Below are 65542 nucleotides of genomic sequence, written 5' to 3'. Positions count from 1 at the left end.
TGAACTTTTTATCTACAGTTGGCACCTCCTGATTATAGTTTGAGCCGCTCGCTGCTATAATCAGTCAGATTACCAGTTTGCTGCTTATTAAATGAAACAAGAATAACACTGCAACAACTGTAGTAATGACCCCCCTTTCTCCTCTCATTTTAAATGAGGTCATTGTTTCAATAATGATCTTTTGATCAACACATCGATGACCCAGAGAAAACGCGGTGAATCAGAGGAAGGGAATAAAGGAATAAAAAGTTTGCAGTGAAGTTCATCCAGATCTCCACATTAATAACAAAATATAATGTCGTCTGATTCTTAAACTGCACAATGAGAATCCAATTAGAGACCTTCAAATCGCACACAGCCGCAGCAGGTGATAGATATGGTTTAGAAGTTCAAGGCATGCATTCACACAGTTTGTGTACAGGGTTTGTGTGGATTGTGGGAAGATGTGCTGAGAATGCACATGTTCCGTCAAGGCCCTGACACCAATCAGCCGCAGCAGAGCTGGACAGGTGAAGGTAACAAGCCACCTGGCCATTCCCCACTGCCTTAATGGAGTACAACATGCTGGAGTAACTCAGCGGGACAGGCAGCATCTCTGGAGAGAAGGAATGGGTGGCGTTTCGTGTCTAGACCCTTCTTCAGATCTAGTTTTCACACATAGGGTGGTGGGTGCATGGAGCGAGCTGCAGAAGAAGTTGTTGAGGCTGGGACTATCCCAACATTTAAGAAACAGTAAGAGGAATATCAAGTATCAAGAATCCTTATTGTCATTCAGACTTTTCAGTCTAAACAAAATGTTGTGCCTTGCAGTCAGAACATAGAATAAAATAACAAAACACACAATAAACACAGATTTAACATCTACCAGGCACCTCCTCACTGTGATGGAAGGCAAAAGTCTTAAGTCCTTGTCTCTTCCCTCCTCTATCCAAGTACATGGATAGGGCAGGTTTGGATGGATACGGGCCAAACGCGGGACTGGTGAAGCTGGGACATGCTGGCCAGGTTGGGAAAGTTGGGCCGAAGGGCCTGTTTCCGCACTGTATCACTCTACGACTCTATGACATTTATTCTCTCTGGCAAATCATTCCGTGCTTGAAAACCAACTTGACAAGTTGAAGAATATCCTGTTGTGCAAGATTTGTCACAGCCTGAATGAAGGTGATGGGTGTGGCTGAGAGTTGACTGATCTCCCCCCCACCCCCACCTCCTCAATCTTTGCACATACCCAAAGCCTTACCACGCCTCACTTTAGTTTGATGTTTCATGTTTCAGGTATTTCGTGGTTTTTACGACTGTTGACAAATTAATTTTCCTCCTGGGATTATTAAAGTTCTATCGTATAGTATCAAAAATTCCATCGCAGCGATTAGGCTGACTGTGCATGTGTACAAAGTTAACCGCAGACGCTGGTTTACATCGAAGGTAGACACAAAATGCTGGAGTAACTCAGCGGGACAGGCAGCATCTCTGGAGAGAAGGAATGGGCGAAACTCTAATTCTTCAGATTATGACCTGAAAATTCACCCATTCCTTCTCTCCAGAGATGCTGCCTGTCCCGCTGAGTTACTCCAGCATTTTGTGTCTATCTTCAATCTTCGGTGTAAACCAGCATCTGCAGTTCCTTCATTGCTCACTACAGAAGCTCTTCATGCAACTCATGCAGTGTTTGTGGTAATGTCACACCCACAATTTAACTGTGTATTTGCCGAATTAAAAATTGAACCTTTAAATACAAGAGCTGAACATGTACAGATCTGTGTGACACTAAACACTGGGAGTTGTCGAGTGAGTTACTGCTTTTATTAAATACTGCAGATAAATGACTTGGCAGATGTCACCGAGAATGAGAATAAAGCTCAATTGTTTCAGCAACTTGGTTTACTTCAGTTCAGTGATACAGTAACAGGCCCTTCGGCCCATCGAGTCCATGCCACCCAGCACACAAACACTATCCTACACACACCAGGGACAATTTACAATGATATAAAGCCAATTAACTGTACGTCTGTGGAGTGTGGGTGGGTGGAAACCAAAGATCTCGGAGAAAACCCACGCAGGTCACGGGGAGAACGTACAAACTCCGTACAGACAGCACCCATGGATGGTCAGGATCGAACCCGGGTCTCTGGCGCTGTGAGGCAGCAGCTCTACCCGCTGCGCCACTGTGCAGCCCAAACTTTTGTTGCGGGCTATCCAGTCAGCGGAAAGACAATACATGTTTACAATCGAGCCATTTACAGTGTATAGATACATGACAAGGGAATAACGTTTAGTGCAAGGTAAAGCCAGCAAAGTTTGATCAAGGATAGTCCAAGGGTCACCAATGAGGTAGATAGTAGTTCAGCACTGCTGTCTGGATGTGGTTCTGATTACTTCAGACGAACAGAGTTCTACCGTGTGGAAACAGGCTCTTCTGCCCAACATATCCCATCTATACTAGACCCACCTATCTGCATTTAGCGCATATCCCTTCAAACCTGTCGCATTTATGCACCAGTCCCAAACGTTGCAATAGTCCCAGGCTCAACTTCCTCTTCTGGCAGCTCGTTCCATACACCCACCACCCTTTGTGTGAAAAAGAGAATGACTTAGCAGATGCCATGGATATGAGAATAAAGCTCCATTGATCCAGCAACTGATGGCTCTTTTGCTGAACATGTTTGTCATGTTGGGTTTCCACTGTAAAGTTTGGCCTGTCAACACCGATAATTCCCGCATCGTTTCTCAGGAACAATCTGGAGTCAGTGTTGCTGCTGTTATCCCAATGCCCTTGTCAACACATGTGTTTAACCATTCATTCAAGCCATGCCTGAGATAATACGCACAGTCCAATATTTGGACTGAGATCATAATCTGATACTTGATCCTACTTCTTGCTTCTTGGTTTGTGAACCTACCTCTGCCCTTCTGAACACATCCAGCAACCGCTTGAGGACAGGCATCGGACGCTATGGAGTAGCGATGAAGACGTGGGGCCTCGTGGACAACGAGCTCCTCCTGCGAGTGTGGGGACCCAACACAGACAGTGGAGCACATGGTCACCAGTTGCCCCAAACACCGGCCACCCAATGGTTGACCTGGACGATGACACGTTGGCTTGGCTCGCCTCAACGGAGCTGCAGGTCTAAAAGACATACGACAGAAGAAGAAGAAGAACACATCCAGCTTGTGTGAATATCATGCTGGCAATGAATAAGCTACAAGGCTGCCAGGGGTTCTGACCCAAACGTCACCTGTTCCTTCTCTCCAGAGATGCTGCCTGACCCGCTGAGTTACTCCAGCACTTTGTGTTTATATTGAGTGTGAAGCAGCATCTGCAGTTCCTTCCTACACAACCAGGCTACCAGGATGTACAGGTTCACCAATATCCATCCACCTGAGCTCAGATTACCCTGGAACGGTTCATCAGGGCACAAGATGTCAGCGAGGACCACATGATTGGCAGAGGAGGGTTAGCAGAACAGGTTGGATAAATGGGATTGGATCCATTCCCTAGGGTAGGATTTCCATTTGGAAGGGAATGGGATAATTCGGGATAGTGAGCATGGCTTTGTACATGGCAGGTCGTGTCTTGCTAACTTGATCCAGTTTTTTTGATGAGGTGGCAAGGATTGATGAGGGTAAGGTGGTGGATGTTATCTACATGGATGTTAGTAAGGCATTTGTCCCCCCATGGGAGGCTGACCCAGAAGATTAAGATGCACAGGATGACCAGTAACTTGGCCGTATAGATTCAGAACTGGCTTCCTGATGGAAGACAGAGGGTTGTGGTGGAGGGACAATACTCAGGCTGGAGTTCTGTTACCGGTGGAGTTCGCAGGTGCTGGGACCGCCGCTGCTCGTGATGTAGAGAAATGGCCTGGACATAGACATAGACTGATTGGTTAGTAAGTTTGCAGATGACACTAAGGTAACTCGGGTCACGGACTGTGAGGAAGGTTGTGAAGGTTTACAACGTGAGAGAGATCAGCTCCAGAAATGTGCGGAGGAATGGCAGATAGACTTTAATCCCAGCATTGTTGCACTTTGAGGGGTCAATATATAATGAATTGCATGACCCTTTACAGCATTGATGTACAGAGGGATCTTGAGTCCTCGCCCACCCAGAACTCCGTGAAAGTGGCGATAAAGATAGATAGAGTGGTAACGAATGTGTATTGTATGCTTGCCTTCATGGGTCAGGGCTTTGAGTAGAAGAGTCAGGAAATGATGATACAGCATCAGGGAGACTTTGGTTAGACCACATTTGGAGTTTTGCATACAGTTCTGGTTGCCCCATACTGGAAGGATGTGGTGGCTTCAGAAAAGATGCAGAGAAGGTTTACCAGAATAATGCCGTTATTAGGCAACATTAGCTACAGGGAGATGCTGGTTTAAACCGAAGATAGACACAAAATGCTGGAGTAACTCAGCAGGACAGGCAGCATCTCTGGAGAGAAGGAATAGGCGACGTTTCAGTTCGAGACCCTTCCTCAGAACGTCTCAAGCCGAAACATCACCCATTCCTTCTCTCAGTGATTTTGATTATGATTATACCTTTAATAATCCTTTACAGGAAATTACAGTGCCATGACAGCTTCAAGACAGACACAACACCACACATTTCCTCAAATAGCTTCCATACTTAACAAGTTAAAATACAAGTTAAAATACAAGTTAAAATACAATAAATGAAAAAAAAGTGCAGTTATTTATGCGCATTATATAACCTTCTAGCAGCTGGTAAACAAGACTTCCTATGTCTCTCAGTTTTGCACATTGATGCAATCAGTCTCTGACTGAAGATGCTGCTCTTGATCACCTTCAGGGCATGGAGTGGGTGAGTGGGGTTGGTCATTATTGAACCCAGTTTGTTCAGAGTTCTGGCCTCTGCCACCTGCTGGACCGTTCGTTGCTCAGCCCCGACCACTGAGCCGGCCTTCCTGATCAGCTTGTCCAGTCAGTGATGTTGCCTGTCCCGCTGAGTTAGTCCAGCATTTTGTGTGTGTGTTCTGTTGCTTGATGGAAGATCTGTACTTGGCTACAGTGAGCAACATGGTCACATTGTGTACTTGTATGTAACCAAAGGCTGACCAATTAGAATGTAAACCTGCTGTTTGCCCAACAAGAGGAGTAGACCAGGTCCACACAGCCCTCTGTGGATCTCCACGTAACCACCTCACATAGACCAGGTCCACACATCACTCTGTACGTCTCCACATAACCAGCTTATATAGACCAGGTCCACACAGCACTCTGTACGTCTCCACATAACCACCTCACATAGACCAGGTCCACACATCACACTGTACGTCTCCACATAGCCACCTCACATAGACCAGGTCCACACAGCCCTCTGTGGATCTCCACATAATCACCTGCTTCTCTCCGAAACTTTCAAAATAGGGATGTGGGAAGGATTGAAGCTTCTTTGTGGATGGCAGCGTTGTGTAGCTAGTAGAGCCACTGCCTCACAGCGCCAGCGACCAGGGTTCAGTCCTGATCCCAGCTGGTGTCTGTGTGGAGTTTGCACGTTCTCCCTGTGACCCCCACCCCTGGCTGCCACCCACATCCCACAGACATTCGTGTGGGTGGGGCGGGGTATCACGGGTCATGGGGAGAAGGCAGGAGAATGGGGATAGGAGGGAGAAATATAGCAACCATGATTGAATGGCGGTGGACTTGATGGGCCGAATGGCCTAATTCCGCTCCTATCATTTCTGAACTTATGAACCAAATGGGTTAATTCCATACAGCTCGTTCCATAAACACCGCCCTTTGTGTGAAAAACCTACCCCACAGATTCCTATTAAATATTTAAGGTGAGGTCAGGATTTAATAGGAACCTGAAGGGTAACTTTTTCACACAAAGGGTGGTGGGTACATAGACAATAGGTGCAGGAGTCTTCGAGCCAGCACCGTCATTCAATGTGATCATGGCTGATCATCCACAATCAGGACCCTGTTCCTGCCTTCTCCCATACCCCTTGATTCTGCTAGCCCTAAGAGCTAAATCTAACTCTCTCTTGAAAACATCCAGTGAATCGGCCTCCACTGCCTTCTGAGGCAGAGAATTGCACAAATTCACAACTCTCTGTGTGAAAAAGTTTTTCCTCATCTCAGTTCTAAATGGCCGACCCCTTATTCTTAAACTGTGGCCCCTGGTTCTGTATGAATGAGCTGCCTGAGGAGGTTGTTGAGGCTGGGATTATCCCAACATTTAAGAAACAGTTAGAGAAGTACATGGATTGGGCAGGTTTGTATGGATACGGGCCAAACGCGGGACTAGTGAAGCTGGGACATGCTGGCCAGTGTGGGAAAGTTGGGCCGAAGGGCCTGTTTCCGCACTGTATCACTCTACGACTATATGACATTTATTCTCTCTGGCAGGGACGGGCATGTCTGTGGAACATAAATAAGTTGCAGGCAAATCATTCCGTGCTTGAAAACCAACCTGACAAGTTGAAGAATATCCTGTTGTGCAAGATTTGTCACAGCCTGAAGGTGATGGGTGGGGCTGAGAGGAGACTGATCTCCCCCCCACCCCCACCTCCTCAATCTTTGCACATCCCCAAAGCCTTACCACGCGTCACTTTAGTTTGATGTTTCAGGTATTTTGTGTTATTTATGACTGGTGGCAAATTAATTTTCCTCCTGGGATCTAACATATAATTTCGTAAATTCCAATGCAGTAATTAGGCTGACTGTGCAAAGTTAACCACAGACGCTGGTTTACATCGAAGACAGACACAAAACACTTGAGTAACTCAGCGGGACAGGCAGCGTCTCTGGAGAGAAGGAATGGGCGACATTTCAGACTGTCTGAAGAATGTCTAAAGAAGGGTCTCTACCCGAAACGTCACCCATTCCTTCTCTCCAGAGATGCTGCCTGTCCCGCTGAGTTACTCCAGCATTTTGTGTCTATCTTCAGTTTAAACCAGCATCTGCAGTTCCTTCCTAGAACTTTGTGAGTTTGGATTTGGGGCTAGTTTAGGAAGGATGAAGAACAGAGGCTGTGACCAGGCTGATGTTGAGCTGAATAAACTTACAAAATTCTTAAGGGGTTGGATAGGCTAGATGCAGGAAGATTATTCCCGATGTTGGGGAAGTCCAGAACTAGAGGTCACAGTTTAAGCATAAGAGGGAAGTCTTTTAGGACCGAGATGAGAAAATCATTTTTTACACAGAGAGTGGTGAATCTGTGGAATTCTCTGCCACAGAAGGTAATTGAGGCCAGTTCATTGGCTATATCTAAGAGGGAGTTAGATGTGGCCCTTGTGGCTAAAGGTATGGAGAGAAGGCAGGGATGGGATACTGAGTCGGATGATCAGCCATGATCATATCAAATGGCGGTGCAGGCTCGAAGGGCCGAATGGCCTCTACTCCTGCACCTATTTTCTATGTTTCTATGAATACAAAGTCAACTCGATGCCCCTACCTGTCACTGGCCTTGGATTCTCAGTTGTGAGGAGTCACCATGGTCAACGTGACCCAGTGTAACTTTGAGCAGCTGTGAATGATCCAGGGACAACCTGCCATGTGTGCGGCACTGGCATTTCATCTCTGGAGCTAATTTGAGACCCTGATTAATCATCTGTCAGATAAGGTGGCCACAATCTCTCTATAAATGTCACTGCAGCCAGTGTCGTGCCGAGCCGGGCTGGTGGAGAGATGATCTCACTCGTGGTCGTGACTTTGCTGGTGGCTGGTGGTAAGTTAGTACATGGTTCAGTACTCACCTTGCCTAGTTTGGTCTGTTTCTCTCTGTCTCTCTCTGTCTCTCTCTTCACCAGCAAGTAATGGTCCTTTGTTGGGGAACACCACCACTGTGTGTCTAGTGCTTCCCACAAACAAACAGGACAGGGGCAGGTTGTTGACTTGAAGAGGCGATCACGAAACGACCATGGAAGGGAACTATCGCAGAGGATAGGGAAGAGATGGATAGAACAAAGGGAATATCTATGGCAGGGTGAGTTTAGAAGCTTGAGGGGGGGATCTCATTGAAACTTACCGAATAGTTAAAGGCCTGGATAGAGTGGATGTTTCCACTAGTGGGAGAGTCTAAGTCAGAGAGTACAGCCACAGAATAAAAGGACGTACTTTTAGAAAGGAGATGAGGAGGAATTTCTTTAGTCTACAGGTGGTGAATCTGTGGAATTCATTGCCACAGATGGCACAGGTAGAAGCCAAGACGATGGATATTTATAAAGCAGATTCTTGATTAGTACGGGTGTCAGGGGTTATGGGGAGAAGGCAGGAGAATGGGGTTCAGAGGGAAAGATAGATCAGGCATGATTGAATGACAGAGTAGACTTGATGGGCCGAATGGCCTAATTCTGCACCTATCACAAATGGGTTAATTCCATATAGCTTGTTCCATTCACCCACCACCCTTTGTGTGAAAATGTTACCCCTCAGGTTCCTATTAAATCTTTCCCCCTTCACCTATATCCTCTGGTTTCTCGATTCCCCAACTCTGGGCAAGAGACCCAATCTATTCCTATTAGGATTTTGTACACCTCTATAAGATCACCCCTCATCCTCCTCCGCCCTGGCAGATAAGGCAGATGATGCTTTTCCCTCTGTGTGATGAGGAACAATGACAGAGTGCTTCCCACAGGGACTCTGTTCCATTTTCCCAGTTCCTCTATATCTGATGTATTAGCTCTGGTGATGAAGCTTTCAGTGTGTGAACCATCCAATAACAAGCGGCTCGCTAGTTCTGCTGTCTCAGCTCCAGCGACGAGGGTTCAGTTCTGACCTCCAATGCTGTCTGTGTGGAGTTTACTCGTTCTCTGTCGGACTGGGTGTGTTTCCTCCCCCGTCTCTGGGCTCTGGGTTCCTTCCACGATGTCCCAGAGATGTGAGTGTTGGGAGACCACACAGTCACTTGATGTTGTTGGTATAAGCCACGCTGTAGCAAAATAAATACGTATGGCAGCGATGTTACACTGCTCACCCTGGTGGGAACACTAATGGCAACTAATAATCCATGCACTGGAACCTTCCCCTGAAGATCACCAAGTTTACGTTAAGTTAAGTTTAATTTAATTTAATTTTGGTTTGGTTCAGTTTAGTTTAATTTAATTTGATTTAGTTTAGATTGGTTTAGTTTAGTTTAGTAGAGTTTGGTTTAGAAATACAGCATGGAAACAGGTTCTTCAGCTCACAGCATCTACACTGCCCATCGATCACCCTTACACTAGTTCTATGTAGTACACACTGGGGGCTATTTACAGAAACCAATTAACCTACAAAACTGCTCGCCTTTGGAAGGTTGCAGCGGTCTCTGTGGTAATTTCCACTGCTATACAGATGGTGAGACAGAGGAATGACATGATTGACCTGTTTGGGTGGAATTGGCAGTAATGAGCAAGTGGCTGCGAATTACATCGAGTACAAGAGACCTACCTCTGCAGTGAGACAATGTCACCTGATTCAAGCAGAGATAATGCTGTTCTGTTTGGATGCAGAGCATTGTCAGAGGTTAAGGCGTAACCAATCAATATTTGTACATACTGTAGGTAAAAATAAATCCTCATCTATCACATGTAACTAGTTACCGGTAATTAATCACTAGTGAAAATGCAGAAGGTGGAAGAGTCTGTGAAGAATCAGATTATGGTTTTAAGTCACCATGGAACTCTGAATCCACAGGGATTTAGATTGATGAGAGGGGATCTTATAGAAACATATACAATTCTTAAGGGATAGGACAGGCTAGATGCAGGAAAAATGTTCCCCATGTTGGGGGAGTCCAGAACCAGGGGTCACAGTTTAAGAATAAGGGGTGGGCCATGGCGGAGTAGACTTGATGGGCTGAATGTCATATGCTGAGAGAATGGAGCAGCTGGGCTTGTACACTCTGGAGTTTAGAAGGATGAGAGGAGATCTCATTGAAACATATAAGATTGTTAAGGGTTTGGACACGCTAGAGGCAGGAAACATGTTCCCCATGTTGGGGGAGTCCAGAACCAGGGGCCACAGTTTAAGAATAAGGGGTAGGCCATGGCAGAGTAGACTTGATGGGCCGAATGGCCTAATTCTGCTCCTGCCACTGATGAACTAATGATGTGTTGTTGTCCTTGCAGCTTGGGGATGTGGGGTGCCCACCAACCCTCCGTTCATCTCCAGAGTTGTGGGTGGAACGGATGCCGTGCCCCATAGCTGGCCGTGGCAGGTAATGTTCAGCCTCCACGTGGAGGTCAATGGTCGAAGCCGGACCGTACTGGCTCTAGACATTAATCACATTATCCCCTTTATTGTAATTGTGATTGTAATTAATTTATTAGCCAAGTATCCAAACAAATAAGGAATGTGATTTGCCAACAGTCATGCAATAAAGCCACAAGACACATAACCACATAAAGATTAAACATAAACTTAAACGGGCATCACAGTGGCGTGTGGGAATCCCCAGGTCACTCAGCATCAGTGGAGACCCACAGCCATCAGTTCAATGTCCGGGCCACACACACACACACGCACGCTCCTTCACCGTGATGTGACCAGTGTTGTAATGACCGCTGTCACTCTCTCTGCAGTCCCTGTCCGCCCGCACAGTCAGAAAGCCATCCACACTCGCACCGTGACCCCGGGATGTCCACATGTTGCCATGTCCCCGCAAACACCGAGATCACTGCACTCACGGCACTGGCTCCGAGTCCCCACCAGCGCAGGCAGAACGTGCATCTTGTATTTCCAGCAACCTCACATTCCCCACTGTGATGTAAGGTGAATAACTCACCTTCTTTCCTCCTTTTCTCCCGTGATCGGGGCGGTTGAAGTTCCCGCGGTTGGGGCTCCCGAAGTTGATCCCTAACAAAGGGACCGCCAGCTCCACGATGTTAAGGCCGCAGTGTGGACGGAGATAGGATACGGCAAAAGTCGCATCTCCGTCAAGGAAAGAGATAAAAAAGCCCCCCCCCCCCCCCACCACCACACCCCACTCCCCACACACACATAAAACAACAACTAAAGGCGCAGTAAAACCATACAACTAAACACAGACCAAAACACCAAATGGAGAAACAGACGGGACAGGCTGTTGGTGTAGCTGCCATGTACAGTTCCTGCACCTTTATCGTGTATCTGTACACTGTGGACAACTCGATTGTAATCATGTATTGTCTTTCCGCTGACTGGTTAGCATGCAACAAAAGCTTTTCACTGTACCTTGGTACACGTGACAATAAACTAAACTAAACTGAACAGAGACATTACAGACCCTAAGAAGCATAGAATATAGGTGCAGGAGTAGTCCATTCGACCTCTCGAGCCAGCACCGCCATTCAATGTGATCATGGCTGATCATCCACAATCGGTACTCCGTTCCTGCCTTCTCCCCATATCCCTTGATTCCGTTCACCCTAAGAGCTAAATCTAACTCTTCCTTGAAAACATCTGAATTTTCAATATTTTAAATACCGCTCACAGATCTCTGCACTGACCCCTCAGTCCCGGTTCCTCAAGACGATATCCATTTCACAATCACAATAATACTTTATTAGCCAAGTGTGTTTTGCAACATACGAGGAATTACATTTGCCAAGTCAGTCACACAAATAAAAAGCAACAGAACACACAAAATACATTTTAACGTAAACATCCACCACAGTGACTCCTCCACATTCCTCACTGTGGTGGAAGGTCGGGGGGCCTCGAGCCCTCCGTTGATGGCAGTCGGGCCCTCCGCATCGTGGCGATCAGCTCCTGCATCAGGGGGATGTCAGCTCCCTCGCGCTGGCGATCGGGGCTGGTCGGGGTTTCTGTGGCATCTTCAACAATCTAGCATGCTCCAAAGCAGTTCAAGGGAATGATATCAAAAGGCGTTGCTACCAATGGCTTGGTTACAACAGGTGGTCTTCAGGAACATGAACCACTAGAGAACCAGAGAGCAATCCTGAAATACGACCCTTCTCATTACTGACCCTCCCATTATTTGTGATCGGACTTTACTGCGATCGGCTCGTCACCTGTTGACCAATCGCTGCCAGGGGCAGGTAGTGAAGGCAGATCCTTCTGTTTTAGTTTAGAGATACTGGGCGGAAACAGGCCCTTCGGCCCATCGAGTCCACGCCAGCCATCGATCACCCGTTCACACTAGTTCTATGTTATCCCACATTCTCATCCACTCCGAACAGTAAAGATGCAATGGGCTGAATGGCCTGCTCATGGTACTATGCATTTAAGTGGCGTTTGGATAAGCACATGGACATGCAGGGAATGGAGGGATAGAACAGCACAGGAACAGGCCCTTCGGCCCGCAATGTCTGTGCCGGACACAATGCCAATTTAAACTGACCTCATCTCCCTGTACATGACCCATATCCCTCTATTCCTTGCTCTTCCATGCACCTATCTAAAACCTTCTTCAACGCCACTATCATATCTGCCTCCACCACCACCCTCTGTGTAAAACAAAATCCTGCCCCACACATCTCCATTAAACTTTGAAGAAGGGTCTCGACCCGAAACGTCACCCATTCCTTCTCTCCAGAGATGCTGCTGCCTGTCCCGCTGAGTTACTCCAGCAATTTGTGTCTATCTTCCATTAAACTTTCCACCCTCTAGTGGTGTGCCCCAACACTGGGAAATACCCTGGGATGCCGGTACTTTGCGGGCAGTGGAAATTAGTTTGACTTGGCATCATGTTTGGCATGGACATGATGGGCCGAAGGGCCTGTGCTGTTCTATCCCTCCATATCCAAAAGAATGAATGAATTAATGAATACGTTTATTGGCCAAGTATTCACATACAAGGAATTTGCCTTGGTGCTCCGCCCTCAAGTGACAACATGACATGCAGTGACAGTTAGGAATGACACATAAAACATTGAACATTAAACAAAGCCACTTAAATGCACAGTAACATGTAGCAGTCCTGTAACATTACAGCTTTGCTGTCCTGTTCTCACCCACTGTAATGCTGTGATTCCATTGCTGATGCAAGTTGTAAATATATAGAAGAGGAACACCACCTTCTGGTGGTGGGCAAGGACTACTACAAGGCTGGTCATCAACACAGCAAGCAGTGGGGTAGACAAAAATGCTGGAGAAACTCAGCGGGTGCAGCAGCATCTATGGAGCGAAGGAAATAGGCGACGTTTCGGGACGAAACCCTTCTTCAGACAGGAGTGAAGCTATCCCTGGCAACAAACACTTCAACTGTGCAAATATGAGGAACCCATGGATTGATTTAAATCTTTGTACATGGACAGTCTTGGCAGCTGGGTGATATTAACCAAACAAAACATATTGTCCATATCAATATTCCCTGAAATGTTCTATTAAGCATGGAGGCTCGGTGGTGCAGCGGTAGAGTTGCTGCCTCACAGCGCCAGAGACCCGGGTTTGATCCCGACTACGGGTGCTGTCTGTACGGAGTTTGTACGTTCTCCCCGTGGGTTTTCTCCGGGTGCTCCGGTTTCCTCCCACACGCCAAAGGCGTACACCAAAGGTGTACGTTAATAGGCTTTGGTATAAATTGTCTCTAGTGTGTGTTGGATAGCTCTAGTGTGCGGGGATAGACACAAAATGCTGGAGTAACTCAGTGGGACAGGCAGCATCTCTGGAGAGAAGGAATGGGTCAAGACCCTTCTTCAGACCTAGTGTACAGGAGTGATCGTTGGTTGGCACAGACTTGGTGGACCAAAGGGCTTGTTTCCACGCTGTATCTCTGAAGTCTAAAGTAGTCTAAAGACCCACTGAGTTCCTTCTGCATCTACTGCTGCTACAGGATAGTTCAGTGGTTCTGAATCCCTGATCTTACCAGGACATTAATTTCACAAAACGCGACAGGGAGCGGGTCTGTATTTGCTGAGCACATTTATTTCAATTCAGATCTGGCATCTTAATCGTGCTTTTCTCGTTCCTCCATCACCAAGATCTCTCTTCAATATCTGAGAAATGGTGAGTGGCGCCACACTTGTGGAGGTTCTCTGATCGGCAGTAACTGGGTGATGACAGCGGCCCACTGCATCAGGTGAGTTACCCATGGGACAAACTAACAGCTGTCAGGCAAGACGTCCTGTGTGTGAACAGCAAGTCACCCCTCATTGCCACCTTCTTTGTCCCAATACCGTCCAAAACGCTAATGGTTCAGTTGAATGAATGACACATGTACTTTGCAAACTCCATCCACACACTTGTCCCACCTGCCTGCCTTTGGTCCATATCCCTCTAAACCTGTCCTATCCATGTACCTGTCTAAATGTTTCTTAAACATTGTGATAGTCCCAGCCTCAACTACCTCCTCTGGCAGCTCGTTCCATACACCTGTGCGAACAAGTTTACCCCCCCTCACCTTAAACCTATATCCTGTTTCTCAATTCCCCAACTCTGGGCAAGACTCTGAGTATCTACCCGATCTATTCCTCTCATGATTTCATACACCTCTATAAGATCACTCCTCATCCTCCTGCGCTCCAAGGAATAATGTCCTAGCCTACTCAACCTACTCAGACCATGCAGGGTAGCGCCAACATCCTTCACTGAGGTTACTCTGCTGCTGAAAGAAACCATTACACAAAAGACTGAATGTTCTGATTCTTCTTGTGTTAAGCAAGGACAAGACGTATCGGGTTGTTCTGGGGAAGCAGAACCTCAGAGCTTCTGAACCAGGATCTGTTGCCATTGAAATTGCTCCAGGAAACCTGTTTGTCCACGAGAAGTGGAACCCAATCCTCGTCGTTCTTGGGTAAGTGACAACTTGTAGCAATTAGATCTCATGGTGCATTTATCCCAAATTCAGCCAGGCTCCAGCATTGACTACATGATATAGGAAATACTCAGCAGGGCAGGCTGCAGCTGAAGTGACGAAACAAGGTGATGTTTCAGGTTGGATTAATTGTGTTGGATCTGCCTGCAATATGCATCAGTTAGAAGCCACATGTTGCTCATTCAAACTCCGTTCAAGAGGGTGTATGACATGGAAGACAGACACAAAATGCTGGAGTAACTCAAGGGGTCAGACAGCATCTCTGGAGAAAAGAAATAGGTGACGTTTCGGTTCGAAACCCTTCATGAGACTAATGAAAATCCCCTAAGCCTTCTCTCCAGAGATGCTGCCTGACCCACTGAGTTACTCCAGTATTTTGTGTCCATCTGTGGTATAAACCAGCATCTGCAGTTTCTTCCTGCACAAGTTGTATCTCATGGGCCAATCAATCCCACGATACCATCATTTACAAAAAATCTATAACGTTCCATGGTGTTTGTTTAGTAAATGTTAGCAGCAGGTTGTGGCTGGTAAATTTATTTCCTGTGAAATCACCAAGGTTATGAGCGATGCTTGACATTAAAAGTGCTGGGATGTTGTGCGTTCTGCCCTGCTTGGGCGCGTGCCACTTTCTGTTGCTAAAACTCTGTATGTTTACCTGTAAATTCTTGGTTCACCAACAGGAACGACATTGCGCTGATTCGGCTGGCCAGCCCTGTCGTGCTGAGCAGCGAGATCAAGCCCGGCTGCATACCCACAGCGGGCAGCGTGCTGTCGAACAACTACCCCTGCTACATCACGGGGTGGGGGCTCCTCTACAGTGAGTCACGTGTGTATGGGAAGCCCTGTGGCTCTTGCCATGGAGGTGGCAAAGGGAAGATGATCAAGAAGAGGGAGACCTCTTCCATTTCACTATGTTGAGTTTAGCACAGCACAGAAACAGGTCCTTCGGCCCATCGAGTTGGAGACCAGTGATCCCCCGTACACCAACACTATCCTACACACACTAAGGACAATTTACATTTCATACCAAGCCAATTAGCCTACAAACTTGTACATAAGAGGGAGTTAGATGTGGCCCTTGTGGCTAAGGGGATCAGAGGGTATGGAGAGAAGGCAGGTACGGGATACTGAGTTGGATGATCAGCCATGATCATATTGAATGGCGGTGCAGGCTCGAAGGGCCGAATGGCCTACTCCTGCACCTAATTTCTATGTCTCTATAATGTATTTGGAGTGTGGGAGGAAACTGAGGTCATGGGGAGAACGTACAAACTCCATACAGACAGCACTCATAGTTGGGATCGAACCCGGGTCTCTGGCGCTGCAAAGCAGCAACTCTACGGTGCCGTTTTCAGGTCAAGACCCTTCTTCAGTCTGAAGAGCATTTGACGGCACTGGGCCTGTACATTCATTGCCACAGACAGCTGTGGAGGCAACGTCATTGGGTATCGGGCAATGGACAGGGTGTCGGGACATTCCATAGTTCCAAAGGAAAAGATATTCAGAGGAAGTTCTTTAGCAAATGGGATATGGAGAGAAGGCAGGAACGGGGTACTGATTGGGGATGATCAGCCATGATCACATTGAATGGCGGTGCTGGCTCGAAGGGCCGAATGGCCTACTCCTGCACCTATTGTCTGAAGGAAGGAGAGATAATGTGCCAACGTATTCATAAACGTAATCAGTGTCCGTTTCATCCTCACTGCAGCCGATGGACCAATAGCCGACAACCTCCAGCAGGCCCTTCTGCCCGTCGTTGACCATGCAACATGCTCCAAGATGGATTGGTGGGGCTATGGTGTGAGGAAGACCATGGTCTGTGCCGGCGGTGATGGAATTGTGGCCGGCTGCAACGTGAGTAATCGGAAAGAACAGCTTTGCGTGTGATCACGGTGACTATTTCACTAATGGGGCATTGTGCATGGATGTGCATGGGTGTGGCAATGCTTAACTCAACTGTATGCAGAAAAAACTCACTGTACATCTGTACATGTGTCAATAAGAGAATCATTGACCACTGACCAAAGCCAGATCACAAAATGCAAAACACAGCCAAATGGAAGAGCAAAGACTAGAACACAAAATTCAAGTGGCTCTGCTTTTAAAACAGGTGAATGGGAGTGGGACACATCCAATAGATTTAATCAGTTCCCTCATTTTAGTATCTGGGTAATGAAGAACAAAAATGGTCAGGGCAAAATGTGTGGGAAAGAACTGCACATGCTGGTTTAAATCAAAGATAGGCACAAAATGCTGGAGTAACTCAGCGGGACAGGCAGCATCTCTGGAGAGAAGGAATGGGTGATGTTTCGGGTCGAGACCTGAAGAAGGGTCTCAACCCGAAACGTCACCCATTCCTTCTCTCCAGAGATGCTGCCCATTCCGCTGAGTTACTCTAGCATTTTGTGTCTAAAGCAGCATCTGCAGTTCCTTCCTCCAGGTGTAAGATTCACATCTTCTCTCACTAGGGGGACTCCGGTGGACCGCTGAACTGCCAGGCGGCTGATGGAAGCTGGGCGGTGCACGGAATCGCAAGCTTTGTCTCGAGCCTGGGTTGCAACGCCAAGAAGAAGCCCACTGTCTTCACTCGTGTGTCTGCCTACAACGACTGGATTTCCCAGGTACCTACTGCTGAATGAATGGCCCTTACACAGGCACAAACACACCAGTCAGTGTTGGCCCGCACTGGTCTACTGTAGAGAGTGAAATAGGGGAGAAAATCAGAGCCTTTTACCCCAGTGTGGAAATGGCAAAGGCTAGAAGACAAGACTTGAAGGTGAAAGGTGCAGAGATGTGCAGGGTAAGCCTTTAATGGACTGGATCTTGCTGCCAGGGGTGGTGGTGGAGGCAGATACTATAGTGGCAATGACGAGGATTTTAGATAGACACATGGATTATGCAGGGAATGGAGGGATACGGATCACATGCAGGTCGATGAGCTTAGTTTATCTCTGCCTCATGTTTAACACGGACATTGTGGGCCGAATGGCCTGTTCCTGTGCTGTACTGTAGTTCTAGGTTCAGTATTTGGTTACTTTATTCACGATTCCAATAACAATGTGTACAAAATAAACCGTAGAGGGAATGATGTTATTTCCCCATGCACTATCCCACACGGTTTTTAAATCACTTACAGCGAAGCGCTCCGGAACCTGAACAGAAAGCCAGAAGCGCAGGATAAATCCCAGCTTATCCACTTGGTGACATGCACTCCGTACAGTAAAGTGCTTTCACTTAATGACAGAGTCTGTAGCTCATCACACAGTCTGCTGCTCTTCACGTTTGTATGTCTGGGTAAAAGATGATAGAAATCAGGCAGGGGATTGTCAGGATTATTTTGCAATAACTATGGCACGATTAAATCCAACGGCAACTGATGTACACCGTATCGAGTGAAAACGTCACAGGTGAAATGTACTGGTGTTACTGATGACCCTGATGCCAAAGTCCACTCCTCCATTGGTACATGTGACAATGAATGCACTGACCTTGAAACCTAGACGCTCCCACTAATGCCTGTACCACTATGTATCATAACACCATTGTTTCTGCACGTTAATCCACTTCCAACATGATGGAAATAAACTGACCCCTCGTCCAAATAACATAAAACACGCCAAATTATTGTTCATTTAAACTCAATCCAGGAATATGCAGAACCATATTTTTTTTTTTCAAACTGTCAGTCAATAGACAATAGGTGCAGGAGCAGGCCATTTGGCCCTTCGAGCCAGCACCGCCATTCAATGTGATCATCCCCAATCAGTACCCCGTTCCTGCCTTCTCCCCATATCCCCTGACTCCGCTACTTTTAAGAGCCCTATCTAGCTCTCTCTTGAAAGCATCCAGAGAACTGGCCTACACCGCCCTCTGAGGCAGAGAATTCCACAGACTCACCACTCTCTGTGAGAAAACGTGTTTCCTCGTCTCCGTTCTAAATGGCTTACTCCTTATTCTTAAACTGTGGCCCCTGGTACTGGACTCCCCCAATATCGGGAACATGTATCCTGCCTCTAGCGTGTCCAAGCCCTTAACAATCTTATATGTTTCAATGAGATTCCCTCTCATCCTTCATAGAGTGTGGAAACAGGTCCTTCAGCCCAACTTACCCACAACGGCCAACATGTCCCAGCTACACTAGTCCCAACGCCTGCGTTTGATCCATATCCCTCCAAAGCTGTCCTAGCCATGTACCCGTTTCTTAAACGTTGGGATAGTCCCAGCCTCAACTACCTCCTCTGGCAGCTCATTCCATACACCCACCAGCCTTTGTGTGAAAAAGTTACCCCTCAGATTCCTATTAAATTTAGCGAACAACATAAAAACTAATAGTAAGAGTTTTTATAGCTATATAAAAAGAAAAAGGGTGGCTAAGGTGAACGTTGGTCCATTGGAGGGTGAGACTGGAGAGTTGTTGGTGGGGAACATGGAAATGGCAAAGGCATTAAACGAGTATTTTGGATCAGTCTTCACCATAGAAGACACAAAAAATATTCCAACGCTGGATAAACAGGGGGCGGTAGGAATGGAGGAGCTAAATACTATTAAGATCACCAAGGAGGTGGTATTAGGGAAATTAATGAGACTGAAGGAGGATAAATCCCCTGGGCCTGATGGATTACATCCAAGGGTCTTGAGGGAGATAGCGGTGGGGATTGTGGATGCATTGGTGATAATTTTCCAAAACTCCCTGGAGGCAGGAACGGTCCCAGTGGATTGGAAAATGGCCAATGTAACACCTATATTTAAAAAAGGAAGTAAACAGAAGGCGGGTAACTATAGACCGGTTAGTCTAACATCGGTGGTGGGTAAAATGTTAGAGACAATTATTAAAGAAACACTAACGGGGCACTTGGATAAACATGACTTCATCGGACAGAACCAGCATGGTTTTGTGAAGGGGAAGTCCTGTTTAACGAATCTGCTCGAATTCTTTGAGGAAGTAACAACCCGGGTGGATAAAGGGGAACCGGTGGATGTGGTATACTTGGACTTCCAAAAGGCTTTTGACAAGGTGCCACATAAGAGACTATTGCTAAAAATAAAAAATTATGGGATTGGGGGTAATATATTAGCATGGGTAGAGGATTGGCTAACAAATAGGAAGCAGAGAGTGGGGATAAATGGTTCATACTCGGGATGGCAACCGGTAACTAGCGGGGTTCCGCAAGGGTCGGTGCTGGGACCCCAGTTGTTCACAATTTATATAAATGATTTGGAGGAGGGAACCAAGTGTAATATATCAAAATTTGCGGACGATACAAAAATGGGAGGAAAAGTAGGGGATGAGGAGGATAGGAAGAGTCTGCAAAAGGATATAGATAAGCTAGGTGAGTGGGCAACAACTTGGCAGATGAAATTTAATACTAATAAATGTGAAGTCATTCACTTTGGGAAAAAAAATGATAGGGCAAGTTATTTTCTAAATGAGGAGGAGCTGCGTTGTAATGCAACGCAAAGGGATCTAGGGGTATTAGTACATGAATCACTAAAAGTTAGTATGCAGGTGCAGCAAGCAATCAGGAAGGCCAATGGAGTTTTGGCCTTTATTGCTAGGGGGATTGAGTATAAAAACACGGAGGTCTTGCTGCAGCTGTACACAGTATTAGTGAGACCACATTTGGAATACTGTGTACAGTTCTGGGGTCCATACTTAAGAAAGGATGTACTAGCCCTGGAGGCAGTGCAGCGAAGGTTTACAAGATTAATTCCTGCAATGAGGGGATTGACATATGAGGAAAGGTTAAGTAGGCTGGAACTCTACTCTTTGGAGTTTAGAAGAATGAGAGGCGATCTCATTGAAACATATAAGATCGTGAGGGGCCTTGATCGGGTGGATGCACCGAGGATGTTCCCAATGATCGGGGAAACTAGAACTAGGGGACATAGTTGCAGAATAAGGGGGGGCTCTTTTAAAACTGAGATGAGGAAGAACTTCTTCACCCAGAGGGTGGTTAATTTATGGAATTCACTGCCCCAGGGAGTAGTGGAAGCAGAAACTTTAAATATATTTAAGACTAAAATAGATGGTTTTTTAGCTGCCAAGGGGATAAGGGGCTACGGGGAGAGGGCAGGGATATGGACCTAGGTATGGTTAGTATAGTAAGACCTGAGTGATCTCCTGGACAAGTGTCGATCGCCTGGATTGGGGTCGGAGAGGAATTTCCCGGATTTTTTTCCCGAATTGGACCTGGGTTTTTATCCGGTTTTTTGCCTCCCCCAGGAGATCGCGAGGTTCTTGGGGTGGAGAGGGGTGATAGCGGTATAAAGGGGAGGGTAGTGTCTTGTGTTCTGTGTCTTGTGTCTACTGTTTGTGGGTAAGTGTGTCTGTTTAGTGTTCAGCCATGAGCGAATGGCGGTGCGGGCTCGACGGACCTGGTGGTCTACTCTCGCACCTACTTTCTATGATTCTATGATTCTATGATAAATCTTTTCCCCTTCACCTTGAACCTACTGTGTGTCCTCTGGACCTCAATTCCACTTCTCTGGGCAAGAGATTCTGTGCGTCTACCCGATCCATTCCCCTCATGATTTTATACACCTCTATAAGATCTCCCGTCATCCTCCTGCGCTCCAAGGAACAATAACCCAGCCTACTCAACCTCTCCCTGTAGTTCACACCCTCTAGTCCTGGCAACATCCTCGTAAATCTGAACCCTTGCAAGCTTGACAATACGTTTCCTAATGTCCATTAATGTGTACATTAAGCACGGTGACCCGAGCGTGAACAGTGGTCAAGGGAAGTCCGAGGTGAGCAGACTGAAACAGGGTGGCCTGGAAGTGTGAGCATGTGACTGGAGAGAATTACATCTGGCCATGATCTCTCTGCTTCTATTTAATCATCATTTTAAAGTCTCAAAATAATCAACGTTTCCCAAAATAGGTTGCGATTTTTTTTTTTTTAAAGTCGTGTTTATTCCCGTTCCTTTTGTCATCTCTGGTGAAGTGGATTCTTGCTCGAGTACAGCCACACGCCAGACAGGCACCCCTTAGTGTTCATCCTCTAGGCAGCGACTGAGTCACTGGGAAGTGCCGACAGGTTCCACCACAAAACCCACACACACAGCCCTTGCTAAACACAACAGTCATAGAGTGATACAGTGTGGAAACAGGCCCTTCGGCCCAACCGGCCAACATACCACAGTTACACTAGTCATAGAGTGTGGAAACAGGCCCTTCGGCCCAACCTGCCCACACCGGCCAACATACCCCAGTTACACTAGTCATAGAGTGATAGTGTGGAAATAGGCCCTTCGGCCCAACTTGTCCGCACCAGCCAACATACCCCAGTTACACTAGTCATAGAGTGATAGTGTGGAAATAGGCCCTTCGGCCCAACTTGCCCACACCGGCCAACATACCCCAGGTACACCAGTCATAGAGTGATAGTGTGGAAACAGGCCCTTCGGCCCAACTTGTCCACACCAGCCAATATGCCCCAGCTACACTAGTCCCACCTGCCTGCGTTTGGTCCATATCCCCCCAAACCTGTCTTACCGACTCACTAGTTACCGACCAGGAGCAAACCTCCTGGTAGTTTGCTGGCAGCAGCAATTAAGGCAAAAACATCAATCAGCTAATGCAGTTCACAAGCCAAACCAAAACATGATTGGAGGGTCGGTAATGTAGAGACACGTAATCATTCATTAGATACGGGGAGTTAGTTCCTTGGTACCGACACTATGATAGCCCAATTTCCCCATTTCTCAGATGCAGGAGCTCAAATGTGTTCAGCCTTCTGACATTCTGTAGCACCAGTGTTCAGGGAAGGAGGTGCATTTAGCCACCTCAGAGCAAGTAATTGTTAAGGACGTTCCTTCAGGAAGGAGATGGAGGATTTTCTTTAGTTAGAGGGTGGTGAATCTGCAGAATTCATTGCCGCAGAAGGCTGTAGATGCAAGTGAATGGATATATTTATGGCAGAGATAGATTCTTGATTAGTACAGGTTATGGGGTGAAGGAATGCAAGAGAATGGGGTTGAGAGGGAACGATTGATCAGCCATGATTGAATGGCAGAGTAGACTTGATGGGCTGAATGGCCCAATAATGCTCCTATCACTAATAAACAGCATCTGTTTTACTCAACAGATTATGGCGAACAACTGACGCAAGACTACGGAAGAAATATTATTCAAATAGGCTTTTTGCAATTAAACAAAGATCAATAAAAGTGTTTGCTTGTAAGTGTTAGCCCTTGCTTGTAATTCATGGTCTATGCACTGATGAACGCTGCTCACACACATCACGAGTATGTGCAGATAGATGTGAAGGAAACTACAGGGAGCTATTCTTACTGATTAGCATTCTTGGTCTGCTTTCAATTATCCAACAGGCTGGAAATAATATGTAGCTAGGTCACAGCTTCATTCTCCGTGGGTAGAATTAGCTTGGGTTGCAGCGAGACACAGAGTCGAGGATGGTAGTCCACCACTGAGCTTGCCCTCGATTAATTAAAGGAGAAGTTCTTTCATCTAACCAGAGGCAGAACAGTTAAGACGGCACAGTGGTAGAGTTGTTGCCTTAAAGTGCCAGAGAGCCGGGTTCAATCCTGACCTTGGGTGCTGCCTATGTGGAATTTGTACATTCTCCCTGTGACCGCGTGGGATTTCTCCGGGTGCTCCGGTTTCCCAAAGTTGTGCAGATCGTAGGTGAATTGGCTTCTGTAAATTGTCCCTAGTGTGTGGGATAGAATTATTGTACAGGCACAGACTCAGTGGGCCGAAGGACCTGCTTCTACTCTATCGCTAAAACTAAACGTACTATATTTAGAACTGGTGTCATATGTAGCTTCATTAACTCACACAAAAACTCACCAGCTTAATGCTTAACTAACTAAGTCCACTTCAGAAGTGGTGGCCAGGATTTTTCTCCCATTTACCATCGAGATGCCTGGCAGAAAAAAAAATGTGAAATACAATATTCTTCTGCATTTACCTCTTCAAACCTCCCAGAGAATGATCACTTACATAAATAAGAGACCTGAACCACTCCCTTACTAGTATTATCCTGGACCACCCGTATTGAAGCACTGGCCAAGGAAACACACCAATGCCTCTACTTCCTTAGAAGGCTTCGGAAGTTCAGCATGTCCACAATCTCTCACCAAGTTAGATGTGCCGTAGAGAGCATTCTATCACAAAGAATCACAGCTTGGTTTGGGAACAGCTCCATCCAAGACCAAAAGAAATTGCAGAGTTGCGGATGCAGCCCAGACCATCACACAAACCAACCCGTCTTCCATTGAAGATGGACACAAAATGCTGGAGTAACTCAGTGGGTACAGGCAGCATCTCTGGAGAGAAGGAATGGGTGAGGTTTTGGGTCGAGACCCTTCACTCCCTTCCATTGACTCCATTTATACCTCAAGTTGCCTCGGCAAGGCCAGCAGCATAATCAAGGCCAAGTCGCACCCTGGGCACTCACTCTTCTCCCCTCGGGCAAAAGGTACAGAAGTGTGACATTTCTAGATTCAGGGACAGTTTCTTCCCAGCTGTTATCAGGCAACTGAACCATCCTACCAATCAGAGAGCGGTCCAGAACCACTATTTACCTCATTGGAGACCCTCAGACAAACTATCCTACACACATTAGGACTGGGGACAATTTTTTACATATGTACAAAGCCAATTAACCTGCAAATCTGTACGTATCGAGTGTGGGAGGAAACCGAAGATCTCAGAGAAAACCCACAGGGCACGTGGCGAACATGCAAACTCCATACAGACAAGCACCTGAAGTCAGGATCGAATCCGGGTCTCTGGCACGGTCAGGCAGCGACTCTACCGCTGCGCCACTGTGCCGCCCGTAAAATTTTAAGATTTAAAATGCCCCGCTATTAAGGGAAAGCAAATGGAGACAGCATCCTATCCTGCATATTAACATTTATTGTGTTTTGACCACATAATAATCAGATGAAGAGGATTTGTGGAGAAATAAACCTGTACTAAGTTCACCAACAGCGACCGGTTTAAGAAACCAAATCCAGTCTCACACAGTGGAAGGACACACAAGCCAAGAATTTATTCCATTTATTGCAGGAAATACAAAAGTTAAAAAAAGAAAAAAAGGTTTACAGCACTGAACAGGTAACTAATTAGCTACAAAAATCACTTTCTAAACCTAATAATGCCTAAACCAGTCGCTATTAACCAGCATGAGGAGAAGCCCTCTCCCTATCCATCTTGCTAAACAAGCCGATAGTTCACCTGTACTTGGAAAATGTCAAAGATTTCATAGATGTTCAATTACTTTATTATTTTGGAGATGGCAAGGAGCACATCGACACAGAGATGGTTTTAATGTCTGCAGTGAAATCGTTTCCTCTCAGCATAACAGTTGCAGAATGAAGTCACAATCGTTCTCCCCGGGGAGCTTAGTTGGAGAAGATAGAAACATTCCAGCCCTCATTGCTCCTAGAATTCGTTATCTTCCTCCCCCCCCCACAAAAAAGGAAATAGTTTTTTTGTGCAAATGTGATCTTTAATGGGAAGAGTCTGAACCACCATAGCTTCAAGTCTTGCACACCATTCCTTACCCCACAACTGTCTTTTTAAAAGTAAGATGATTGACTTGTTACTTTACCTGAACTTTACCTTTCCCAAGTTGACTAGTCAATTTCAAATGTCCAATGCGTTTAAAGTCCAGCAGGACTTCCATTTACAGTATCAGAATTTAAAAAGGACACAATCAGGTAGTAGGTGGCTGGAGTGGACAACTGGAAAAGACCTGACCAAGCACGACAAATACTTGTGTTCAGTAATAGCAACTGCAGTTGATTACAGGCCATTGGCCTACAAGACACTGAACTGCAACAAGAACTTGCCTTTTACCCCTAAAGGAGAAATATGTTTTCAAAAGACCAAACCAGGCTCAAGGACAGCACTGCCGTTATCTTGTACCAAGTCTGATCATTTTATACCCAAATTCCAGCCAGCTCAGCATTATTGAAAGATAGCAGCAACTCCAAAAGTTAATCAAGTTACTTTATTTTTGAGATCATCTGGTGGGATACCATGCAACACTTACAGATAAGAGTGCATACTCACAGCTACAGGTGCATTACACTGTCTCTGCACCCTGCACCTGCAAAATTCTGCAGTACAATTCTACAAAGCATGGACCTTCAAAACCAGAAGAGAGGGAAAAAGAGTGTAAAATGTGGGTCAACTTTTCATGTTTTCCCATCTTGGATATTTAACATTGGCTGCTACAGGAAGATGTGAATGTAACAGAGCCACACAAGGACGTCAAGTCCCACTGTAGAAAAAGGATCAGTATAAAAGCACATGAATTCCATTACAGCACTAGCAACGTTCAACATGGTGACTTAGTACAGCCTCACAAGCCCAAGGCAGGAACAGTTAAAGTCAAGCAGACCAGCAGGAAGGCAGGCAAAATAGCCAGCAAGTCAACAGAGGGGAGCAAATTAAATATTCATAAATGATTAGGAATTGACAATATCAGAGCAGAATTTTGTTCCACTCCTGCAAAGGCTGAAAATTGGGAAACTTGTAAACCGATGCATTCTACATCAGACTTAAATAAGCGATTGTTTCAGCACAACTTTCACATTGGTGTCAGTTTAACCTTTGTTAAGAGGCAGCCAATTTTCAGCTTCGTGAAGGCGAGTAGGCGAGTTGAAGCACACTCAAAAGGTGACGCAAGAAATCAAACCAGCAACAAGACGGCAGCACCGGCCCCTCTGGCCATATCTCAGAGCGAAGGTCCACCATTGATCGATACCCCAGCGGCATCGTGGAGCGTGGTCACCATATCCCCACCTAGTTGTGGATCAGTTGAACCACGAGTGTAAAAATATCTTGGTTCAATCACATCCAAATCCTTCAGCTTGCCAGCTCTGCTTATAGACTGATAACCAAATCATTAAAGGTTCTTGTAGCACATTCATCTTGGGCATCAGAATTTGAAAATCAGCAAACATTTATTTTAAGGGTTACAAGGTTAACAAATAGGGATATTTCAGATTTTTTGGTTCTGCAGAGACCAAACTAAATGATGGTGGGGGGGGGGGGGGAATCTTGTGCAGTAATCCCATATTTCCAGAGACCAAACTAAATGATGATGGGGGGGGGGGGGGGGGATCTTGTGCAGTAATCCCATATTTCCAGAGACCAAACTAAATGATGGGGGGGGGGGGGGGGGGGGGGGGGATCTTGTGCAGTAATCCCATATTTCCTGCACCTCCTCTTGCAAATGGTTTATGGGGAGATACTGTTTCTCCTGTTCAAAGATGAAAACCAGAGCCAGACTTAGAATCCCAGGGTCACTGTTCTGTACAGGTAGATTCAACCTGCTGGTTTTCTGATGGACACAAGCAAGACAGTCACGTCACTAAAGATTTCATCTGTGGCCGGAGAGAGAAAACTCCCGACGAGAGTTCAGCAACATCCTTTTTCATCTGTGGTCGTTCTGTATCGAGAATGCACTGGCATTGCTGAGAAACCATCAATATTGCACACATCACAGCTGGTCAGGCTACAAAGCAATGGAAGAGATGCCAACAGGGAACAGTCTCGGGCAATTAGAGAGAAATGAGAAAGCCTTTCAGAGTTTCTCTATGAGGTCTATCAGTTTGTTAATGGACGAGAACTTCCGCTAATAAAACGAGGACATTGGAATCTGGAACAAAGGAATGAGACTGCAGCATGCAAATTGTAAAAAGGAAGATTTTGCTGACTAATGCTACAAGAAAGTCAACATGTTTATGCTACAAAACATGTCCACATAAGAGTTGCCGTTAAGGTGGAGGCTGAATTCAGAGAATACAAATACATTCTCAAAACAGCCTCGAGTTGAACAAGTTGTTCTGCACCTAATAAAATCACCTTTTACAAACTGCTTGTCGGGATAGCAAGGATATCAGATAATGAACAGTTGCTAAGCCACTGGTACTCAATAGAAATGGGACCACATTTCCTCTTTATCTAAGGCAGTTTCCTTCCTTCACTTCCCTTGGGATCTTCCAATTCTTACTGGCTCTCGTGTCAATTTCACACCGTTCCCCAAGAGGAAAAAAAACCCACTGATTAAATCCTGGCGTATATAAAATGAGAGACTGAAAAGTCTCAAATAAACTACAATTACTTCAAACAAAAATATCCAATATGGTAGGGGGATTTGTTGATAAAGATTTGACCTAGATATCTCATTGATCTTCTGGGGGAATGGGTTTGGTTAGAAAAAAACAATCTGTACCATTAGCTTATCAGACGTATAGAACGGAACCAAACCATCAAATAGATGAGGGATTGAAAGCAAAATGATGATTTTACTCAGTGTCGTACTAAGCAAATCAGCAAAGTTTGATTGATTAATTTTATTGGCAATGTATTGCCAGAGATGGGAACAATAAGGCAGGTTCACAAGATGTGTTGTTGGCAGCCAGTATGTGGAGCTCCTGTATTCAACAGCAACACATGGTGTCAATGAAAACAGAAGCCCAAGTGTAGCAGGGAGAAGTGTGGAATGCAAGCCCTTTTCTACAGACTCAACCAAGCGCAGTTGATCACGAGAGCAGGTGGGTTTCAGAGACTAGGGCCTTCACTGGAGCACAGCTACTCCAAAGCTCCAAGGGCAGAGCCAGAAGTGCCTTTCACACCCACACTCTCAACTCAACCACCCAGGCCTATCCTATCAGATAGCAGGGCCTCGCATTTTTAAGACTATAATTAACCGAATGGGTGATAAATCCCTCTACCCATCACAAGTAATTAGGAGGAAGAAAGTTAGCAGAAGACAAATACATCGCCAGCCAGCTCCCATTTAAAAATAAAGTGGAAATGCAAGTTGCCAGCTTGATGCTTAGTGCAGCCAATTGAAGGTCACAGTTCCAAATGTTTCAGCTAGTTTACACCACTCTGCTGGCCAATTATAAGAGTCAAACCTGGGTTAAAAGAAAATACAAGAAGTTGCAACATATCAATAGAAATTGGCCGTTACCCAAGCCAATGGCAACACACTGGCCAAAGAACACAAGAAAAATTAACTATCTGCATACATTGTTAAATCAGTTGCTCTGGAAACACTACACAGCTGCGTTTGAAATTGTCATTATGTAAGTAGCACTAACATTTTTGCAGGAATTGGAAAATCTCTTTGTAAGATGTGGTCCATTGCCTGGCTTGCTGTTCAGTGTGGATATTTATCTCATTGACCAGTGCACTGTAAACTCCAGCTGCCTTTGTTCAAGTGAAGCTTTCATGTGTGGCTGCTCAAGGCTACGTCAGATAATCCGCGGGTTATATTCAGGCAACTTCTTAATCCTCTCTTTCTCTGTATCACTTTCATCTCTTGCTATCATCAGCGAATGTGCATGGCCCATGGCAACCTGCCGGAAGAAAAATAATTGAACAGGTGCTCCCCGTGAATCGCCACTCAACACAATGCGGCCACGGGCAACGAAAGAAAGAATTGCACTTAAGCTGCATAGTTCACATCAGGATTTGCCATAACCAAGTGCAGTCACATAATGCAGTGAAATTGCACATAGCAATTCCCAGCTAAAGAAAGCAAAGAAAAGAAGGTTGTCTCACCTGCTCAATGTAAACACCATCCAAGGTCTTTATCTCCTGTGCAGTGGTGGAAGACTTGGGCTTGTTGTCACCATAGCCCTGCAACAATAGTAATGGTTCAAAATCACACACGGGCCGTCACGTTTAGGATTCCTTATCAAGACATGCTTTTGTAAATAAACTACCAGGCATGAATATTATATGTCACAAAATAAAAAACATCCCTGCATATTAAAGTGTTCCATCCTTAATAGACTTAGTTATTCCAGCATTTTGTGTCATCGTAACACACCAACATCCATTGCCAAATGTAATGAAGAATTCTAATAACTTGTTGTGGCATTTTCGATAGGTTAGCATTTGGTTGCAGCATCGGCAATAGCCGAGAAGGATTTAAATGGCTCACGATAAACAGAATTCTACCATGGATGTTAGACTGCCCATTTAAGATTCGTCTTGTCTTTTCAAATGCTTGCCAACAGACGTCTCTTGAAAAGCAACAAGCCGCAAACTCCTAACCTACGACACCGCCCATCGCATTGCAAGTGAACATTGACTTATTAGAATTCATTACATTTGGCACAATCGCCCGGCCAGTTTCTAAATCAACTATAAAATTATGCAAACTTCTCAAACATCCCTAGGTCGTGGCAGCAAAGATAGTTATTTCAATGTTTATAAATTACATTGCCATGCTTGGAGATGCTTGACAAATTTACAACTCTGCTGCAAATCTAAAGTGGAGCACAGCTTGGCAAACATCTTTCATTGCAGGACACAGTGCTGGAGTAACTCAGCAGGTCAGGCAGCATCTCTGGAGAACATGGACAGGTACAAAGTGCTGGAGTAACTCAGCAGGTCAGGCAGCATCTCTGGAGAACATGGACTGGTACAAAGTGCTGGAGTAACTAGCAGGTCAGGCAGCATCTCTGGAGAACATGGACAGGTACAAAGTGCTGGAGTAACTCAGTGGGTCAGACAGCATCACTGGAGAACATGGACTGGTACAAAGTGCTGGAGTAACTCAGCAGGTCAGGCAGCATCACTGGAGAACATGGATAGGTGACATTTTGGGTCAAGACCCTTCTTTCTCCATTCATTGGACCGACCAACTCCCAAACTTGGTGCTACTGTTAACACTGTGGGAACAGAGGCTGCACCCTGTTTAGACATCCCAGCGAGAACCACAAATGTTTACTCAGTGGCTTCACTGGAGGTGCCCACATCTTCAGCAAGGGATTAGCTTACTCTGAAGGGAGGCTGAATCAATTTCCAATTATAATTATGCTTCAGAACTCCAAGGATTCACAACAAGCCCATTGTCAGCCTCCTGATTACACGGTGGCCTTGAATTAAATTCTGTATCAATAAAATGGGAACATTGTCACCTGACTCGGCAATACTGCTACAGCAGTTTTACACCAACATCTCGGTCAAAGGCAACGGGTGACTTCTAGAGTCGGAGCCGAGTGCCAGGGCACGGACAGACTCAGTCGGTCCCTAGATTAGAGGGGCACAGTGTGGGGCCCCTCTGCAGCCCGGTTCAATCTTAACTCCCCATTGAAGGCAACCACTTTGAACCAACAAATGTAAAGGCAATTTAAATACCATACTTAATGTTTTGATTCAATAGACAATATCCAGTCAGACGGTGGTGAATCTGTGGGATTCATTACCACAGAAGGCTGTGGAGGACAAGTCAATGAATATTTAAGGTGGAGATTGACAGTACAGGTGATGGGAAGAAGGCATGAGAATGGGGTTGAAACCGAAAGATAGATCAGCCATAATTTACTGGTGTAGACTTGAATAGCCAAATGGCCTAATTCTGCTTTAGGAAAGTCCCCATTTACATGTTCTACATTCAATGCATCCCAAATGGACTAAACAGGAAAATTATTACATGCAGTCACTCAATCTTATTTTCAGTGAAATTTAAAAATAAATTTTCCCCTTCTTCTCGAACTGAACTTAAACCTTAGTTTTGACAGTTCCCAGAGAGAGGTCAAACAATAAGATTTATTGCACAGGAATGAGGGCCAGGTTTGAAGCGACAGCTCTTACCAGTTCTCCAAAGGTTGGTGATGGTCCCCAGCTGATTGTGCTCTCATCAGCTGCAACAATTATGCTGCTTTTTCTGCAGATAAAAAAAAAAATACCATTTGTACAAAATCCACGAGGAAGAGATCGGGTACACGCTCAGAGTCTCTTGCCCAGAGTAAGAGAATCAAGAACCAGAGAACATAGGTTTACGGGGGTGGTGGTGCGAGGGGGGGGGGGGGGGGGGAGAAAGAGGGGCGATTTAATTGGAACCCAAAAGGTAATTTTTTCCACATAAGAGCGGTGGGTGTACGGAACAAACTACGTAGTCGAGGCAGGTACTATCGCAATGTTTAAGAAACATTTAGACAGGTACATGGATAGGACAGGTTTAGAGGGATAAGGGCCAAATGCAGGCAGGTGGGACCAGTGTAGCTGGGACATGTTGGCTGGTGTGGGCAGGTTGAGTCAAGGTGCCCGTTTCCACACTGAACGACTCTATGACAACCCACACTCTTGTACACATTCCATCGCCAGCCTATTTTTAAGCACCATTTACCAACCCACTGTCTGATGACAATCAAAACACCGCAATCAGACTTTTCAGTTTACGATACGATAGAACTTTCTTTATTCCAGGAGAGAAATTGAACTACCAACTTTCATAAAACACAAAATACATGAAACATGAAATTAAAGCCACGAGTGGAAAGGATTGGGGATGTGCAAAGATTGAGGGGGGGGGGGGGGGGGGGGGGGGAAAAGGGGGTGAGTCAGTCTCAGTCCACCCCACGACCGAAGGGGGAGGAGTTGTACAGTTTGATATCCACAGGGAAGAAGGATCTCCTGTGGCGTTCTTGATGGAACCAGCCTGTTGCTGAAGGTGCTCCTCAGGTTGACCAGTGGGTCATGGAGGGGGCGAGCTGTATTGTCCAAGATGCTGGACAGATGTTGCTTGGCTGGCTGTGCCTTAACAGCCTCTCTCATTGGTCACGATATGAGCATTAGTCCCACGAATCCATGCGAATTCCCAAGAGCAAACCCTTTCCCTGTGACCCAAGATTGCGTCCAAGCCAGCCAGCTTCCCTTGCTCGTCACAGACGTGGAACAATAATCTTGCATTACAATCACTCGATTCTTTTAAATCTCTAAACTGTATTCCCTTTAGCATGTATCTGTACACCGTGGATGGCTCAATTGTAGTCATGTATTGTCTTTCCGTTGGTTAGCACGCTATAAATCTTTTCACTGTACCTTGGTACACGTGACAATAAACTAAACGGAAATTCTCTTGCATGATAATTAACGATTGCCCTCAATTCTTCTACCAACCACCCCACGGGGTGTAATTAGCAGTCGCCATTTTACCAAGCAGCAGACCTTTGGGCAGTAGGAGGAAGCCAGAACATCTGGAGATACCGAAATGGACAACCAAGAAAGCCCATCCAAGCAGCACAAGAGGTCAATCAGGACTGACCTAAGGTCACAAGATCCAACAAGAAACACTTCTCCATTTGTTTCTCAAAGACTGCACGTTTAGAATCTGTTACAATGTCACGAGCTGGAAACTAAGTTCGACATACGCAAGGTACAAGTTGTGCATTCTTCCACTGTTTGTTTCTGGGGCACTCGTGGCCTGTTGAATCAACGGCCAGTGATGAGGAGAATGCTCTCACTAGGTGGCCTCACGAAGCAATACTCCAAACCCGGGGAAGATTAACAAGATACACTCCAACTCTTCTTCCGTTACATTGACAACGTGCAGAAATCAAACGTTTCACCACTTTTGTGCCAATTTCCACCCTGTCCATCCCCAACTCTTCCCTTCGCTCCTGAATACCTCCAGCTCCATGGATAGCCAGCCACAAATAACCACTGCAAGCCCGCGCTTCCACGGCTACCTTGATTATACATCCTCCCACCCAGCCTCCTGCAAGAACTCGTCCAGTTCTCAGTCCCTCCATCTTCACCACATTGCCCACACAGATGTCTTTCATCACCATGGCTTCCACTCAAGCACAGGCAGAGCGTTTGACTGCATCTCATCCATTTTCTAACTTCTGTTCTCACCACCCCCACCCCTCTTCCCGGACAGGGCAAGAACAGAGTTCACCTGATCCTCGCCTCCATTTCAACAGATCATCTTCAATTTCCACCGGCTGAAACAAGCTCATATCACCTGACACACATTCCTTGTGATTTCCAAAGGATGGTTTTGTTCATGACTCCTGGTCTACTCTTTCAACACTCCCTGTTCTGTGGCATTCCGCCTACAACCACAGTGTAGCAACACCCTGTTCCCACCTCTTCCCACCATCCATGGATCCATCTTCCATTCTCACGTTCCCAATGTAACCTCAACATTGGAGGAACCCCAAATACAGACTGGGTGATTGTGCTGGGGGGGAACTCCTGCACAATGCACAGGACTGACCCATGCATTTGATTATCTGCCACTTCACATTGCCTCTCCAACCGCTGTCAGGGACATTTTGCATTGTTACGGACACCAACTTTGCGTAACTCTCCGTTTTTAACGTGGCCAGGCTATTTTTGCCAGTTATCCGCCTTTGTATACTTTAGATATTCTGGCACGCTAGGAATATACCGGTAGGCCAGACTATATAACATTATCTGTGTAAAATGAACTGCAGGAGAAACTCAGCATATCAGGTAGCATCTGTGGAGGGAATGAACAAAGTTTGGGGTTGGCGGAACGCGGTGAAGAGGGCGTCGGGGCCCTTCAATGACCTGGCCGTCCTGCAGCTGTCTACTCACCCACTGGAAAGGCTTCGAACCTTCCACCCACACAGGTCCTGCACCACTTTGGGGTACATTGTGGAATCACGAGAGGTGTTGGTTGCACCCCAGAAGAATAAGCCACCTGTGGGGAAAGTGAAACAAGAAAATAAATGTAAAAGATTAATTAAGTGAAGGGAATCCAATTGCCCCAGTGTTTTATTCCAATCTTGTTAAAATAGGATGGGTGGTAGAGTTGCTGCCTCACAGCGCCAGAGATCCCGGTTCAATCCCGACAATGGCCGCTGTCTGTACGGAGTTTGCACGTTTACCTGTGACTGTGTGGGTTTTCTTTGGGTGCTCCGGTTTCATTCCCCACTCCAAAGATGTGCAGCTGTGTAGGTTAATTGGCTTTGGTAAAATTGTCAATGTCCCCGGTGTATGTGTTATTGTTAATGTCCAGGATGATCACTGGTTGGAGTGCCAAAGGGCATCGAAGAACGGTCTTCACCCGAAACACCGCCCATTCCTTCTCTCCAGAGATGCTGTCTGTCCCGCTGACTTACTCCAGCATTTTGTGTCTGCCTTCGTGCCAAAGGGCCTTTCCCTGCTGTATCTCTATTCTAAAGGACACAGATTTTTTGTTTCCAATCTGTTCCTTCAAGCAGATACAAGAGTTAGGAAAAGCTTAGAGACTGAGCAGCCATGGTCAAAGTATGGGAATGGAATTGATAACTTATCTTTATATTGAAGGTAGACAAAATGCTGGAGTAACTCAACGGGATTTCCTACACATTTTGTCTGCCCTACTACCAGCGTCTGCAGTTTTTTCCTACACATTTTATGTTTATATTGGGCTGTTTATACTTTAAAAACAAATTACTTTTGAAATGTAATAACCATTATGTAGCAATTAATGCAGCGAATATGTGCAAAGGAAGAGGCTTGGACAACAAGTTAGATGAAGCTGAAGACAGACACAAAAAGTTGGAGTAACTCAGTGGGTCGGGCAGCACCTCTGGAGAAAAGGAATTGGTGACGTTTAGGGTCGAGACCCTTATTCGATGGTCGGCATAGACTCTGGGAGGTCTGAGGAAGGGCCACGACCCAGAATATCACCGATTCCTTTTCTTCAGAAATGCTGCCCGACCCAATGAATTACTCCAGCTTTGTGTCAATCTTCGATTTAAACCAGTATTTGCAGTTCCTTCCTACACATTTCTGAAGTGGAAACTGGATACACCCTAAATGATGAGACATTTTACCCAGAGAAAAAGCTTCAAGGATCACAAGAACATTAGTGACCCACATGGAACAAATTTCCAGATATCAATGAGTGTAACAGTGTCAGAAATGGCCCCATGCCACTGGTTAAATCATATTACATACAGAAGCAGTAAACTTTACAACTAGTCAATAAAAATAGGACAATGCACTTTACTAACCCATCTCATTGACTGCAAACGAGCAGGTGTTTCCAGCGCAGATCCGCACAGCTCCACGGCCAGGGAAGTCAAAGAGTTTAACCAGACGAGGGACCATCTCATCCTTCTGCTCAGAGTGCCCGAGGCGACCATATCCTCCAAAGCCCCAAGTGAACACCCTCTTCTGGGAGTCAAGAGCAATCTAAGGAACACACATCTTGATCAGTAAAAGGAGCGATTCTTCCTCTTTGCAAGGTCATAGCGATCCAGTGTGGAAACAGGCTCTCCGGCCCAACTTGCCCACACATGTCCCACCTGCTCACGTTTGGTCCTTAACCCTCCAAACCTGTCCCATCCATGTACCTGTCTAAGTGTTTAAACATTGTTAAAATCCCGGCCTCACCTGCCTTCTCTGGCAGTTTGTTCCATACACCCACCACCCTTTGCATGAAAAAGTTAGCCTTCAGGTTCCTATGAAATGTTTTCCTCTTCACCATACACTTGTCACCTGGTCCTCGATTCCCCGACTCTGGGCAAGAGACTCTGTGCATCTATCCAATCTATTCCTCTCATCATTTCATATAGCTCAATAGCCGCACACTCGTTAATCCACCCAAGGATTACAGCAGAACGATCTTCAGACACGTCCGTAAAATGAGGATCGACAGCAGAGCAGTCAACCCGCTTTGACTGTGGCATTGAGAGAAGGGCAAGCGCCATCAACTACTGAGAAGGTGAAGTGAGCTGTGATTAATATTAGCACTTGGGGTTACACAGAGCAGCAAGCAAAAGATTGTACTCGACATAAAGACAAGGCAGTGAGCAGACACAGCAGGTGCGTCGGCAACTGGGAACAAAGGAAGAAAAGACTCGTTAACATTTCAGGATCAAACCCTTGACCAGAAATTACTAAACAGCTGCCTATTAAATGAACTCCGGGCAAAGTAGATAAGCTTCCCCCACCCAAAATATTAAGGCTGGGAAAAATCTGCAAAAAAGCGATATTAGAAAGAAACACTGTTCAGGAGTTTAGAGATAAAGCACAGAAATAGACCCTTCGGCCCAACAACTCTGTACTGACCAGTGATCCCGGCACACTAACACTATCCTACACACACAAGGGACAATTAACCAACAAACATGTGCGTCTTTGGAGTGTGGGAGGAAACTGGACCACCCGGAAAAAACTTACGCAGGTCACGGGGAGAACGTACAAACTCCATACAGACAGCACCTGTAGTCAGGATTGAACGCGGGTCTCTCGCGCTGTAAGGCAGCAACTCTACCACTGCGCTACCCCCGTTTGTCCTCGTAGATGAATGGTAATGAGTAAATTGTTCCTTAAATCAGTTTCCACTCAAATTATTTTCTTGGATTAAATGTAAAATTATCCCCAGTGTGAGGGACAGTGTTAATGTACGGGGATCGCTGGTCGGCACGGACTCAGTGGGCCAAGGCACCCGTTCTCTAAACTAAAATCTACGAGAGAGTGATGCTGAGTACAGGGCTTGCCGATAAGACATCTGAAAGCGATGCTGATATTGATGCAGATGAGGGGGCACGCCACACAGGTTTGTTCAGCAGGACTGTCCCAAAAGCTGATCATCGTTTCATACCGTATGGTTTGCTCCACAGGCCACCTCACGGACCACAACATTCGGCACCGGCAGGATTTGACCATCTTTTGTCTTCTCCAGGAAGATGGCTACCCGTCGCGGCACCACCTCACAGTCAAACTCAATTCTCTGCGCCCTGGCAATGAACTTGCCATCAGAGTTGTGACCTGTTTGGAATAAGTGAATGAATAAGTTTATTGGCCAAGTATGTTCACATACAAGGAATTTGCCTTGGTGCTCCACTCGCAAGTAACAACATGACATACAGGAAGTGACAATTTTACAAGCATATCGTTAGCATCCTATCACAACCAGGGAGCAGTGCTGTACTACTGTCTACCTCTTTGGTGACCCTCAGACTAACCCTTGATAACTTTGCCTGGCTTTACCTTGCACAAAACGTTATTCCCTTATCATGTTTAGGAAGGAACTGGAGATGGTGGTATAAACCAAAGATAAGACACAAAATGCTGGAGTAACTCAGCGGGACAGGCAGCATCTCTGGAGATTGAATTCTCCAGATCATTCTAGAGACATCTGAAGAAGGGTCTCGACCCGAAACTTCACCCATTCCTTTTCTCCAGAGATGTTGCCCGTCCCGCTGAGTTACTCAAGCATTGTGTCTATATTCCCTGACCATGATCCCTGTACATGGATAGATTGGAATCATGTATTGTCTTTTTGCGTGCTAGCCAGTCAGCAGAAAAGCTTTTCATTGTACCTCGGTACACATGACTACTAAATAACCAGTGCTATGGGATTTCCATCATTTTTCTGCCACATTGAATAATGATTTTTCAGGAATTCACCAGTACTTTTATGAACAATCATTTGTTGATTTTAGGCAGCATTCTGCCTTACCATTGTCCATGGAAAAGTACAACACAGGAACAGGCCCCTCTGCGTCTGTGTGGCCAGTGTCTCTGCTGAACACAATGCCAAGATAAACAAGTTTAGTTTGTCGTCACCTGCACTGAGATCCAGCAAAAAGCATTTGAAGCGTGCTAACAAAACTCATCTCATCAGCCTGCACATCATTCATACACCTCCATTATTTGCATATCTATGTGCCCATCTAAAAGTCTCTTAAATAGCACTATTGTCTCTGCCCCCCCCCCCCCGGCAGCATATTCCAAGCCCCACCACCCTCTATGCAAATACTTCACTCGCACGTCTCCTTTCAGCTTTTCCTCTCTTAGCTTCAAGCTATGCCCTCTAGTCTTTGATATTCCAAAAGCATTGCTTATTTTTAAGTATATTTAGGTTGTTGCTCTATTTAGACTCTGGTTCTATTTAGATTATAAAACTATTTATTCATATCAAAGAGCCCTTTCATACCAAAGTCTTACACACATGCACTTGAACGATCACCGCTTTGGAATCATTGCTATGTAGGACCCAGGAGACAGAAACCTGGCCCATTATGAAGGGAGAGGAGCAAACATTCATGGCCTCTAGATTAAAAATAACATTCATGGCCTCTAGATTAAAAATAATTGGCAAGCAGGAAAATGGCAGAGGATGAAACTTCATGTTTTTGAATGTGGGCAAGGTGCCCCGTGGTGCAAGCGCAAGCAATTTGTTCACTTTCATTGACAAGAAGTGTTGCCAAGTCAGAACGTGCAGAAAACTCCAATGGAATAGAGAACAGACAGCATCCGCGGTCAAAGAAATATTGCTAACATTTAAAGTAAAAAACCTTACTAGTTTGGATGAAAGATCATTGATCTTAAGCTCAGTTCTGCTGTCCCTAAATACTTCCTGACCGCTAAGAATTTCTAGAACACCTTGTTTAGTTCAGGTTGCCAGAATTCCATATTTGTTTTATGAAGGGGAACACGTTGCCTCAGTCAACAAGAGTCCAATACAATGCACCATGCTATGATGTGCCAATTTTATGGGACATTTTAGTAATGAGGCATTGATGGAACACAAGCATTTACAATTACCTTCATTCTATCAGGGAATTTATCGCCCGATGTGCTTCACAATCAATGAAATCACTTTTAAATTTGTGAAACGTGTTGGGTATTGCAACGGTGAATTGCACACAGCAAGATGCAATGAAAAATCTGCCAAGATTTTTATTTTTATTTTTTTTAAGTTGCGTGCAGTGGCTTATTATGTTCCTTCCAATTGAACGTGTGGCAAAATGGAAGCTTTGGAAGAGAAATCAAGTGTTAAAGCATACATTTGTTTCCACAACTGTGCAGACGTACCAAGCTGTCCATACTCTGGGTGGCCAAAGGAATAGAGGTTTCCTTTGCAGTCAGCGATCATACTGAATTCTGCACCACAGGCTATTTTCACAATTGGCTGGCCATTGTACATGATCTGAAGGAAGAAAAATGACAAGAATAATCAAGCTAAATGATCAGTCCACTGGATGATGAGACAGCCTCCAGTGTTAGCATTACAGCACCTTTTGAAAATGCACATTTATTTTATTGTCCACAGCCACAATGTCTTTCTGTGGATTAGTTTCCTTGCTGAGCATGCATCTTTTTATTTGCTGACAAGTAGAAATTGTGGTGACATTTTCAATCACTTGTCATCACAACTAACCCTGTGCTGCAGATTTTTTGCTATTCTCAGATCGCCCCTTGCACTCAGCACCCGGCAAATAAACAAAACTTGTAAATATTGTGGGAAAACATACTTGGGAATTGCAAATTCCCACTGGAATGTCAACAGCAACATGGACAAGAAAAAAAAAAACTATTGTGCAATGCTGGGGCTTAGAAAATACTTGTCCAAATGCAAAGTCAATATTATACTGCTTTAACTTAAGTTTAGTTTATTGTCACGTGTAGCGAGGTACAGTGAAAAGCTTTCGATGCGTGCTACCCAGTCAGTGGAATAGAATGGTTTGGCAATGCATTATTCCAAATGCAGAAATCTACATCCACTTCATTTTAACAGCATGTTAACATTGGTCGGTATCACCAAATGCAGAAACTAGTTATCGCCATTGGCTTTACCGTTTGCTAAAGTCATATGGCTATTTCCCCACAATGTTTTAGCAGAATTTACTTTGGATACGGTTAAAAACCCCCAAAGAAAACACATTTTAAACTACTACAAACATAGGGAGGGCAGTTTCAATGGTGCTTCAAAGTGACCAAAATATCTCCATTCTGATGTCTTCAACCATCTTCCACTCACCCCATTCTTTTCCCCTCCTTTGTACACTCACCTCCTATCACAGAGTCCCCTGTTGCCGATTAACCATACCCCCCCCCCCCCCCCCCCCGGAAATCCACATTCCTCCTTCCAAATTTACATTTCATTCCTCTCACCCCCCTATCCAACAACCTTTTGTCTCCGTTTCACCGATAGCCTTTTTCACCAACTCCAATCTGCCAATAAAAGCCACCTCGCCCATATCCACCTATCACTTGCCGGGTTTCGACCCACCCTAACTTCTCTCCTCCGGCTTTCTTCCCTATCACAACGAAGGGCCCCGACCCAAGACACTGCCCGTCTCCATTCCCTCTCGAGATGCTGCCTGACTTGCTAAGCTCCTCCAACACTGACCTATCCTCCGATAACTATTTCACAGCCTCTTCATATTAGACCAGGATGTAATGTTTCCTTGCAACACCCACTCTCCATCATACATAAATACCTAACATTCAATAAAAGCACGTAACGACAGGTTTATACGCAGTGTACCACAAGGATGATTAAAGCCTGTGAAATGTGATTCATTGTACCAAGCCATTACAAGAGATTTAGAACATTGAATGGGACATATTCACCAAAAGAGTGCTTCAGATTCTTTACCTGTGCAGGGCAGGGCTCTGCTTCAGTCTGGTTTCCAAGGCCAAGTTGTCCCATTTTGTTCTCACCAAAGGCAAAAACTGTTCCATTTTCTAAGCACACAAAATGAAGACAATTAGTAATGCATTTGTTGATAACAAAAGTATCACTGCCTTCAAACCAAAAACAAACCAGCCTGCAGTCAATAGGAGTAAAATAGCTTCTTTGCACAACACTCACTTAGAATTTCAGTATTAGAACTGGTAGAAACAAGGAACTGCAGATGCCGGTTTACACAAAGTGCTGGAGTAACTCAGTGGGTCAGGCAGCATCTGTGGAGAAACTGGATCGATGGCTTTTCGGGTATGCTTGCTGGCACTCTCTCCCAACTGTGAAGCTGCCAGCTTCCAACAACCAAGCAGACAGCGGAGTTCAACTCTACTGTTAAGCTGCATGACGTGATGTGATAGGAGCAGAATTAGTCCATTCGGCCCATTAAGTCTGTCACCATTCAATCATAGACTCATAGAGTGATAGTGTGGAAACAGCCCCCTCAGCACAACTTGCCCACACTGGCCAACATGTCCCAGCTACACTAGTCCCAACTGCCAGCATTTGGTCCATATCCCTCCAAACCTGTCCTGTTCATGTACCTCTCTAACAGTTTTTTAAATGTTGGGATAGTCCCCATCTCAACTACCTCCTCTGGCAGCTTGCTCCATACATCTACCACACTTTGCGTGGAAAAGTTACCCCTCAGATTCTTATTAAATCTTTTCCCCTTCACTTAAAACCCATGTAAGAAGGCTCACCAGCGTCTCTTCTTCCTGAGGAGACTGAAGAAGGTCCATCTGTCTCCTCAGATCCTGGTGAACTTCTACCGCTGCACCATCGAGAGCATCCTTACCAACTGCATCACAGTATGGTATGGCAACTGCTCTGTCTCCGACCGGAAGGCATTGCAGAGGGTGGTGAAAATTGCCCAACGCATCACCGGTTCCTCGCTCCCCTCCATTGAGTCTGTCCAAAGCAAGCGTTGTCTGCGGAGGGCGCTCAGCATCGCCAAGGACTGCTCTCACCCCAACCATGGACTGTTTATCCTCCTACCATCCGGGAGGCGCTACAGGTCTCTCCGTTGCCGAACCAGCAGGTCCAGGAACAGCTTCTTCCCGGCGGCTGTCACTCTACTCAACAACGTACCTCGGTGACTGCCATTCACCCCCCCACCCCCCGGACACTTATTATCACTTATTATTATTTATTCAAATCATTTGCTATGTCGCTCTTCCAGGGAGATGCTAAATGCATTTTGTTGTCTCTGTACTGTACACTGACAATGACAATGACAATTAAAATTGAATCTGAATCTGAATCTGAATCTGAATGTCCTCTGGTCCTCGATTCCCTGCTCTGGGCAAGAGTAAAAGACTCTGTGCACCCACTGTGCAATCATGGTTGATCTATCTCTCCCTCCTAACCCCATTCTCCTGTGTTCTCCTCATAACCCCTGACACCCGTACTAATTAACAATCTATCTATTTCTGCCGTAAAAATATCCATCGACTTGGCCTCGACAGCCTTCGTGGCAATGAATTCTCACAGATTTACCACGTTCTGACTGAAGAAATTCCTCTTCATCTACTTCCTAAAGGAACGTCCTTTAATTCTGAGGCTATGACCTCTATGAGCAGCCAGGCTTAGTAGGATAAAAAATAAAGCTGTTTTTTGCAGCAGGGTAATTATTTTTTGATTCCACTCCAGTGGAGCAGGATGGGAAACACTCCCTTTTCTGATGGGAGTCCCATGCAGTTGGATATTTAGATTATATACAAGGATCTCAATTACAAACAGCATGCATTAAAAAAAAAAAAAGTTCTCTTAAGTTGTATATAGTTTAGTGCATTCACAGTTGTCACAATAACTTCATTAGGATGCGTGTGTTATGTTAAACGCAGTTCTTCCCACGAGGATTAATTTGCTATTTTTCATCCCAACTCCCTTCACATCCAGCATGTCATCAGTATAGTCCCAGTGAGACCCAGAAGGCCACAAACACAATTCTTTGTACCACTAAACCACCTTTCAGTCGAAACATAAGCAAGTAGCAAACCTTTCCATTAGCTTGGCCAGGTATGCATGGGGAAAACACAGCAACCCTACAAGCCATGTCAACTGTGAGCAGAGAAGTGAAAACCAAGATCTCTGGTGTAGGAAGGGACTGCAGATGCTGGTTAACACCAAAGATAGGCACAAAATGCTGGAGAAAAGATTTAATGGGTGATGTTTTGGGTTGAGACCCTTCTTCAGACAGTCAGGGGAGAGGAAGACTAGAGATATGGAAGGGTAAGGTATGAAAATGTAGATCAAAGGGGACGATGATGAAGGAAATGTAGAATGGTTCATTGTTGGCCGAGGGGAAGGTGACAACGAGTTATACAATCAGTAAAATTCATCAGCAAGACAAATCTAGTCGGGGAGGGACCGAGAGAGAGGGAAAGCAAAGGTACATACGGTCATAATGAATGTGTGTAGAATTAGGCCATTCGGCCCATCAAGTCTACTTCGCTATTCAATCATGGCTGATCTATCTCTCCCTCCTAACCCCATTCTCCTGCCTTCTCCCCATAACCACTGACACCGCTACTAATCAATAATCTATTTATCTCCTCCTTAAAAATATCCACTGACGGCCTTCACAGCCTGCTATGGCAAAGAATTCCAGATTCACCACCCTCGGATTAAATAAAAATTCTCCTAATTTCCTTCCTAAAAGAACGTCCTTTAATTCTGAGGCTGTGACCTCTCCCACTAGTGGAAACAACCTCTCCACATACACTCTATCAAAGGCCTTTCACTCCTCTGTATATTTCAATTAGGTCCCCCCTCATACTTCTAAACTCCAGCGAGTACAGGCCCAGTGCCGACATACGCTGATCATAGGTTAATTTACTAATTCTTGGGATCATTATTGTAAACCTTCTCTGGATCCTCTCCAGAGCCAGCACGTCCTTCCACAGATATGGTGCCCAAAATTGCTCACAATATTCCAAATGCGGCCTGACCAGCACCTTAGAGCCTCATGGGCTGGAATAGTTTAATCAGCACTGCTCCATAACAGAACGGAGCCTGAAGAAGGGTCCCAGCCCAAAACATTGCCCATGTTCTCCGGAGAAACTGCCCAGTTATTCCAGCACTGTCTTTTTTTGTATATCAGCATCTGCAGTTTCTTGTGTCAACAGATCTGCCATATGGAAGCTCAAAGCACAGCCAAGTGAACAAAAAAAAACCTTGTATCATAGGTCAGGAACCAAGACACTGCATGTTCTATATCAAATATCCAAACCATGTTTGTTCGAAATATTATCGTTGCACTGTGGCACCCAGATGAATGCCAGGCAGTTCAAATATACAGGGACTTAAAGCAGAATCTGCAATTATCAGCCATTGGACTCCACATCAAATGCTCAGCTTCACTTCCTCTGCAATGAAATGGACATCATTGACTATTCACAGTAACCTTTCAACTATAAGCCCTTGATGATCTTAAAACCCACAGGACTTGAAATCAATCAAAACCAGGATTAGACAGCAGTTCACCATGCAGATGAAAAGTCTGAAAGGTTCAGCAAGGAATCAAACACATCGACACACTCAATTATATTTAGGATGACATAAACAGAATTTCCTCCCACAAACTCAGCCTTATTCGGTCTTCAAATTGGAAAAGTGTCAGGGAGGCAGGGCTGGGGCATCTGCCCGTCTCACATCTTCCCCACGGCATTTTGTGAGGGGGCTATCATTGTTACATTTAGTGAGCTGTCTAAATCGTAGAAGAGGGAAAATTGTTCAAGGATTAGTCCTGCAAAATCATCCGGCCTGCCTTCCCTTCCACAGAACAGTTAGCACTTATCAATGTGAGGACGAGCAGGTGTTAACTCGAAGATAGAAACAAAAAGCTGGAGTAACTCAGCGGGTCAGACAGCATCTCTGGAGAAAACAGGTGACATTTTGGGTCAGGTCCCTTCTCCTGTCTGAAGAAAGGTCTCAATCCGAAAATGTCACCTGTTTCTTTTTTCCCCCCAGAGATACTGTCTAACCCGCTGAGTTACTCCAGCTTTGTGTCTATCATTGAGTTAACACCTGCCCCTCCTCACATTGATGAGTGCTGTAACAATACTCATGCTAACTGTTCTGTGGAAGGCAGGTTCCTTCCGACACGGGTGTTAACTTGGCAGGTAACAATGTCTCCTAAAGTTACATCTATCTGTATGCTACATGCAGAAAGAGACTTATTTACAGCTAATCACAAAACAACCAAATATTAAGCACTGCATCCGTTAAAATTCATAATGCCAATTTAAGGTAGAATATGCCACTCGGACATTAAACCTAGCCCAGTCAGAGCCTAGATGGAGTATTTTCTCTCTATATTAAAAATAAATTACAAAGCCAATGCATTCTCAGGGTTACCTGTTAAACAGAGACTGTGGTTACGCCCGCAAGCTCCCGCGACGATTGTATGATCTTTGAGAGCTTCAATAAGTTTGGGGACTTCTCCGCGCTTGGTGTCGCCATGTCCTAGCTGTCCTTTTTCACCACGGCCTGAACAGTGAGATAAACAAATGTGGGAGGGGGGGTGGAAAGAAGGGATGGGGGTGTTAAAAACACTGTAGCCAAAGCAGTCATTGGCAATACTTGTACATGCCTTTCCTGTTTTCATGCATCAAATCGATTTGTCTTTACATTTTCGTCTACTATCAAAAGATGGCCATTTGTATTCAAGCTGATCCTTTAAGCTGACAAGGCTGTACTAAAACCTGCAACTTGATTAGGAGTATGATTGTTATATTTTGATGAGAGAAAGTAACTTTGCAGAGGAGACGGAAGATATTGACGAGAATATTTCCAGGAATGAAGGACTACCGATCACGGGCACACCGGAGAGGAAGCAGGTGTTCTCCTTAGAGTGGAGAAGGTTAGCAAGCGATTTAATAGAAGCATTTAAAAATCCCACAAAATATTTATAACAAAACCGAACAGATTAAGAACAGGCTCTTCAGCCCCCAATGTCTGTGCTGGAATGACGCCAAATTAAACTAATCATTCTCGCCCGCTAGTTATCTGTATCCCTCAATTCCCACGTCCATCTAACACCATCTTAAATGTCACTCGCATCTGCCTCCACCACCATTCACTGTCAATAAAATATTGCTCTGGTTTAAACTTTGCCCCCTATGGCCTTACAACTCCACCCTCTCGCATTTGACATTCCCACCTAGGAAAGAAGTTCCAATGTTTCTCCACCCACCCCCATTACCCTCATTTTATGAACTTCTAGCAGCTGTAAACCTCTGTCCAACCTCTCCTTAAAGCTCATTCCCACTACCTCTCCTGCACCCTGGTCATAGCTTAAATAACCTGCCAATAATCAGGCGACCAGGACTACAGGCAATGAAACAGCAAAACATTCCCAAGATCAATAACCTACTTTAATGCGTATAGCAAGAATGTTTTTGGTAAACAATACAATTGGGTAGGCTGGGGATTAAAAAGCAGTACTCAAATTGTATGAAACTAGACTACAAAGGCAATAAAGTGAAACAATGGTTTATTTCACCACTTCAAAACACTTGTATGTCAGGGGTTACGGGGAGAAGGCAGGAGAATGGGGTTAGGAGGGAGAGATAGATCGCCCACGATTGAATGGTGGAGTAGACATGATGGCCTAACTCTGCTCCTATCACTTATGAACAACCATCTTGTGTGTTATGGCTTCCAGCGCCTGTTCCAGGCCTCCCAGTTCAGACCCAACCCAGATCTCAAGAACCTACACTCCATCCACTGCCTCTCACCACAGTTCTCCGTCCGCACCGCGTGTTCCACACTGGCCACCGTGCACTGGCACCAGCGGGTGGGCCCTCGTTCTGACTCTCCCACAGCCCCAGGCCTCGCTCACCCAGACCTGCAATGGACCCCAACTTTATTATATTCTCAGCTATATTGTCCAAAGCAGCTGCTCGCTTCTAAACTCACAGGCTCTCTGCACTGCAATACAGTCTACATCATTGGCGACCCTCGGACTATGTTTGATCGGACTTTAGACTGGCTTTATCATGTACTAAACATTATTCCCGTACACTGTGAATGACTTGATTACAATAACTTATTGCCATTCCACTGACTGTATAGCACGCAACAAAAGCTTTTCACTGTACCTTGGTACACGTGACAATAAACTAAATTACTGAAAATTACTCAAAGATTGTTTTAAATATTCTGGAACCAAACAGCCCAATCTATATATGCAAAACCGATAAGCAAATTTCTGTTACCCGTCAGTAATGGGCTTTTAGCCAATTCAACAACTGAAAAAATGAAAGGCAATCCCAGTGCACAAACCTGCCATACGCTCACTCAGCTCCCAGCCACTTACCCCACTCCCTCCATAACCCCTGGCTCAGCTCCCAGCCACTTACCCCAGCTCCAGATGGTGCCCTCTGTGGTAATGATGAGGTTGTGGGCAGCACACGCGCCCGACGACACTGTCCGCACACGTACCCCCGAGAGGCAGCCATAACGATTTGGCCCCCACAGGTTCTGCCCCAAGTTGCGGTAAGCCACTGAAACAATCCAGAGATTGATAAACTATTGGCACGTTATTGCAGCAAACATGATAATAAACTGTTATATAACTGCCTGGCTGGCATTTCATTACTTCCTTATCACAAGCCCAACACTGCTGGCATGGTTTACAGCAAGTTACAGGCTGATGCGGGCAAGCCAAGTAACAGGTAAACTCACGGTCGGTGTAATATTATCAAAACTTATTGTTATCGACTCTTGCAGTAGATAAAAATTAGATGTAAACTACAAGCAAAGTAATATAGCTGAGCCGCTGCCAAATGGGAGGGTAGTCACATCTATCCCCCTGGTTGCAGTTAATGTATGATCTCAAATGATTCAGACAATAAAAATGCAGCTGGAATAGCCTTTACAAAGAATCCTGCATGAGAACATTGGGGAAGTTTAGCTAGAGTTGCGGCATTCTGTACAATGCAAGGGCATAGTGAAGGTGGTCCACCAATCACCCATTGTTTTGGTCCTTGGCTCTGGCCACAAGTGGACTCTGTGCCTCTAGACTAGTCGACAGCAGTGATTCGCTCAGCATTTCACAAGTACAGCCTACATCCATGTCAGAGGAGAAACAATGGGTCTGCCACGGCAGTTCTGTTTGTGGATTTTGGGGAAAAGATAAAATCGGGAAGTGTCTCGACCCGAAACGTCACCAATTCCTTCTCTCCATAGATGCTGCCTGTCCCACTGAGTTACTCCAGCATTTAGTGTCTAAGTACATGTCACATCCACCGTAATAATAACCCTTGCAATAATTTACCTAATCTTAACATGTTGAGATACTGCCTTTATGACTACCAACTATTTGTAATTAAAGTCAACTTGGTGGCTCATTGTAACAAAAAGGGACTGCAAATGCTGGTTGAAACCAAATGCTGGAGTAACCAAACAGGTTAACCAGGCAGCATCATTGGATGACATCCATCTTTAGTGGCTCATTAGTTACAGACAACAATTAGAGGCAGTGAGAGGTGGTGGAAAGAGTGTAGGTGCTTGAGATCTGGGTTGGGCCTGGAACAGGAGCTGGAAGCCATAACGCACAGGATGGAGGTTCATAAGTGATAGGAGCAGAATTAACATGCCGCTTAAGAAGGGCCCAAGTTTGATTTATTTATACAGCAAGGAACTGTCGATGCTGGTTTACAGAAGACGACACAAATGTCCTCGCACAACTCAACAGGTCAAGCTGCACCTGAGGAGAATATGGACAGACAACATTTAGGGTTGGGATCCTTCTTCAGACCGATAATGACATTTCAGGTCTGCACCCTTCTTCAGTCTAAAAACGGCCCCCTGACCCAAATCATCGCCTATCCATGTTCTCCAGAGATGCTGCCAGACCCGCTGAGCTACTCCAGCACTTTTTGTCTTTTATTTCTTTATGATGGGACCTGCTTTGCCCATATGCAATGTGTTGGATGGGGAAGTAGATGAGAGCAGACTGGAGAGATTGGGATGCATCCTTATGTTGGGGATGGGAGCTGTTGTGCAGGATTTCAACTTTGATCGGAAGACAGCAATTCTGCTGGAGGTGTTGGACATCTGGACCCCCCCCACACACATCTGCACGGAGGATTCTGAACCACTTTCAAGGGGGAAAAGCACAAAAAAAGGAAATTTAGCAAGCAAAGTCAATAGTGTAGAGATACAGCACAGAGACATTGTCCTCAGCCCACCAAATCCACACTGCCCATCTACCTGTTCACACTAGTTCTACATTATCCCATTTTCTCATCCACTCCCTACACACGAGGGGCAATTTACAGAGACCAATTAACCTGCAAACCTGCACATATTTGGGATGTAGGCGAAAACCAGAGCACAAGGGGGAATGCATGCAATTATAGGGAAAACTGCACAAAAACAGCACCATATGTCAGAATCGAACCCTTGTGAGGCATCAACTCTACCAGCTGTGCCATTGTTGCCCCTGGCAGGGAGCCTTTTAAAAGCCTGGATGATTTAGATTGTTTTAAAAAGAATCTGAAGAGTCTGAAGAAGGGTTTCGACCTGAAACGTTACCCATTTACTTCGCTCCATAGATGCTGCCTCACCCGCTGAGTTTCTCCAGCATTTTTGTCTACCTTTGATTTTCCAGCATCTGCAGTTCCTTCTTAAACTATTTTAAAAAAAATTTTTAAATAAAAAGAGCCATTGACCCAGTGCCCTGATGCAATTGTTTGTTTGATGCAGACTACAGATGTATAGCAAGGCAATTCGCACACAAGCATGTGCACTGGCATTGTTGAACAGATTGGTTGCAAGTGTGTTTTGTCATGCAAAGTTGTAATTTCATGCCGTAAGGCAGTTTGAGCAACTCTAGATCAGCAAGGCTGGGGTACAATCGCATCCAGAGAAGGTGCCAGTCCTACCTTGTTGCTTAGGAACTTCCTTACGACCAATCAAGTCCCAGTTTGTGGCTCCACAGATAAGCAGCTGTCCTTTGTACTTGGATCCTTCTAGTTTCTGCAAGAAAAACATTAACGATAAAAGAAACATTTAGTTTACGAGATTGCAAAAGTCACAAGAGATAAATTCCAGGAACACAGAAGCAAGACACCACACTTCATATCCAGTGACCAGATAATGGATTTAGAAAAATAAAAATTGCATATAGAAGACTCTACAATCTCCACATAAGTCCCAAACTATGTAGATACGGATGCATTGTCACTATTATTGTTCTACATACACTGAACCTTTTGTTGATGTATATTATGGTGCTGGCAGAGATAATTATATTTACACATCTGCTGTGCTACTGCAAGTAATAATTTCATTGTTCCATTTGGGAACGTATGACATTAAAACACTTGCACCATCTCTGTCAAGAACAGTTAAGTATTTCCTCCAGCGCCCAGTTTCATTTATACAGTACGAATATGGCCCCAAAACTTTGTGTTGGAGGGGTACCAAAATCTGACATTTAGTTATACAAGGAAGTCATTTGGCAAATAACCAAAAGATTAGTTACGGTGAACTTTTGAAGTGGAAGAGAAACATTTTGGGAGACAATCCCAAAGGGTTATACACTGTCAGATAAAAAGTTGCAGCCAGAACTGTACAGTGACATACAAGGATGCCTGAGAGAGCAGACTTGGAGGAATTTAGAAAAAGGGGGACAGCTGGAGAAGTACATAGAAAACAAGAGGAGACTGGGAAACCAGGGGAAGCATTTTAAACACAAGGTGGTGCTTATCCAGAAGCCAATATAGGTCAGTGAGCACAGGGAATCTGGGCAAACACAGTGTGTGTTAGGATGTGGGTACAATTTGACTGGAATTTAGATGGATGAGAGGGGATCTTATAGAAACATATAAATTATATAGGCTGATAACATATATAATCAGCCTGAAGAAGGATCTTGACCCAGAACATCACCCATTCCTTCTCTCCAGAGATGCTGCCAGTGTTACTCCAGCATTTGTCCACCTTAAAATTATTAAGGGATTGGACAAGCTAGATGCAGGAAACATGTTCCCGATGTTGGGGGAGTCCAGAACCAGGGGCCACAGTTTAAGAATAAGGGGTAGATCATTTAGAACTGAGACGAGGAAAAACTTTTTCACCCAGAGTTGTGAATTTGTGGAATTATTTACCTCAGAAGGCAGTGGAGACCGATTCACAGGATGCATTTAAAAGAGAGTTGGATAGAGCTCTTAGGGCTAGTGGAATATGGGGAGAAGGCAATACTGATTGTGGATGATCAGCCATGATCACGTTGAATGGTGGTGCTAGCTCGAAGGGCTGAATGCACCTATGTTCTATGTTTCTATGACAACCAGGTTTATGGGTAGACCATGGAAGGTCAGTCAGGAACCGTCAAGACTAGAGGGTAGATCAGCGTTCCTGCAGAAAAGCTGAGGCAGCCTAAAGGATACATGATAGGCCAGACAGTACAGGACAGAAACAGGCCTTCAGCCCACAATGTCTGTGTCGGGCACGATGCCAGGAGCTGAAAGGAAGCATTTATTGGGATGCCACAGCATGTGGGCCAAAGCTCATATGCCACTTCAAAGCTGCGACCAGTCAGATTTTGCTTTAAAGTTTGAGTTTATTGTTACGTGTACTGAGGTACAGTGAAAAGCTTTTGTTGCGTGCTAACCAGTCAGCGGAAAGACAATACATGATTACAATCGAGCAATTTACAGTGCATAGATACTAGATAAGGAATAATATTTAGTGCAAGATAAAGCCAGTAAAGTTCAATCAATGATAGTCTGAGGGTCACCAATAAGGTAGATAGTAGTTCTCTAGTTGTGGTAGGATGATTCAGTTGCCACATAACAGACTTGGAAATCCAACTGGATATGGTCTATCAGGGACAGAAGGCCAAAGGATTTGAGAGACAATACCATTAGATTTGAAGGAGGGGAAAATAATACCCAAGGTGAGAGAAGCACATCAGCTAATGTGGGCCTTGGGGAGAGAAGACTGGTGTGGCTGGGAGGGGGCAGTAATTCAAGGGCATAAAGTGAAAGTAGGATTTAAGATTGAGAGGGAAATAAAAGATGAAATTATTCAGATTCAGGGCCAAGAACGATGGGAAAATCTCTTGAGGAAGTTTGCTGACACGATGGGGAAGTGATTGAAGCAACAGAGGTAACCGATTAACTGGTATTAACACTAATGATCGGTGGTGCCAAGCTCCTCTCTCTTCCTTACAGATGTGAAGTGGAAGCAGGGAGAGGGTTTTTAACACTTACATTTCCATTCCTGGATGGCACAGATAAAACCCAGTGTATTTCAATCCCTTCCAACTTCATTATACTGGCAGACAGTTTGGCAGACATCCAAAAGTGGATCTGCATAAAATTTCCTTCAATTAAATCACTGGGGAAACGTCGACTTCAGTGGCTGTCACACTTACCAAGCCATAGCAGACTCCATCCCCTTCCCAAATGATTTCCAGAATTAAACTGGGCTCTAGACAGTCTGAATAAGGGCCTCGACCTGAAATTCCCTTTTTCCAGAGATGCTGTCTCACCCGCTAGTTACTCCAACATTTTTGTGTTTATTCTGGACAGTGGAAGTCCGTGTCGTCTCCAAGGCCACAAATCTACTGTTCCATTTTGCATGGACAAACTCTGACCCCGTCTCAACTCACTGCTGCCAAAAATCTTTGTCAGATTTCTAGACTTGACTATTTTAATTATTGTACCCTGGATTTGCATTCTTCAAATCCCTGTTGCCCACTGCCTAACTTACACCAAGTCCCGTTCCGCATCAACCATTTGCTTTCCAATGTACAATGGCTCCAAATTAAGCAAAGAGGAATGTAATTCCCTTTTTCGTTTTCAGATCTCTCCATGGTCCTATCACCACCATAATCTCACCTCATCTCCATCTCAGAGACACAGGACCATCGAAGTCTGGGCTCACTCATACGCGAATACAGTTCCACCAACACTACTCTAACCTTCATCTGTCAAAGCCCTAAAATCTGAGATTACTTCAAAACTGATGAAGTTATGCACCATTGGATATAGAACTGCAAAGTAGTCAAGGAAAAGACAGACCATGAACCACGCTAGTGTTTACATTCTGGGAATCTTCTCCCTCCCTGCTCTGCTGCACATTGCACAGGAAACAATTGCGTACTGGAAATCTGAGACAAGAACTGTCAAAAGGTCTGCCCTGTAATGGTGACATCTGCTTTCTCAGCAGGATGCTAACTGATTGACTGAAGGCGGTTTCCACCATTTGTTTGCGTTTCACGGCTGTGTAATGCGTGGGGTTGGAAATTCAAATCCCACAATTATGCTACTGATGCTCACGACAATTCAAAATTAGCAAAGCACATACCATTGTAGCAAGGTTGATATACGGGCCAAGCTTAAGAGATTAAAACATTAAGACCAAATTGAATTTAATATTGGAATGCTCAAAATGTAAACTGGTGCAAGAATCTTGCCACGCTTCCTATCTAATACTTTGTTTGCAAGCTAAAACCATGATACCCAGAACATAGAAACAAGGAAATGCACTTGTTGGTTAATAAACAAAATGACAAAAGTATTTGCAGTTCCTCGTTTCTATATTCTGGAAATAGGCGATGCTTCAGATCAAAACGTCACCTATCCATGCTTTTAGTTTAGAGATATAGCACAAAAACAAGCCCTTCAGCCCACCAAGCCTGCACCGATCAGCGATTCCCACACATTAACACTACCCCACACATACCTGGGACAATTTTTACATTTTACAGCAAGGCAATTAACCTACAAACTTGTACGTCTTTGGAGTGTGGGAGAAAACTGAAAATCTCGGAGAAAACCCACGCAGGTCACGGAGAGAACGTAGAAACTCCTTTTAGATAAGCACCCGTAGTCAGGATCGAACCCGGGTCTCTGGCATTAAGGCAGTAGCTCTAACTCTTTGCCACCATGCTGCCCGTAATGTTCTCTAGAGATGCTGCCTGCCCGAGTTACTCCAGCACTTTACGCACCAATGATATCAACTCTTTCTAAACAGCATCCCAAAATAAAATATTTAAACTTTTCTTTTGAAGTTATCAGTTCATCTCTGTAGTTTGACTTCCAACACAGGCAAGATGACCTTGGAGTAACCGGGGATCTATATTTTGCATTTAAAGCATATTTAATGCTTATGTCCCCAGCTCTTAACACTCTGCGAACCACAACACTGGCCACACTGCTGAAGTGCACGCAACTATTCATCCAAATAGAATCTTTGACAGGCCTTTTCATTTCCTGCAGGTTTTTGCGATCAGTTATTAAATTATGCCATCTGCCTTTTAAAAAGTTCTGGCCAATGTCATTGAGAAATCTCCAATGCCAAATTGGTCACTTTCTAAAAGTTTAACATTAGTAACTAATTTGTCGTCAAGTTTACAAAACAAATGACCACAGCAATATTTGACATGATGGAATTACATTGTCCAACATTAATATGTATAATGAAAACACATTTAATTCCTATTAAAAGTCAACCTACTGAATATCAACTGCAAATGTTTGTTTAAAGAACATGCCTTTTAACAAACTACACAATTTGCAAATACAGTTCTCCATATTAGTTTACAAAAGCATAGTACTTTTATCAATGATCATGTGATAGTAGAATTAGGCCATTTGGCACATCGTCAACTCCACCATTCAATCATGGCTGATTTATCTCTCCCTCCTAACCCCATTCTCCTGCCTTCTCCCCATAATCTCCGACCGTACTAATCAAGAATCTATCTATCTGCCTTAAATATATCCACTGACTTTGCCTCCACAGCCACCCGAGGCAAAGAATTCCACAGATATGGACTGACTTTGAGCTAGAAATTCAAATTCTTCTATGGGATCAAGGAATTAAACTAAGTTAAATCAATGGAAATTAAAATCTGCAACTAAACAAGATTGTAGTAAAAAAAAATTTAAAAATGCTGGTTTTATGGGAGGAAACCGCCAGAGTTCCTCAAACTACTGAAAACTGGGTGCAGAAAAGCAAAGTCATTTCTGCCAATAAAACTACTACTAATCATGTATTGTCTTCCTGCTGGTACACAAAATTGCTGGGGAAACTCAGCGGGTGCAGCAGCATCTATGGAGCGAAGGAAATAGGCGACGTTTCGGGCCGAAACCCTTCTTCAGACTGATGGGGGGTGGGGAAAGAAAGAAGGAAAAGGGGAGGAGGAGGAGGAGCCCGAGGGCGGGCGGATGGGAGGGTGGGAGGAGACAGCTAGAGGGTTAAGGAAGGGGAGGAGACAGCACGGGCTAGCCAAATTGGGAGAATTCAATGTTAATGCCATAAGGACGCAAGGTCCCCAGACGGAATACGAGGTGCTGTTCCTCCAATATCCGCTGTTGCTCACTCTGGCAATGGAGGAGACCCAGGACAGAGAGGTCGGATTGGGACCTCTGACTGGTTAGCACGCAACAAAAAGCTTTTCACTGTACCTCGCTACACGTGACAATAAACTGAACTTCCAAATCACGAAAGAAACTTTCAGGGTTATCAGTATGAGGAAGGGTCCCGACTCGAAACATTGCCTGTCCAGTCCGGACCCGCTGTGTTCCTCCAGCACTTTGTGATTTGATCAAGATTCCAGCAACTGCAGTTTTATGTCTCTCCATTCTTTCAGGTTACATCTGGGATTGTCAATACTCCCAAAATACAATTATATTATGTCCTATAAATAACATCCGAGGAAAGAACAATCCCTGCACAAATAGTCTGCATCAGTGGATCCCAAACTGAGACTTAGAAATATTAACAAGTTTGCAGAAAGGGTGAAAATGAACAAGGCACTCTAAAATACATGGATGACACAGCAGCAGATCTATCTGTTAGCTCACAGCTCCAGGAACTCGACTTGATCCCGACTTCTGTTTACACATATTTCTCCGTGACTGTGCAAGTTTCTGCCAAGTTCTCTGGGTTCCTCCCAGATCCCAAAACTATTCCGGTATGTTAATTGGCTTCTGTAAACTACCCTTAATATAGATAATAGAATAGGGAATAAAAAGTTGAGCACAAGAGTGGGAGGAATAATCTGCAGGGTAAAAAAAGACGAGGGAGTAATTAGAAATGTGGAATCTGATGAGTGCTAGCATAGACCTGATGGGCAGAATAGCCTGCTCCTGCATCTTCATAAATAAACATCCTTGATTGTTGGGACTGCAAGCAATTCTCAGAAATCCCCAAGTTACCCAAACTCCTTAAGAGCAACTTGTTGAAGTAGCTGAGAAGTAGGACACGTAAAGGTTGGGAACTGCTGTTTAATGACAAACGTTTCAGGGCCCCAAGGCAAACACTGTGTGCTCCACATTGTAGCACAATCAAGGAGTCAACCTTGATCTGCACAAATCTCACCAAGGCCACATGCAAAGACTCCACATTGTTACGTCAAGTGTTCACTCCCACCCCGGTCCAAACCAGTTTAATCACACGGTGTATCAAAAACAACAAATCCAAGGAACTATTTTAAAGATTCAACAAGTGCAGCAATTTGAGATGCAATGCAAAGATCAGGCTCAGATACAGAAGGCTTCGAACGGAAAAAAAAAAATTACAAACATTAATTAAGTGGAAGAAATCCAATGATAAGACACTCCAAATAAAATACAGATGTATTATTTCATGGCAGCACTATCAGCAATTTAAATAGAATGATATTGAAGATCTATTCATTTTGTTGGGCCTTGTTATGTCGAGTCCATATTTTTAATTATATAAATACAAGCTTAAAATCAGGATGATATACCGCACCTCACAATACAAAACACAAAACCACGTGCACATTTGTTAATAGGGTCCTCCCAGTGGTAAGAAGAACCAAGCTAAAAGTCAAATATCCCTCTCACTCAAAGATGAACAAATAAAGTTAGTTTTAAAGCTAATGTCTAGCTCTCTGCCAATTAAGTCTTTTCACTAACATAAGACACAGGCTGCCCTTTAGTTCTGGAGTCCAGGCCCAACCAATGCCACAAGTTCCCTTCACCCACTCTTTTTCCTCAAATGGTGCAAATTATTCTTTTATTCCCTTTGATGGTTTTGGCACATGGGGGATAATTAAAAGTTGCTAATTTCCAGTATGTCTTTGGGATACGAGAGGAAACTGGTGAAAAACTAGTGTCAAGAAGATACCAACTCGGTCAGGATTACATAGATGCTTGTCGGCAACACCAACTGCTGCACCCGCTGAAGAAGGGTTTCGGCCCGAAACGTTGCCTATTTCCTTCGCTCCATAGATGCTGCTGCACCCGCTGAGTTTCTCCAGCATTTTTGTGTACCTCCAACTGCTGCACTGTTGTGCCACCGTTTAGTGGTCACCCAAGTTGCTCGGAAATTCAGAGCCAGAGCAACTCAGCATGCTGAGGTGACCATGAATACTCCCAGTGTATTTTCAACACTGAGATAGAGACCTTTGGGAGAAGACGTAGATGAGATGGTAACTAGTGGTGAAGTGAAATTGATATGCAAGAGCACTGTAATATTTAATAGCCGAAAGGCTCAAATGAAGTCTCTTGCCCAGAGCAGTGGAATCTAGAACCAGAGGAAATAGGTTTAAGGTGAGGAGGGAAAGATTTGACAGGAACCTTTTTGGGTAACTTAAAACATTTTTTTTTTTATAAACACAAAGGGTGGTGTGTGTATGGAACGAGCTGCCGGAGGAGGCAGTTGAGGCAGGTACTGTCACTACATTTAAGAACCATGTACCTGCTTAAATGTTTCACGATATTATACACCTCGATAAGATCACCCCTCATCCTGCTGCGCTCTAAGGAATAGGGTGATTTCACGAAAGGTCACGGGATCATAGATCCTCACCCACGTGACCGCAAAATGTAACTGGGTTACAAACGTCACTTCCAGTACATGTTATTGATGCTAGAAACTCGAACTTTCACACCCGTTAAAAACCGCGAAAACGGTTAGTTTTTGAGCTGTAAATAACTGTGCCAGTCGGGGGTGACCGTGAGACAGTTATCTTACTTAAGTCCAGAAGATAAAGAAAAACGAAGGTAAAGACAAGAGAGCGCTGAAGGGAAAATAACAGCGGAAGTTGTTGGCCGTGCAGATATAAAGATCGAAAATATCGGGATTTTATCGCGTTTGCTCACTGCATTTCATCAAAACATCAATAATGCCTTTGATGAAATACAGTGAGCAAATTCCTTAGAGCGCAGCAGGATGAGGGGTGATCTTATCGAGGTGTATAATATCGTGAAACATTTAAGCAGGTACATGGTTCTTAAATGTAGTGACAGTACCTGCCTCAACTGCATACTCCGGCAGCTCGTTCCATACACACACCACCCTTTGTGTTTATTTTTTTTTAAATTGCGGTCACGTGGGTGAGGATCTATGATCCAGTGACCTTTCGTGAAATCACCCTATAATGTCCAGGCTTTCAAAACCTCTACCCATTGCTCAGGACCTCGAGTCCTGGCAACAGTCTCGTAAATCTTCTCTGTACCCTTTCCAGCTTGACAACATCTTTGCTATAACATGGTGCCCAAAAGTGAACACAATACTATAAATGTCTATCCTCAGTGCTCCGACTGACAAAGACCAACGCTTTGAAGGAACTGTGTACCTGCACTGCTAGGTACACAAAATTGCTGGGGAAACTCAGCGGGTGCAGCAGCATCTATGGAGCGAAGGAAATAGGCGACGTTTCGGGCCGAAACCCTTCTTCAGACTGAAGAAGGGTTTCGGCCCGAAACGTCGCCTATTTCCTTCGCTCCATAGATGCTGCTGCACCCGCTGAGTTTCCCCAGCAATTTTGTGTACCTTCGATATTCCAGCATCTGCAGTTCCCTTTTGAACTACCTGCACTGCTAGATCCCTCTGCTCTACAACACTCCCTAGAATCCTGCTATTCACTTTGTAAGTCCTGCCCTGCTTAGACTTTCCAATATGCAACAGCTAGCACTCATCTGTATTAAACTCCATCAACCATTCCTCAGTCCACCTAGCCAACTGATCAAGATCCTGCTGCAATTTTTGACAAACCATCTTGTGGAAACAGGCCCTTCGGCCCACACCAGTCAACAGCTACACTAGTCTCACCTGCCTGCATTTGGCCCAATATCGCTCCAAACCTGTCCTGTCCATGTACCTGTCGAACTGTTTCTTAAACGTTGGGATTGTCCCTGCCTCAACTACCTCCTCTGGAACCGGGCTCCACTATTGTCACTAGTTTCTTCACCATCTGCAAAACCCCCTACTCTTGGGTCATCTGCCTTACGATGAAAAATTCTAGTAACAGTGCTGACACAGTCTCCAGCGGGGAAAATACAACCCACCTTGTCACGACACTAATGCATGAAGATGGAGATGGAGGAGGAGGAGGAGATGGAGATAGAGGAGGAGGAGGAGATGGAGATAGAGGAGGAGGAGGAGATGGAGATAGAGGAGGAGGAGATGGAGATAGAGGAGGAGGAGATGGAGATAGAGGAGGAGATGGAGATGGAGATAGAGGTGGAGGAGGAGATGGAGATGGAGATAGAGGAGATGGAGATGGAGATAGAGGAGATGGAGATTGAGGAGGAGGAGATAGAGGAGGAGGAGATGGAGATAGAGGAGGAGGAGATGGAGATAGAGGAGGAGGAGATGGAGATAGAGGAGGAGATAGAGGAGATGGAGGAGGAGGAGATGGAGATAGAGGAGGAGGAGATGGAGGAGGCTTGCAGTGAGTGGGGCCCGGGCCCGCCCGCGCATGCGCACCGCCCGCCTCCCGCACCGGGGGAAATGGCGGGAAATTAGAGCGGCGGGAAAAGGACAAAAAATATTTTATAATGTTCCCCCCCCCCCCTCTACCAAAGCGAGAACAAAGTTAATATTCATCATCTGTCGCCACTTCAGGAGAAATGTAAGGGAGGGGGTGGAGGAAAAAAAAAAGGTAAAAGCACAAATAAATAAATAAGTTGCACCGACGGAGTTTGAGTGGGGAAAAAAACTGAGATGTTTTAGAGAAATGTGAAAGGATTTAATGTTAAGATAAACGAGTGAGGTTGGTGTGAATCAGGGGGGAGGCGAGGGTTCGAGCCGCGCTCCCGCCCGCCCGCCCGCCGGTGTGCGGCCTAGTCACAGGTCACAAGCCCCGGCCTCGGGCCGGTGGGGCAGCCGGCGGCCCGCTGCCTTCCCTCGGCCCGGGGTAAGGGGTGCGGGAGGTGGGGCGGGCTGGGGGAGATGTCTTTGTAGACAGTCTGTCTGTCCTTCTGTCCGCCGGCGTCTCTTTGTCTGGAGGGGAGACGGAGGGAAGCGATGGCGGAGGTTGTTGAGGGAGGTGGACGGTCCCGGGGGGGGGGGGGGGGGGGGGGGAGAGAGAAGAAAGGGATTTAAAAATATATAGAGACATAAACCAAACCAACAAGAGAAATAAAACAACAACAAAACACATCCGAATTAAATGAATTAAACAAGCGGCGGGCGGGTCACCTCACAAACAAAATTTAAAAACTCCCAAATAAAATACGCATTTAAAATAAAACCCTCAATTAGAAACAAACCAACACAAATACACAGTTAGATCCCTGGAAATAAAAGTACATTCACCTAAATAAAACACCAAACACCAGCGCAAGAGTCAAGTCGCCTTTGTTGCCCCCAACACACAGACACACACAGAGAAAAAGTTGCTTTCTTCCCTTTCCTCCCCCTCTCAAAACAAAACAAACTTTTACACACTTTTAGAAAAGAGTAAAGTAAAAGCAGCAGGAAGCGGGAGTTTGCGGGGAGTTGTTAAAAGTGAAGGCCGGCCGCCGAGCCGCGGGCTCGCTTACTATTTTCTCCTTGGTCTCGTCGGGCTCGGTGACGGTCTGCAGCGCCGGCTTGCCCAGCTTCTTGCCCGAGTTCTCCAGCTCCACGTCCTCCTCGTCGCTGAAGTCTCTCTCCCTCTTCCTTCCACCCTTTAATTTCTTCTTCTCCACCTTCTTGCGAGGCATCTTTGTCTCAGGCGGCGGCGGTGGCGGCGGAACGGGCTCAACACACAACACAACAAAATTAAATTAAACCCTCAATTCTTTTCCGGCAACAGAAAAATCGTTCCTAGATGAACCGTTCTTCCTCTCCCCCCCCTCCACAAAACAAACTCTTTCTCCAAGTGGTTAAATATCCACCAACTTGATTGAAAGTCGCAAATTGTAATTCTTTCTTTTTTGTTTTTCCCCTTTACTTTCTTTCTCTCTCTCTGTCGGGTTTTAAATCCAAAGATTTGTCTCTTTTTATTTCCACTCAGACTGCCCTTTTTATTGATCTGAACAATAGATCTCTGTGTGTCTGAAAAAAAAAACCCCACACGTGGACCCGCCTCACATCTGTCTGCCTCTTTTATATATATTTTCCTAAATAATTAAAGCATCAAACTTCCGCCTTTCCCTCCTCACATCTCCAAACGCTGCACAAAAGTGCCTAGCTTCTTTTTTACCACCCCCTCCTTTCTTGCAGATCAACTTTAAGTACCTGGATTCGTTTAATTGGGAAGAAATGATTGGTGTTGTTGCAAATGTGTTATTTTGGGGGGGGAGACTGGGTTATTTTCTGTAGGGTTTTTTTTCTCCTTATATTCCAGCCCACCCGCCGTGAGGTTAAAATGTAAATCTGCCCCTGAGTCTGTGACATGATGTGACAGCCCCTCTATTCACAATCAGTCATGGACACACAGCTCAGCAAGGAAAAGCAGCCTTTACAAAAGAAGCCCTGAAGGCTCCTCAGACATTGACATCTGCTGGCTGGGAGAGCCCCCTTTTTAAAAAAAAAAACCTGTCTTCTGGTGATAGTTGTTAAAAGTTACTTTCATTTCAGTGCAAAGGTCAGAATTTTCCAGTTCTGAATGAAAGATCATAGCCCTGAATTCAAACTCTGTGTTAGCAGAGGAACAAACCCTTCAGCCCAGAGTCTGTGCTGACCATGATGCCAATCTAAACTAATCCCCCTAATCAACATGCACGTGCTCTATATCTCTGCTAGAGTATTTCTAGCATTTTTGCTTTCATTTCAGATTTCCAGTATTTTGTTTTGTGATTCTTTGCATCATAATGGTTATTGCAAAGCATTGAAAAATTGCGATAGAGGAGAACACGTGTAAACAAAAACTCAGTGTTGGAGAAACTTAGCAGGTCAGGCAGCATCCGTGGAGAACATGGTTAGGTGAAGTTTTGGGTCGTGACCCTTCTTCCATATGTACAAATGTAGTTTGGGCTTCAGAGGTTACAATCATAATTTATGAATGCAATGGATATCAGAATGATATTCTCTCCCACCCCCATACCGTAGTGACTTGCGCTGATTAAAACAGTAAGATGTAGAGTCATACAACGTGGAAACAGGTCTTTCAGCCCAACTTGCCCACACCAACCAACATGCCCCATCTACACTAGTCCCACCTGCCTGTGTTTGGCACATATCCTTTGAAACCTATCTTATCCATGTACCTGTCCAAATGTTTTTTTAAAAGTTGTGATAGTACCTGCCTCAACTACATCCTCTGGAGGCATGTTTATTAACCCCACCACCCTTTGTGCAAAAAAGCTGCCCCTCAGGTTACTATGAAATCTTTTCCCCCTCACCTTAAACCAATGTCTACTGGTTCTTGATTCCCATACTCTGGGTAAAAAACTGTGCATTTACCCAATCTATAAACCCTCATGATCATATACAACTCCAAAATGTAGACCCTCATCCTCCTGCGATCTAAGGAATAGAGTTCCTCCCTGTAGCTTAGGTCCTCAAGTTCTGGCAACATCCACGTAAATCTTCTCTGCACCCTTTCCAACTTTACAACGTCTAAATCTAAATCTTTGTAAAGGGACTTCCCGGCCAGACATAAGGAAAATAAACGCTGAACCTAGAAGTAAGAGACTGGGGTTTGGCTGAAGAGATGAGTTTGCAGAAATTTGTAGAGCAAGAAAATGGAAGAAAAGTTTAAGAATCCAACATGTGTTCAAGTGATTAAAGGCCTTCCCATCAACGATAAGACAAGTTGCGAGGGCCTGCAAATTAAATTGAAAGGAATGACGTGTGTAGGAGATTTTGAGTTGAAAATAGTAACACTGCTCAAATTCAACATACTAAGGTATATTAATGCCAATTTGCCCACTTCCCCTGTAGTCAATCAATTAGTCTGTAGATTACTGACTTTTGAGCCTTCAGTAAATGGGAAAAAGCATACTATGAATTCTTACATGACTTTATACCAACACTGTACACCAAAAGAATGTTAATTGCAGAATGGAATGATCTCGATACAAATATTGTATGCCTGTTATTTCACCTGTTAGATTTTTGCCTTCTGCAAATTAATTTTGGTTCACATTAAATCATATAACCATATAACCATATAACAATTACAGCACGGAAACAGGCCATCTCGGCCCTACAAGTCCGTGCCGAACAACTTTTTACCCTTAGTCCCACCTGCCTGCACTCATAATATCCTGGTAACCTAACCTATAAACTTGGCTTTCATATTAAAAGGGGCTACACCTAAACTGAAGAAAGGTCCCAACGCAAAAAGGTAATTTGTCCATTTCACAGGAGCCTGAAAACTGTAACGTTCAGGTTCAGGAGCAGCTTCTTCCCTACAACCATCAGGCCATTAAACCATACAACGTCCAAAATAGGCTCCAAACTACAAAGACTTGGGGGCATTATTTTTTACTGCACTTTTATTGTTTATTATGGCTTTTACAAAGTACTATGTTTACATATCATTGTGCTGCTGTAAGTAAGAATTTCATTGTACCATTTCGGGACATATGACAATAAAATACACTTGACTCTTGACTGATTCATCCTTTTGCAATGATACCAAAAAACACATTAGACTGGAATGTTTTGGCATGTAAATAATAGTTAAAACTCAGGCACTTAACTTAATTGATAATTGATTATAACCATTATAAAATTGATTTAACACAGTACAAATTTAACCGGAGTCTCCAGTTTCCATACTCTTTGTGATCTTCGATGGTAACATGAATGATTTTTGTTTTGAAGTTGTAGATTTACCAGGTAGTTTTTTAGTAGCATCAGCTTTTATGAACAATGTCATAAACTTCAATCCTTGTTTGAACAGCACATGTTAACTCCTCTTGAACAGGAGTTGGACTCACTTCAGAAACATCTTTTGTCTTACAGTCTGCTGTTCTCTCAGACATCATTTGTTAGAATTAAGTGATCAATGTGGACATTAAAGAATTTATTTCCAGCCTTCACAAGATAATTTTAATGTTTATCTGACTAATAGCACTTAACTAACATTATGTGTTTACATGAGGGAGAGCAGTCTGCAGACGTGTCAACGTTCACATTAATATCGAGTTTATTCATCTTTAATCTTGAAATACCTTTCTTTTTTTAATCCTTGCTGTAAGTTTCTATATGCCCTTAATGTTTATAATTCTTCCTACTGTGGTTCTCTTCTAAAATAGTGCAGTTTTCTTGGGATACTCCAACTGTCACCATTTAGGCTTGCTTTATACTCTGTTTTACCTTACATAAAGAGGCAATGCCGCCTTGCTTTCTACAATTAAAACATCTGGCCACTGTGAACAGTTGTGCTGCGCGATACAGCAGCAAAACATCTTGCCCAACCTGCATTTCGTACCATTCATGCCCTGGTCAATTTTCCTGCCGATATTCTATATTTACTAAAGTGTTTATGAGCTGGCTAAAGGTCCTGTGGAATTTTGAAGGACGTTTTCATTGATGTATTCTTGTATTCTTCATTGAATATTTAGTAACTTGAACTGGATGTGCTGTTTGGTTGGTAAAATTACCTTGATGTGGCTAAGAAAGAACAAACTGGCAAAAATAGAGTAGAAACACGGGACTGCAGATGCTGGTTTACCAAGGAAAGACACAAAATGCAGGAGTAACTCAGCGGGTCAGGCAACATCCCTGGAGAACATGAATAAATGGCAGGTACACAAAATTGCTGGGGAAACTCAGCGGGTGCAGCAGCATCTATGGAGCGAAGGAAATAGGCGACGTTTCGGGCCGAAACCCTTCTTGGGGTTGGGACCCTTCTTCAGACTATCCTCACTCTCAGGTGATGCTGCCTGACCTGATAAATGGCCCTTGGGGTTGGGACCCTTCTTCAGACTATCCTCACTCTCAGGTGATGCTGCCTGACCTGCTGAGTTATTCCTGTCTTAAACTGGCAAAGATAGATTTTTTGGAACAAATGTATTACTTTCACCTGACCTCAGGTTTCAAACTGCTGCTAACTATTATCTAACTATTGATGTGAAGTGGTTTTGTAGATTTTCTTTTACTTCAATAAAAGGGACATTGATCATCTTATCTGAAACTAATTTTATCAACAACAGGTATCTGGCTATTTTCTAACTGGTTCATCTTTCTGAAGTCCAAAATAGTCTTAATCTGAATCTTTCTGGCCTCACTCTTTATTTTTACATTATTCATCCTAAACAATACCATCATCCATTTACTGTATGAATAGTTTAGGCAATTATACTAGAGAGGCAGGGGGGTGGGAACCAGAGTAGTAGATCGGAAATTGGAAGGAGTGATGAGAAGATAGAGGTTTGGACCAAGTCTCAAAAGAAAGACAGACGGAGAGGTGCAGAAATAGGGTGGCACCGATGGTCTGACGTGAAGTTTACCTC

General features: G+C 44.7%; 2 protein-coding genes across 2 annotated transcripts; one reads left to right on the top strand and one right to left on the bottom strand.

Annotated features, from left to right (window-relative positions):
- Positions 1-7433: 7433 nt before the first annotated feature.
- On the top strand, positions 7434-22889 carry LOC116990607 (chymotrypsin-like elastase family member 2A). Its single transcript, XM_033048452.1, has 8 exons — positions 7434-7693; positions 10074-10162; positions 13869-13966; positions 14546-14680; positions 15385-15521; positions 16413-16558; positions 17173-17325; positions 22794-22889. Exons 1-8 carry the CDS (start codon positions 7654-7656, stop codon positions 22809-22811), a joined length of 816 nt encoding a protein of 271 aa, XP_032904343.1. The 5' UTR covers positions 7434-7653; the 3' UTR covers positions 22812-22889.
- Positions 22890-24706: 1817 nt separating this feature from the next.
- rcc2 (regulator of chromosome condensation 2) lies at positions 24707-61434 on the bottom strand. The gene is made up of 12 exons (XM_033048450.1): positions 60695-61434; positions 49823-49916; positions 47294-47437; positions 45288-45419; positions 40842-40930; positions 39275-39389; positions 37056-37222; positions 35461-35641; positions 34055-34160; positions 31301-31373; positions 29258-29335; positions 24707-29052 (listed from the first exon to the last, which is right to left on the bottom strand). The coding sequence occupies exons 1-12, from the start codon at positions 60854-60856 to the stop codon at positions 28948-28950; spliced, it is 1446 nt and encodes a 481-aa protein (XP_032904341.1). The 5' UTR covers positions 60857-61434; the 3' UTR covers positions 24707-28947.
- Positions 61435-65542: the final 4108 nt, after the last annotated feature.

This window comes from Amblyraja radiata, chromosome 31 (assembly GCF_010909765.2).
Source record: "Amblyraja radiata isolate CabotCenter1 chromosome 31, sAmbRad1.1.pri, whole genome shotgun sequence".
Classification (NCBI taxonomy): Eukaryota; Metazoa; Chordata; class Chondrichthyes; order Rajiformes; family Rajidae; genus Amblyraja; species Amblyraja radiata.
The sequence above is the reverse complement of the archived record's forward strand: the minus strand, read 5'-3'. Positions and strand labels throughout refer to the sequence as shown.

Coding starts and splice junctions, on each gene's coding strand:
- rcc2 (XM_033048450.1), bottom strand. CDS start 60,856: ATGCCTCGCAAGAAGGTGGAGAAGAAGAAATTAAAGGGTGGAAGGAAG. Junction 34,161..35,460: donor GTTTGCAGTCAATGAGATGG/GTTAGTAAAGTG, acceptor CTTTCCCCACAG/GTGGCTTATTCTTCTGGGGT. Junction 31,374..34,054: donor GTTCGAAGCCTTTCCAGTGG/GTGAGTAGACAG, acceptor TTTTATCTGCAG/AAAAAGCAGCATAATTGTTG.
- LOC116990607 (XM_033048452.1), top strand. CDS start 7,654: ATGATCTCACTCGTGGTCGTGACTTTGCTGGTGGCTGGTG. Junction 13,967..14,545: donor ACAGCGGCCCACTGCATCAG/GTGAGTTACCCA, acceptor TCTTGTGTTAAG/CAAGGACAAGACGTATCGGG. Junction 16,559..17,172: donor GAATTGTGGCCGGCTGCAAC/GTGAGTAATCGG, acceptor TTCTCTCACTAG/GGGGACTCCGGTGGACCGCT.